The sequence below is a fragment of the Hippopotamus amphibius genome, chromosome 1, assembly GCF_030028045.1.
Source record: "Hippopotamus amphibius kiboko isolate mHipAmp2 chromosome 1, mHipAmp2.hap2, whole genome shotgun sequence".
Lineage (NCBI taxonomy): Eukaryota > Metazoa > Chordata > Mammalia > Artiodactyla > Hippopotamidae > Hippopotamus > Hippopotamus amphibius.
This window is the reverse complement of record NC_080186.1, coordinates 2,401,323-2,473,411: the sequence shown is the minus strand read 5'-3', so window position 1 is coordinate 2,473,411 and position 72,089 is coordinate 2,401,323.

Here is a 72,089-nt window from a genome sequence, read left to right as displayed (position 1 = left end):
CCTAGGGCCACTTCAGCTGGCCTGCCCAGCCAGAGGCTGCACACCGTGGGGGTAAAAAGAGGTACAGGGTCATGCGCCCCGGAAGTAGTTTTCAGCTCAGCAGGGAAAAGTCATGTGTGCCATTAGCGACAACAAAGGCAGCAACGCAGTGTTCAAAAGTGCCACAGTAAATGTGGTGGGGACGCTCTTGTGATGGGCTTCGGAAGAAGGTGAGACTTTCTAGACCAAAAGGATGGCCAGAGGAAGGGTGAGAGGTCTGGGGACACACAGCCAAGGTTCGCAGAAGGTGGGCCACTCAGTCTGTGAACAGAAAATCAAGCTGGGGTCTGTATGGCTAGGAGAGCTCCCGAACACAGCCACTAAGGAAGGGGCTCAGCCGGGATGGAGTCTGACTTTTGACCTGAGGCTGTCATCCAGAACGTCTGCCAGGAGCTCGTGACAGTTTATCTGCTTGTCAGACCCTGACACAGCACATGATTCCTCAAGGACAAATATTTTCTGACTGGCATCAGTCATGGCTTTTGTCTTCACAAGCCCCTGACTCTTTCTCTTCCTCAGAACCCTCTTGTGGGGTATATGACTCTGTCTCTCCCAAATTGCAATTCTTAAGAGCCCATGTAAACTCTTTTCTTCTTTGCAGCCTCTTGCATGATTTTCTTGGTTGACAACTCATTCAATTTGTATTTATTGAGCACCTACTACAGCTCTGGGAATAATAAAATGAGAGATTAAAATGGCCCAGCCCCTGAATTCTAGCACTGTGTGGCCTGTCTGCTGACGGAGACAGTAAACAGTCATCGTAACAGTCTGTGACTCTGGTGTCTAAGACCAGGCTTGACAGCCCGTGAGGCTGCATAAACATTTGCGGAATGAATGGTAACCGTGTAATGAGGACTCTGGGTGTACAGGAGATGTCCACGAGGACAGGATGTCGTATGGCTAAAGGGACAGCGAGCTCTGTGAATTCAAAGTGGGGAGGATTTATCATGGGGTTAGTGGGGGTCAGCCAGCCCCCATGAAGGTCACCAGGACCTTGGGGAAGGGTAGAACTGGGAGAGATGGGGATGGAGATGGGTAGGCGGGCTGACAGAAGAAAGGGATCTGAAACCAGAAAAGCTGTGATGTGTTTAGGACCATAATAGACCGTTGGGTGAGGCCAAGACACAAGCAAGGTCCGTGGGGGAAGAAGTTTGGAAGGAGCTTTTACTTCCTCCTGCAGGAAGCTGAGGGTCCCTGAACGTGTCCTCCAGCTGTTGGTGTTGGGATCAGAATGGACTGCGCAGGAACATGAGGGGACATTCTGGGGTGATGGGCACAGTCTATATTTTCATGGGGGTGTGGGTTCCATGAATGTTAGCCTTGGTCAAAAGTTACTGCATGGTTTGAGGCTTTGTGCATGTCTCTGCATATAAACTTTACCTTAAAATATAAAAGAACCATAAGATTAAAAAAATTTTAAGTGCTCATCAACTCAGAAAACAGTCGACCTACACCCACGATTCTCAACTGAGGGCAATTTTGCCCCCTCCTCCCCTGGGGTCATTTGGTGATATCTGAAGACTTTTTTTTGGCCACCATAACTGTGCAGGGGGCAGGGGAAGGGAATGCTGCTGGAACCCGGTGGTCGGGAGCCAGGTGTCCGCTAAGCATCCTGCATTGAACAGCCACCTGTGATGTGAGACCTAAAGTTTCACGTTTGGCCTTGACAGCTCTGAGCCTCACAGGGTCCCCAAGGCTTAACCTCAGTGCCCTTGCTCTTGCCAGACATGCCCCCCACCCAACAGGAAAGGATAGTTAGGCAGTTCCTTCCCCTGCCAGACCAACTGCACCCGCCTGCTCCTCAGACTCTGCCAGACGAGAAATCACTCAAAAACAGCCAATCCCATCCTCCCCCAGGAACGGGGGTCACCCTGCCCTCTCATCACTGTGAAACGCTTGCTGACTCCCCCTGCTCCTGAGTGCAGCCCCACACGGCCCTGCACGTGGGGAGGGGGGGTCCTTCCCTCCCCTGCTGTATGTGTGACTAAGAAACTGATATTGAGCTCATCTGTCATGTTGGGTGTTGTGAGCTCGACCATCCTATACCATTTAGGGTGGGGGTCCCTCCTCCAAGAGGGGTGATCAGAAACATCCTCCTTCCAACAGCAAAGAGGCATCCAGCACAAAGTGCCCATGGTGGGCAGTGCCGGGTACAGCGTGAGAGGTCAGAGGGCTCCTTGGCTTAAAATCTCCCTCCCAGCTGCCTTCTCAGGACCTGACACCTTGTCACTAGAGAATCATTTACCTGGGCTCCTCTTCCTCAGGTCCCTTAAAAAGTATTTCAGTCTCTGGGAAGTAGAAAATGTGAAACAGAAATTTGTCTTGGGTGAGAAGGGAGCAGGAAAGCCTGGGACCCACTCTGCCCACGTTCCAGGGTCTTGGCCACAGCCTGCAGAAGGAACTTTCAGCTGGTGAGAGACTTGCATCATTGCACTAACTGGCCCGGCTGGCGTTTTCGTTACCAAGTCCAAGCTCATACTGCTTGCCACATGACAGGCAAATAAATGGAGACGAGTTGTTGGGCAAAGAATAGTGACTTTATTCAGAAAGCCAGCAGACCCAGGAGATGGTGGACTCCTGTCCAAAGTCACCCGAGTTAGAGTTCAGGTTTCTTTTATGCTAAAAGGGGAGGAGGGTGTGGGTGGTTGTTGCAAACTTCTTGGTGGTGGAATCCTCTGTTCTTGCAGCTGTCCACAGGTCAAGTCCCTATGTTCCTGTAAACTTCCAACAAGACAAATGTTATTCTCTGTTCTGCAACTTTTTATCTCTATATGAATGGAAAGTATTTTACCTTTAAAAAGACTTGGGAACAGACTATTCTGTATATTTCAAGCTATAGGCAACATCCTTTTACAAAAGGTGCAGAGCCAGCCTGACTAAGCACAGACCACAGAGCACAAGGGTCAGAGCTAGAGGGAGAGCCCCCAGGTGGAGTCGGGTCTGTTCTCCTCTGTTACATTTTCTCTGTGCTGCTAGGGCTGAAAGATAGACATGCAGAGGCTGCAGGGCAGGAACGGGTATGCACCGAGGCTGGCCACTTCTGACAACTCACAACAGTCCCACGAGCGTGGCCTCCTGGGGCTCCCGGCCACCTGCATAGAAGCCAATCGCTCTGTCCCAGGAGCCGTCCCTCCGACTGGCCTCCATCATGTGGCCACATTGGTTTCCTTGGTGGCACCACCTCCACCTATACTGACCCCCTTGCCTGTCATCTGCTTCCTCCATGAGAGTGCCCCCTCCCCTAGGACCAGGGCCTCGCCTGCCAGGGTCTGGCTCAGTGTCTGCAGGAGATGACCCCACCCTGAAATCTCCAAGGCAGCGCCTCATCCGAATGCACAGAGCAAAGCTTCTCCTCATTCCCACATAACACGGAGGTTATGGAAGGTTAGAAAGCAGGGATGCTTCCTGATGGAGAGGAGGCCCAGCTGACTCCTCGAGGACCACAGGGTACGGTCCTCAGTAATCTCCAGGCTCCTGGTGTCTGCCTTTGGGAGACCCCTCCCCTTGAGTGTGTGTGGTGGGGAGGGAGGCAGGGACCCATGCCCACCTGGCCAGGGACTGTGGGCAGCCTCTAGCACCTGAAGGTGGCCACCGGCCTCCAGCCAGCAAGAAGCCAGGCCTCAGTTCTGCTGCCACCAGGAAATGAGTCCTGCCGATAACCGAGGAGCTTGGGTGCACAGTCCTCCCTGGTTTTTCCTTCAGATGAAGACACAGTCTGGCCAACATTCTGATGGCAATATCACATGAGGCCCTGAGCAGAGGACCTGGCTGAGCCATGCCTGAACACCTGACCTGCAGAAGCTGTGAGATAACATGGGAGCATGTCATTTTATGCCACTAACTGTGTGGCGATCTGTTACACTGCAATGAAAACTAATACGAAACCCCACAGATCTGAAAGGCTAAGGCCACAGCTGGCCATGGGCCTGGGCCAGAGGGCCAGTGCATCCGCTGTGAGTGACACATAATGTCTCCTTTACGTGTCACAACAGGCTGGCTTGTGTGAGCAAACAAGGAATGACAGCTGAGGGTGGCTCTTCAAACCCCCACTCCATCACTTATTCCACAAACACCTATTCGCGCTGAGGTTGGCCTGAAGATACGGTGATGAACAAGGCATGGACAGCCCTCTCTAGGGAAGCCCAATCTGGGGTGCTTCCTTACGTGACTCAGGTGGCTGGCACCCCTCACATTCCAAGGCTGAGCTTCATCCAGGCCTGACACCTGCTTAGTTCTGTGTTGTATAGACACACACAGGTGATAAGGCTGAACTATGCTCAGTACGTATTTGCTAGATGGAGCAGGAAACGTTATTGTTTCAATAACACATGCTCTCTGGGGCCCCCTCTTTCACAACCATCTTCTGCTCCCCTCAGTCACTCCTCTGCCACTAGAAGTTAGTGGAAAGGAAGAGAGGCAGGGAGGAAAAGGCGGAAACAGCCACAGCACCGGCGGTGTTCCTGCTGATGTTCCCATGTGAAATTTTCTCTGAGAAGTGGTGAGTTCTCCGTTATAACAAATGCTGTCTGATTATCTGTAATATCCCAGAGATTTCTTTGGAACGTTAGGTCAAGTCTACTCTGCAGTTTCATATAAATCCACTGATTAGGGGAATATACCCAAGATCTGGGATGTGATGATGATTGTGATTTACTGATAGATGCGACCACAGACAACCTCAAGGATGGAGAAAAAAACACGTAGATTTTTTTTGCAGCAAAAGACAAGTACGTTTCCTCAGGAGAACAAGGGCACCAAGTGGAGAGAAAAGAGGTTTTGAGAAGCAAGAGAGACAGGTGCTGTCATGGCAGTTAAAAAAAAAAAAAGCCTAGATGTTCAAGATGCCTTCAGAAGCCTCCTCCTGGTGCAGCAGGAGAGGCAGGCAGACTGGCTGATGCTGACATAGAAGGTGAAAAGGACTTTTTGCAGATGGGAGGAGCTCAAGAGGCCCCCTAAGCCTGCACCCACACCCCCAATAGGCCAGTATGCCCATCCTGACTGAGGGACCAGGTAACACAGTGGAGGTAAACATCTATAAAATCCATCAGTTTGAGCATAAGCCACCCATTCTCCTTGCTTGGCCCTGCAATAAACCTTTCTCTGCTATAAAAAAAAAAAAGAAATATATATATATATACACATATATATTTGGAAAAGTGGTAAAAAGATCCATCAAGTGGACAGGGTCCCATGTGGCCTCTCCCGTAGTGTCCTCCTGGGCATAGTCTCCAAAGAGATATGTCCTCTCAGTGACTCTGGACTGTGAGCTCCTTCCTAGGAAGTCTGGTCAGACATGCTTCTTCTGAGACCATTTAGCTCCACACAGACCTGGGCCTGGAGGTATGTGATGCTGCTTCTATCTGATGCCGACATCAGTGCTTGCAGAGGAAAGGGGAAAGGGCCAAGCCCCTCGATCCAGTGATGGTGGAGAGTAAGGTCCCTAGAAACTCCCTCTCAAACCCTCCAGAGCAGAGAGTTCTTTTTCCTCCAAGACGCCAGCGCCTCGCCGAGGAGCCTTCACCTGCTTCAAGACCGTTGCCTGCAGTTCTGATGCCTGAGTGACATTCTGAGGTTGTTTAAAGGAGAAGTTACAAATAGAAACAATTTGGGCCTCTTGACGCCCGTGAAATGATTGGTGCTTTCACAATTATTTATGGGAAACTCAGAGATCATCTGCTGACTATTTTCTCAGCCATGGCTGACAGTCAAGTGAAATGAGTTTTGCAATTTGTTTTTCTTTCCTTCCCTCTCTCTGTCTCCTTCTTTTTTCTTTTCCTTTAGTTAGTTTGCTTGTTTGGGATAGCTGGGACCAAAGGTGATGAGACATGAAAGTTTCCAAATGGGAAAAACGTCTTCTTTGTGGATTGGAATACAACGAAGGATGATGGGTGGAGAGCAGCTTTGCGACACTCACAGTGCAGCTGGTGGGTCAGCCTCACATCATATCCTCTGCCCCTCACTTCCTCAACCACTGCCTCTACCTGTTGGGGTCCCCCTTCCCATGCAGGAGTCTTTGACACGTGTCACTTTACCCATGTGTGTGACTTTAGTCTGCAGGCCCTTTCACCCCCAGGCTGTTACTTATGGAATGTCCTCATGAGAATGGTTGGCTTCCCAGCATCCAGGGTGTGAACCTCAGCTCCTGCCAACGAACCCCTGCCCAGAGCACCAGGTGCCAAACACACCCAAGAGGGCCCTACCCACAAAGAGAAGGACCACAAGCCTGGATGAGGGAGTGGGCTGGGTGGGAAGAGGGGCCATGCCAGGGCTCCAAGCTCTATTCTGAACCTCATGAAGGTCAGAGCATCTGGGATGTAGGAGGTGGGGGGTGATGGCAGTCATGTGTCTTCCACCTGACAGTTACGTTCCCAAACTTCTGAGCAGAGGGCTTTGCAGGTGTGGCAGGGACTGATGCCGGGCACCAAACCTGCACCTGTTTAGACCACATTTCCCAGCCTCCTTTGCATTACCAGAGGGTCAGGTAACTGAGTTCCAGCCAATGGGATATGAGCACAAATCACTGGGTTCACAAAAACCCACAGCATGCGATCACGCGTCCATCAAAGCAGCTTTTTTGTGTGAAAAACAGGACTGCTGTAAAACAGGGAATGAGCACGTTTAAAGGTCTACACCTGAATGAGGGAGCCGGAAGGATGGTAAAGCTTGTCCAGTGGGAATTAGAAGAACAGCATAATACACACATTGGGGGGATAAAGGTTGGAATAAGCTAACTGACTTAGAGACAGAACCAGGCCTGTCCTGGAGCGACACCCTTCCTCTGGACAAGAATCTACAACTGACCTGAACTTCATAGCATCTAGGCCTTCAACCAACAGAAAATAGCAAACAAAATAAGTTAAATAAAATTACAAACAAAACAAGGATGTCCACTCTCACCTCTTCTATTCAACATTGTACTGGAGGTTGCAGCCATGGTAATTAGGCATGAAAAAAATAATAAAAGTCATCCAGATTGGAAAAAAGAAGTAAAACTATATCTATTTGCAGATGCCATGATTTTGCGCATTGAAAAATCCTAAGAAATACATGCTTACACACAAACACACACACAGAAACTACAGAGCTTCCTCAACTTACAATGGGGTTACAGCCTGATAAACTCACTGTAAGTTGAAAATACTGTAAGTTGAAAATTCATTTAATACACCTAACCCACTAAACATCAGAGCTTAGCCTAGCCTGCCCTAAATGTGCTCAGAACACTTACATTATCCTACTGTTGGGCAGAATCATCTAACACAAAGCCTACTTTACAATAAAATGTTGAGTATCTCATGTAATTTATTGAATACTGTACTGAAAGTGAAAAGCAGAATAGTTGAGAAGAGAATAGTTGTTTATCCACGTCATCTCAGGGCTGACCAGGATCTGTGGCCCTCTGCCTCTGCCAGCATCACAAGAGTATAGTACCACATATCGCTAACCCAGGAAAAAATCAATATTCAAAATTTGAAGTACAGCTTTTACTGAATTTGTATCACTTTTGCACCATCCTAAAGTGGAAAAATCATAAGTTGAACCATCATAAGTTGGGACCTTCTATATCAGAATTAATAAACAAGTTCAACAAGGTGGCAGGATTAGAAAAAAAACACAGAAAAATGAATTGTATTTCTATACACTAGCAATGAATAAGCAAAAAAAAAAAATAAGAAATCAATGCTATTTACAATGGCATCAAAAAGAATACAATACTTGGGAATAACTTTAACAAAAAAGGTGCAAGACTTATACACTGAGAACTGTATAAAACTGTAAGACACCACTGAAAGATATTAAAGAAATATATAAGTGAAAGACATCCCAAGTTCATGGATCAGAAAATTTAATATTGTTAAAAATAGAAATAACCCCCAAATTGACCTACAAATTCAATGTAGCCCTATCAAAATCTGAGCTGCATTTTTGTTTTTTTGCATGAAGTGACAAGCTGATCCTAAAATTCATATGGAAATTCAAAGAAACCAGAATACCCAAAAAATATTGAAAAAGAAGTGAAAGGTTGGAGGACAGACATTTCTCAATTTCAAAATTTCCTACAAAGTTACATTAATCAAAACAGTGTGGTACTGGCATAAGATCAATGGATTAGAATCCAGTGTCCAGAAATAATCCTTTACATTTATGGTCAATTGATTTCAATAAGGGTGCCAACAGCATTCAATGGGGAAAGGATAATCTTTTCAACAAAAGATGCTGGGACAACTGGATGCAAATAAATAAAATTTTGCATGCAAAATAAATAAAATTTCACACCTACTTCACACCATATACAAAAGTAACTTACATGGATCAAAAACCTTAAATGTAAGAACCAAAACTATAATTCTCTTAGAAGGAAACATAGAAGTAAATCTCATGACTTGGGTTAGGCAATGATTTCTTAGATACGACACCAAAAGAGATAGCTGAATAAATTGGATTTCATCAAAATTTTAAACTTTTGTATTTCAAAGGACCCTATCAAGAAGGTTAAAAGACAAACCAGAAAATGGGAGGAAGTATTTGCAAATGCTGTAACTGATAAGGGACTTTTATCTAGGTACTAAAGAACGCTTACAACTCAACGATGAAAAGATATCAATTAGAAAATAGGTAAAGGCTTTGAAGGTATCAATTAGAAAATAGGTAAATGCTCTGAAGAAGACACACAAATGGCCAATTAGCGCAGGACAAGATGGTCAACACCATTAGCCATTAGTGAAAATGCAAATCAAAGCCACTTCACACCCAGGCACAGACACCTGACAAAGGCTGTGGGTTCAGGTGACACAGTCTCCAAATCCCTATTAGTTGGTCATTCCAGGGAAAGGTAATGGGAAGGGTGGGTGGGGCATAGGGGCAGCGGCCTCCACGATTAGCACCAATGGTGACCATCATCCTCTGTGGACCCTGAAGGAAGTGTAGATGACCCCATGTGGGTGCCCCTCTACTCCCGAGGAAGGGCAGCAGGCACGTCAGGACACAGCCCTGGATGTGATCAGGCATCTGTTTCTGCCGCTTGCTCCCTGCACGACCTTGGACAGTCCTGTCCCTCCCCAGGCTGAGGCCAATTATCTGTGAAAGACAGTCTTGGATGAGGTTACCATGGCCCTCTCCGGCTCAAACACCCTCATCCTGCATTTGCTGCTGCTCTTGGTGACTCAAAGCCTTCACTTGCAGCCTGCAAAGTGGTCGTCCCCAAGTCCCCAACAGCAAAGCACAGCTAATTAAAGTCTGGCTGTGTCAAGACACTTTGCAAACCGGAGCCACACATAGGTTATTTTTGAAAGATTCCATCTCTCGTGACTCACAAGAGCTTCCTGCCAGAATGTCAAGACAGTAGCAAAACCACACACCCCAAAGCCCCAGAGCCGGGCAAGGACTCCCTGCTTGGTCCTAGGACCACACTCTAGAGCATGCAGGCTTCCAGAGCAGGAGGTGATGGACGACAGCGGCCTGGCCCCAGGAAACAAGCCATCACCTAACTTTTCACACTCAGAGACTCATCTACACGTCTATGACCCCATGAGCCAAAAACACTTCCCGGCACAGAAACATTTGATATTGACTTCACCCACCCCACCGAGAGCTATAGCACGTGGCAGAGTCTGGGAGAAGGGGCAGGGCGGCTGAGGCTGGGGGAGGCCCCCAGCTGACCAGCCATGGGTGCTCCCCATGGGGGTCTCGATCCCTGCGAATGAAAAAATCAAAGCCATTGTTGCGTCACCCCGGCACACGGAAAAGAGAATTTATCAGCTGCATCTGCCCATGTGAGTTCATTTATGTTCTGCAGGTGTCCCACGGAGAAGCCAGGGGAAGAACAACGCCGGCCAGGTGATGCGCGTCTGAGTGGGCCTGAGGCATCTCACTCTCGGTTTGTCAGCAAGATGACTTCTCTGATTGGACAGTCTGCCGCTTCCAGCAAGACCACCCTCCACTCCAGATGACAGCTTTTACTGATCTCGCTTTCCTGCGTGCCACTGTTCCGCCAGGATACCTGAAGCTACTGTCTCATCTGGCATGAGATCACAAACTCCAGAGGGACCCCGGAATCCCCAGGAGGGGAGCACACGATCAAAGGAAAAGAAAGGGCAGTTTCTTGCAGACATCAACGCCCGGAACCCTCAGTGGGTAACAGAGCTCCACCCTCCTGCTCAGCTGAGTTCAAGCAGCTGCTGAGCTCTCAGGCCCTGGCACGTGCACGGAGGCAGCGAAATCCACTCAACTCCGACAGGACCCAAAGGGGGGGGATTAGGTCTATGCTAGCGGCCACAGGAAAGGAATCCGCCCATCACATAGCTGGGATCTGTACTCTGGGTACCACGGCTTGACAAATGGCTCTGACGATGGCCGTGTACCCTGGCAGGGGGACCACTGTGTCCCACACCACGGAGGGGAAATTTCCTGGAGGCAGGCTCATCAGAGGAGGAGGGGAGGATGGAGGAGACCTTTGGTTCCCTCCCCTGACATTTCCAGGGCTCCATCATTCAGAGGCAGAAACAGCTGGGTGAGAGGAAGGTGCAGGTCCCGCCCACAATAACTGCATTCCCATTACGTGCCGTGAACATCATAGATCATCTGATTTCCTTTCCACAGCAGCCCCAAGAAGCAGGTCTCCTGCCCCTCTTCTGGAAGCAAGGCCACTGGGTCTCAGAGAGGTGAGGGGCCAGCCACAGTCACACAGCCAAGAGATGACGGGGCCAGAGCCAACCAGGATGGGATTCCAGCACAAACTTGCCTTCGTGTGGTCGGCAGTCACTGGTCACCTCCTGTGGCTGCACCAGGACAGGCGCTGGACATTCAGCTGGTGTGTGAATGCAGGGGCTTGACACACACCAGGCTGTGGGGACCCAGGGGGCATGAGGGAGCCCTGTCTTTCCTCACAGAGGTGCAGCCTTGCAGGGAAGACAGAGGTGACTCAGTCAGGGGTGTGTCCCCGGCACCTGATCCCAACTCAGGATGAAGGAAGACTGCCTGGAGGAAGCGATGTTTCTGCTGAGACAGGAAGCCACCCAGGAGCTGGCCAGGACACGGACGGAGAGGGAGGAAGGCAGGGTGCTCCCATCAGGGGGACCAATGCGGGGAACGGCCAAGAAGTGAGAGCATCATCGACCGTCAGAGAGTGACAGGAGGTGCTGTGGGGCAGGGTGGACGGGAGCGTGGATGGGGCTCAGAGGTCAGAGGGCACCTGAATGCCCATGGGAGGCACTGGGGAGCTGGTGGGTTCTCACGGGGCAGGGGGGTTGATGTGATTAGATTCAGGTGCTTCTTCCATTTCTGTCGATACACCACCCCCTGCAGCGACCAAGAACTCAGAGGCCCCTCTGGCCCACCTCCTGCTGGCCTCCACCCCATCTGCCCATCAGCCCCTCAGGGGCCACAAAGGGCAGCGACCCTGGAGCCAGCCTGGGCGGGTTGGAATTCTAGCCTCGTGTGGTTTACATGGGCAAACATCCAAGCCTCTTTGGGCCTCAGTTTGCTCATCTGTAAAATGGGGTAACAGGACCTACCTCTCAGATGGCTGCCCAGCACATAATCAGAACCTCAGGGCAGCTATGAGAAGAGACAACCCTTATGCTACCCCTTCCAGCCACTCCTCGCCACCCACACGGCTGCACCGTCCAAGTCACCCCCAGACGCTCTGGACACCAGGTTGTGTTTCTACAGTCCTTCCCTGTGCCACAGCCAGACAGCCCCCCCTCCAAATAAACAGGAGAACGAGTCCTATCAGACCTGCAGAGGCTTCCCACCATGTCTGAATTCTGAATAAACTATAAATTCCTCCCGGCTTCCTGGCTTAGGACCCACCCACCGCCCTCCATCTCAGCTCCCCCCTCTCCCGGGCTCCTGCTTTGTCCCCAATTCAGGGCCTTTTCTCTCGCTGTCCCCACTGCCCTGGGAGCGTCCCCCATCCCCAGAGAGGATGTTCCTGGCACCCTAAAGCCCCTCCCCGCCCTACTGGTGCTCCTCTCGTCCTGCGTGCTGCCTTACTTTCCCCGGAGACAGGCCCCCACTCAGCACCACGTGTTGTGTGGATTTGCAGGCGTGTCCATCACCCTGTGATGGGGAGGTCACTTCTCGGCCTCGTTCCCGCTGCACCCCCAGCTTTGAGCGGTGTCTGGAGCACGGGGAGCCTCTAAGTAGCTTCACCTGAAGTGACCTCCGGAGGAGATGGTGGCAGCCATGTGGGCAGAGTGGGGATGAGGCTCCGGCTGGAGGTGGAGGGAGAGGTGGGGCCGGGAGAGCTGGAGCAGTCGGGGCTGGCGGGGAGTGGGGACGGGTGGGAAGTGAGGGGGGAGGGGAAGAGAGAGACTCCCAGGCTCCTGGTGGAGCCGCCGCATGGAGGGCACCTGCTGCGGGTTGAAATGTGTCCCCCAAAGGTAGGTTGAATCGCCCACACCTGGGAATGGGACCTCATTTGAAAATAGGGTCCTTGCAGCTGTGGCAAAATGAAGATGAGGTCATATTGGATTAGGCTGGGGCTTAATGTAATAGGACTAAGGTCCTTATAAGACGTGTCACAGTTTGATAACCTTGAGAACCACAGAAGCTCATCAGGAGACCCCCTGAGGCCGGACTGAAGGAAAGCAGGCCCTGCAGACGCCTTGGTCCTTAATAGCAAGCCCACCCTTGAACCTTTGCTATAAGACTTCTCACCAAGTCCCCCCGGGGTGGGGGGACACATAGGTTTTAGGGGCAGGAGCCCACTGTGTCCCCCTTTGCCTGGCAAAGCAATAAAGCTATTCTTTTCTACTTTACCCAAAACTGACTCCGAGATTCAATCTGGCACCTGTGCACAAAGGCCCAATTTTTGGCATCAGGTGGAGACCAAAGTGCAAGGAGGCTTAGACATGACGCTGCTTCATGAGCCCTGTCTTCAAGGCCATTGAGGCCCCTGCTTCCAGGTCATTACTGAGCAACTTCCCAAGGGTTGCGAGGAAGGGAGAAGAGGTGGAACCCAGGGCTCCAGCCAGGGCAATCAGGTAAGCCTTGCAGGAGGCGGTGCCGTGCGGGCTGTACCTCACAGATGAGCAGGATCTTGATGAGTGAAGATGGGGAGGGGGCTCCAGGTGCAGACAGGATCACGGGAAAAGCCCAGCAGCCTGAGGCCTCCAGGCCCACCAAGAGGAGTGTGTCGTGGGTGGACTCCAGGGAAGGGGGCTGCCCTGCATGGGAGTGGGGTTGGAAGGAGGGAACAAATGAGACTAGGGAGGCAGGTCTGAGCCAGGCTGGATTTCTTGCCACCATCTGACCCTCCAGGTGGAGGTGGCACAATGCCAAAGGACCCCTCAGGTGCCCTCAGGCAGAGAAAGCCCCCTTTTACCAGGTAAGATAGACACAGCATCTGCAAGCGTGGGCTTTGAGGTCAGAACGAACACGAGCCGTGTGCCCTGAGGCAGGTTGCTTCACCTCTCTGTGAACGGGCAGCACAGTACCCACCAGCTGAGGCTGCTGTTGGGATTTAAACAGATAATGCACGTAGAATGCCCGGTGTCCTGCACTGGTAGGGTAGTGGTCGTGGTCTACACATCAGAAGGAAACACAGAGACTGGAAGGGAGATACAGCCACAGAGACAAGTCACATCACCATTCCTTCATTCACAACCATCATTTATTTACTGAGTGCAGCCCGTGTGCCAGGCATGGTGACAGGTAAGAGGAACGGGGACTCCTCGAACCACGGAGCTCACAGCCCTGGATGGAGGGAGAGGCTGGGGAGGAAGAAATCCTTTTCTCTACCCACCTCATGTTCGTTGCCTAGGGCCCTGCAAATTAGATGGAGAAAAGACGGATTAACAAAAGAAAAACAGAAGTTTATTAACACATGCATCACGCAGCACCCAGACATGAGCCACTCAAAGGGGTGGTTAGAACTCGGGCTCACGTAGCATTTAACAAGAGGACGATAGGTTCCTAGAGAAGGGACAAGACAGCGGAACTGGTCCTTGAGTGTCTAAGGCAGCACATGGTGGGAGGACACAGGCATGGGGGGCCTCGTGGGAGACAAGGGCGGGTAAGCAGGGTCTGTGGTGTGGGTTCCTCTGGGCTGACCAGCGTCCAGCACTGCCTCCGGTGATTCACTTCCGTCCTTCCTGGCTGGCGGAGGAGGAGTTTTTGAATTCTGGGAGCTGTTCTTTCACTTTTCAAAATGAAGAGCAGCTCAAGGAGGCAAAGGGGCCCTCCCAACCCCTCCTGACTGCCTCCTCCTTCACAAATTTGCGTCCTGCTTTTAGGCAAATGGCAGAGGACAGAGGGCTTTTCTTGTATCTGCTCATTCCCAGTTCTCTTCAGCTCAAAATAATCAATACACCAAGGTGGCCTATTTTGAAGACGCCCGTGCTGCTACCTTCACCAACACCTGGTAAAGGATGAATTCCACCATCCAGGTGAGACACGCAGATGGCCTCCATCCACCACAGCAACAGGAGTGGAGCTGGGAGGAGGAGGTGGGCTGGGGGCTACTGAGAAGGGCCTGGATGCACATGATGGGGACGTGGAGTAGAGGCTCCAACAGGTGACGGCTGAGTGATGACCTGGGGTGGGGGACGGGGCAGCATGAGGAATAGTTTCAGAGAGAGAAGCTAAGCTTTGAGCAGACTGAGTTCAGGGCTTCAGGCCATGGTGGGGGAAGTATAGAAAGACAATGGCATTTAATAAAGAACAGAGACCCCCCTGTCCAGCCCTGCACCTGCCCAGCCACGCGTGGGCACGTGAGTGTGGATGAGACAGGACGCTTCGTATGTAGCGCTTACGGATGCTGACTTGCTATCTGCGTTTATTTCTCTGTGGCGTCTAAGGGCCCGAGAGTACGTGATGCAATTCCATTTCCCACGCAGCGCCCGGCTGTGCTTCCCAATCTTCCCCAGGGGAACCATCACCTACCAGCTCAGGTAAGTAGAAAAGCTTGCTGAGAGGTCTAAAAGCCTGCATTTCAGTCTTCAGCTCGGAAACTTCCAGTAGGTGAGCAGAGACAGGAGACAGGAAGGAGGGGCCAGAGGAGGAGGCGGTCGGGAGGGGTTGGAAGGGCCCATTCACCTCCTTGAGCTGCTCTCCATTTTGAAAAGTGAAAGAACAGCTCCCAAAATTCAAACTTCTGCTCTAGAAGAGGAGAAGCCGCGAAGGTTGGTGACTTCTTTATGTGTGCAGTAACTGACGCCTGGAAAAAACCAGCAATTTGCCTCAAACCCAAGATTCTTGGCTCCAAATCCAGGCTGTCATCATTGCAGATCCACAGAGTTTTGGGGACTAAAAGGCACAGGTTCTTGGGGCTCGCTGTCATCAGTGCCCCTGCCTCGAATCAAGCCCCTCCACCATCAGCCGCCTTTCCAGGGAGGCCACCGCGGTCCCCACCCCTGCTGTCAGTGCCCCGTCCCCTGCAGCTCCCCGTTGGCAAATGATTAAAAATTGTGCCAAATTATCACTGATACGAAGTGCATCAAGAAAACAAATTAAGTCTAACATTTGTGCGGTGACAGCTGACCTTTGCATGATTAAAACGAGCGGCTGCGAAATGAGGCAGATTAAAGATATTTCACTGAATGGAGGGAGCGATCTCTAACCCTGGGCAAGTTCCTGGAGAAACCGGTTCTGGCAAACCTGAAGGGGAGACACCTCCATCACACCCGCAGCCTATTTGCCACCTGCTGGCCTGAGGAGGGGCTGCTGGCAGGGGAGAAGCATGAGGGTAGGGGCTTCCCAACCAGCTGAAACAGGATAAGGTGGGTGGCCTTTGAAGACCTGCAGGCCCGCAGCCCGAAAACACCAGCCTTCTCTCCCACGTGCTTATGGGGAGTGGGAGGGGCAGGGCCCTTAGCTCGGTCCTCCTTAGTTGGGCCTTTAATTATGCGGAGAGTCCCCGGAGTTCCAGGGACAGAGATGTCCCCTGGTGCCCATGCAGCTGCCTGGCTCCCCAGGAACTCAGAGTACTTTGTAGAAAAATGTCTTCATCGTCACCAAGCCACCCCCTCCCCAGGGCCTTTCAGCTGGAACTTGGGTTTGAAAAGAGGGAAAACATGTTTGGGGCCCTTTGCAAGAAGCTGCTTCTGATGCTCCTGTGCCTGGAGCTGTGGGCAGGCTCTGCTCTTGAGACGGACACACAGGACGTGGCTCTGTGCCATGCATTCCAGGATCCTTTGCTAGGGACGCAGGGAAAGCTGCTGGCAGCCGGGGCCCCTGAGGAAGGAGGGTTCTTATAACGGCATCTCCTTTGCTGTGTTGCCTGGCCATTCAGGGGCTGATCTTTGCTTGTGAAATTAATGTTTACCAAAGGCTTGATCCTTTATCAAAAACTGGGAGACTTCCAGCTTGGCTTTGTGTTTTTACACGTGAGTTTGGAGTTTGCTCTGTGTGCCTTCCTGTACTCTCACTCGGTGGCCAGGATGACACACATTTTCGTCTCAGGGTGTCATGGTGGCTCCAGAACCAAGAGATGATGACTGGACTTGTCGGACCTGTCTGTCCCCGGGATCCCAAAGCACCTTGCCACCTGCTGTGCTACAGGAGGCAGCAGGGCGAGCAGGGGGTGGGTCTCATCTGGGGGAGGCGTCACGGCCAGGTAGCGTGCTCTCTGCAGACAATGGGACAGCAACACATTTCACCCCATCACATGGACCAGGAACAACTCGGCTAATTGCTGCCGAAGAGAGTATAACACACACACACACACACACACACACACACACACACACACACAATTAAATTTTTAAGAAAAAATTATGACACAAGACTAAAGCCTAATGAAATCCTATCTGTGACCTTAATGATTTCCATAATTTGAAGAAAGACAACAATTGAATTTTTCTAACCAATCTGATTTCTGCCAAAGCTTTGACTGTTATTGTCCACTTTTAGTAGAATGAGTTTGAAAGTGTGGCATGAACTTTCCTGCCTTCTTCACCTCGGTGGCATGTGGCCTGAGAACCTTGATGCTAGAAGGGACCGTCACCCGGCCGGGCACACAACTGACAGTAAAAGTGCAACATCTGGGACCCTCTGTTCTTCTCCCTCTGTACTCACATACACCCTTCCCAGGACAGCAAGTCCAGCCTCCCCCAGAAGCCTCCCCTGACCAGCCCAGGTAGACATTCTGTTTACACTGACAGCCACTGTCTCACAGGCGGGTGCTGTGTCATCACCCCCAGCTGCGCAGCACTCCCGTTGATTTGTGTCTAATTTGTCATTGCGCACCCTGGGACTGGCACAAGTGGGCCTAAGTGGACACTGAAGGAATGAATGAGTCAAAAGTTCCTCAAGGATGTTGTATATTTCTTTTGCTTTCTTTGTGGGATGCAGCCCTGAGCTGGGCAGGTGTGACCCTGTGACATCCCATAGAATCTGTTTGTACCTCTAGCAACCTCTTCTCATGTGGCTACTTGTCCTGGAGAGGGTGGATAAACATCTGCTTCTTCAGGAGAACATGTGTTCGTTGGATGAAAAGACCGTGTCTAAGTAATAATTTATTTTCCTCTCCATAACACAGCACTCAGATAGCAGATGGTCCAATCATTTTGTTAAGTGAACAGGGTATAGCAACAGAGGCATCTTGGCGCTCCGAATGCAGTGAGGTTAGCTTGACACGCACGGGAAGCAGAGAGCACAGGTCTGGTTCTAAGTGCAGAGGCAGTGGGAGGCGGCTGGTATTGAGGGTAAGGAGCCAAAAGGACCTTCTCTTCAGTACTATTTCCCTGTTTTCCTTCTCCCAAAGCCTTCCTCCCTTCCAGTATCCATGAAGTTCCTTGTTAATACAGATAATAATGAGGAGGAGGATGGTGATGATGGTGGTGGTGATGGTGGTGGTGGTGATGATGGTGGTGATGGTGGTGGTGATGGTGATGATGGTGATGGTGGTGGTGGTGGTGATGGTGATGATGATGGTGATGGTGGTGATGGTGGTGGTGATGGTGGTGATGATGGTGGTGGTGGTGGTGATGGTGATGATGGTGGTGGTGGCTGTGATGGTGGTGGTGATGATGGTGGTGATGGTGATGATGGTGGTGGTGATGGTGGTGGTGATGATGGTGGTGATGGTGGTGGTGATAGTGATGATGATGGTGATGATGGTGATGGTGGTGATGATGGTGATGGTGGTGATGGTGGTGATGATGGTGATGGTGGTGGTGATGGTGGTGGTGGTGGTGGTGGTGATGATGGTGGTGGTTGTGGTGATGGTGATGGTGGTGGTGGTGATGATGATGGTGGTGATGATGGTGGTGATGGTGATGGTGATGGTGGTGGTGATGGTGGTGGTGATGATGGTGGTGATGGTGATGGTGGTGATGGTGATGACGGTGGTGGTGATGGTGGTGGTGGTGGTGGTGGTGATGATGGTGGTGGTCGTGGTGATGGTGATGGTGGTGGTGGTGATGATGATGGTGGTGATGATGGTGGTGATGGTGATGGTGATGGTGGTGGTGATGGTGGTGGTGATGATGGTGGTGATGGTGATGGTGGTGATGGTGATGACGGTGGTGGTGATGGTGGTGGTGGTGGTGGTGGTGATGATGGTGGTGGTCGTGGTGATGGTGATGGTGGTGGTGGTGATGATGGTGGTGGTGATGATGGTGGTGATGGTGATGGTGGTGATGATGGTGATGGTGGTGATGGTGGTGATGATGGTGATGGTGGTGGTGATGGTGGTGGTGGTGGTGGTGGTGATGATGGTGGTGGTCGTGTTGATGGTGATGGTGGTGGTGGTGATGATGATGGTGGTGATGATGGTGGTGATGGTGATGGTGATGGTGGTGGTGATGGTGGTGGTGATGATGGTGATGATGGTGATGATGATGGTGATGGTGATGATGGTGGTGGTGATGGTGGTGATGATGGTGATGGTGGTGGTGGTGATGATGATGGTGGTGATGGCGGTGGTGATGGTGATGATGTTGATGGTGATGACAAAGAGGAGGAAGAGGCATGGTAATGGCTAAAACCTGTTGAGCACTTAGTATGAATACAAACTATGATTCTGCATCTGCCAACTTCCTTATCCACCCAGCAGCCCCAGGAGGTAGAGGGCTTGTTAAAGGTTGAATTGTGCCCCCTCCAAAAGATATATTGAGGCTCTAACCCCCAGTACCTGTGAATGTGACCTTGTTTGGAAACAAGGTCATTGCAGATGTAACCAGTTAAAGCCGAGGTCATTGGATGGCCCTAATCCAACATGACTGGCGTCCTTATAAGAAGAGGAGAGAGACACGCAGAGATAAGATGGCCACGTTACCACAGAGAAGAGATTGAAGTAGAGCTACCATGAGCCAAGGAATACCCAACAGCTCCTAGAAGCTGGAAGAGGCAAAGAAGGATCCTCCCTTGGAAGCTCTAGTGAGCACAGCCCTGCTGACACCTTGATTTCTGACTTTTAGCCTCCAGAACTGTGAGAGAATCCATTTCTATTGGTTTAAGCCTGTGGTACTTGTTACAACAGCCACAGGAAACGAATACAAGGCTGCTATCATCTCAGTCTTATTGACAAAGAAACTTGGCTAAGAGAGGTTATGCAAGTTGCCCAAGGTCACAAAGCTCATAGGTTAAAGCGTAAGTGCAGAAATACACTGAAAAGGAGCAGGGTGTGCACTTACCACTCCGTGGACTGTCTGTCATGCTTTCAGGTTTCCAGATTTTGTCCTGTGTGGGTGGAAACTATTCTGAAATAAGTGATGCACTTCCCTGCTTCCCTACCCCAGGAAAATAATTGGGCCGTTTTCAAATGAGTAAAATTCTCCATGAACATGCATGTACTGGTTTGGTTATAGAAAGTACAGTCTGGAGGCTGCTGTTAAATCATTTCTGTTTCTCTCTGTGGTGTCAGGCTGACACCCGTCATGTCTCACAGTGTCTGCCACTAACAGGCTCTTTGATGATTCACTCTCAGGTCTATGACAAACCAAAAGCCAGCTCACAGGGCTTTTTGGTAATTACATGTTTAAAAAATTCATTATAGTAAGAAAAATGATAACAGCTAACACTTATACGACATCAACTACTGCACTTTACATTCATTAACTCATTTGATCCAAACAACAACCCTAGTGGACAGGTGCCATCATCATCAGCAATATCATCATCATCACCTGCATCCTCACCATCACCACCAACACCACCACCACCATCACCACCACCATCACCACCATCACCACCACCATCACCACCATCATCACCACCATCATCACCACCACCATCACCACCATCATCACCACCATCACCACCACCATCACCACCATCATCACCACCATCATCACCACCACCATCACCACCATCATCACCACCATCATCACCACCATCACCACCACCATCATCACCACCACCATCACCACCATCACCACCACCACAATCACCACCACCACCACCACCATCATCACCACCATCACCACCACCATCACCACCACCATCACCACCATCATCACCACCACCATCACCACCATCACCACCACCATCACCACCACCATCACCACCATCACCACTACCGTCATCACCACCATCATCACCATCATCACCACCACCGTCATCACCACCACCACTATCACCACCATCACCACCATCATCACCACCACCATCATCACCACCATCACCACCACCGTCACCACCATCATCACCACCATCACCACCACCGTCATCACCACCATCATCACCACCGTCATCACCACCATCATCACCATCATCACCACCACCATCACCACCATCACCATCACCACCACCATCATCACCACCGTCATCACCACCATCATCACCACCATCACCACCATTATCACCACCACCATCACCACCATCATCACCACCATCATCACCACCATCATCACCACCACCATCACCATCATCACCATCATCACCACCACCATCACCACCACCATCACCACCACCATCACCATCACCACCATCACCATCATCACCATCATCACCACCATCATCACCACCATCACCACCACCATCATCACCATCACCATCATCACCACCATCACCACCACCATCACCACCACCATCATCACCACCATCATCACCACCACCATCACCACCATCACCATCACCACCATCACCACCATCACCATCATCACCACCATCATCACCACCGTCATCACCACCATCATCACCATCATCACCACCACCATCACCACCATCACCATCACCATCATCACCATCATCACTATCATCACCACCATCAGCAGCAGCATCACCACCATCACCACCATCACCATCATCACCATCATCACCACCATCCTCACCTTCATCACCATCATCATTGTTGTTGTCAGCGTCTCCATATTACCAGTGAATAACCCAAGGTCCAGAGCGGTGGAATGATTTGTTCGGGGGGCCAGTTATGGGCTGAATTGTGCCCCCTGCATTCATATGTTGAAGTCCTAACCCCAAGTGCTTCAGAATGTAACTGTCTGTGGAGATGGGGTCTTTAAGGAGGTAATTAAGGTTAAACAAAGTCATTGGGGTGGGCCTTAATCCAACCTGACTGGTTTCTTTATAAGAAGAGGAAATTTGGGCTCACAAAGACAGACCAAAAATGCATGTGTGCAGAGTGAAGACCATGTGAGGACACAGGGAGGAGACAGCCATCTCCATCCCAAGGAGACAGGTCTCTAGAGAAACCAACCCTGCTGACCTCTTGATCGTGGCCATCCAGCCTCCAGGACTGTGAGATAACAAATGTCTGTCATTTAATCCTCCCAATCTATAGTGTTTTGTTATACAGCAGCCCCAGGAAAGGAATACAGGGACCCAGCCAGCCAGGAGCAAAAAAAATGGTACCTGGGAAGCATGACAGAGAAGCTGCTTTCACTCCTGTAAAAAGAAAGGACTTCCACAACAGAGGAGCCGGCCAACCACGCATATGGCCCGGGAGGGGTGGACCAATCTGGCCAACTGGCCAAGGCCCCGGGAGATAACACAGTGCCCACCTCAAGCGCTCACTCAGCCCCCTCCCAGCCAGGCTTCCTTGGGGTCCATGGGCACTGCCTCCGTAACCTCTGCAGCCTGCATGGCAAATAGCCTTGCCCAGGGCTTGACGCCACTGACATAACGGTTCTGAAAAGTGATTTGTCCACATCCAAACAGCCATAATGGCATGGCTGGGACCTGGACCCATAAGCCCCTAAGTCTCCTGACCCAAAGAAAAGAGTCGGGGCAGCCCGCAGGCCAACAACTGAGCAGGCCTGCTGGGAGGGCAGAATAAGGGGCTCGCACACCTAGAGAAGAGGGCAGAGGAGCTCGGAAGAGAGCGTAACAAAGGAGCTGGAGGCGGACGGAGGAAAAGGACAGACGCCTTGCCCCAGAACAAGGAAGGAAAACCTAGCCCAGGGCCCGCAGCCCTCCAGTCCTGGAGCCCCTCCAGGCCAGCTTCTGAGCCGAGAGAGAAAGCCGCTACTTTCTCCAGACTCCACCCTGTCCCCTGTGCTGCCTCACTGAACTGTGACCACAGAACCCACCGAATGTGCCCTTGACCCCAGTGGCTCCCTGAATGCACCTGGCATGGTGCCACCGTTTTAGTGGCTAGCAGGCTGGGGACAGCCTGGCTTCATTTTAAGGCTGTGGTTTATGTGTGCAGAGAGAGGACAGGGCAGAAGCTGGTGGCCTTCCATGGGGGCTCCAGCATGGAGTGAAAGACAGAACCGGGGAGTCTCGGACCTCGGGAAGAGAGCAGGATTTTGACCAGGGGGTGGAGGGCTGTGGCGAGGCAGGGCTGCGCTGGCCGGACGTGGCTGCCCACAGGCACATGGAAGGCAGGGCCCCACGTCAGCCAAGCCCAGACAGGCATCACCCAGAAGGCAGCTGGAGGAATCACCAGGCTGGGGCAGGGAGGAGAGGACTTAGAAAGAGAGGGGAACCCAAGGGAGAGGCAGGACGGTATGGTCAGGGCCGACCTGAACAGACGCAGTGGAGGATGGACGCTAGGGCAGCAGCGGAGGTGGACAGACACTGGGGGGAGCAGAGGGGGACTGCCAGGCCGCTGACACTGGGCCCCCGGGGCGCGTGGGGGGAGGGGCAGGGCGGGTCCGCAGCATGTCTGTGTCACTAGGAAAAGAATGCCCACCTCCCGGCAGACACAGCCTCTACCAGAGCCCAGAGCCGAGCAAGGCAGAGAGGGCTCAGATCATTCAGGCAAGCCCTGGGCAGGGGCCCCTCAGCCAGGCACAGGCAGGGCTTTCAAGGCCTAGACCGAGAGGGCGTGAGCATTGGCCCAGAGCTCGCGGGTGGCTCAGAAAGGTCCTCCTGGTGCTGAGGGGAAGGGAAGAGAGAAGGATGGGGCCAAAGTGTGCCAACAACTGAAATCCCAGAAGTCTCTGCTGTGCTGAGAGCTCTCAGCTTAACCCCTTCACCGCCACCCCGGCTGGGTAGGCACCACTCAGCCTGACAGTTCCTTCAGCAACCTGTCACCACCCAATGGAGCTTGGGGTGCCAAGTTAAAGGAAGCCTGGCATGTCAGGTCGGGCCCATCCCCACGGATAAGGCAGAAGCTGTTACTAGCCAGCTCTGCGCCCTCTCACCCCTGCAGGCCCCCAAGGCCCCAGCTGGAGTTGCCCCCCAGTTCCTGTCTCCCTGTGCAGTTCCCAGCGTGAGTGTCAGTGACGTGGGGGGTGATGGGGAGAGGGTGGCCCGCCTTCTACCAGAGGCCCCACAGAGGGGGCTGAGTCCCGGGCGGATTTCAAGGGGAGCCTCCCCAGCCCCCATTGCTGACATGTTGATGCAGGCCATCCGATTTCAGAAGAAGCTCCTGGCCATGAATAATTCAACCAGAAATTCTAGGTAAAGAGGGCTTTTGTTGACTCTTCCTTACCCTGGTGCTAATCTGTCTTTAAACTTATTAAAGATAAAACATTGACACCTGCAGGAACCTGGCAGGTTCGGGATGTCTGGCCCCCAAGGGGCTGGCAGACTGTGGGGCTCCGGGAGGCATCTTCCATCCATCTGGAGATCTCACCATGAGCAGGTGAGGCGGGAAGGGGGAGTGCGGCATTTGTCAGGAGCATGGATGTCATGGAGATAACAGCCGGGAAGACCTCGCAGTTCCCATGAGAAGAGGGGAGGGTGTGGGGTCTGTTCCCGTGACATCTGGAAGGTTGTTTGTTCATTTTTCCAACGAAATGTAGTGACAGAATGAGTCTGGGTTTCATCTTAGGCACAAACTTTCAAAAAGTTTCTAGACACAGGAAATGAAGCTGAATTAATGGATGTCCCAGAGAAGCAGAGGGAGAAGCCCTGGGCCTTGGGGGTGTGGGGGGATTTTTCAAGCTGGGAGGGAAGCACTTGTGGCACCCTGAGCCCACCTCCATCCACAGGTGACCCTGGGAGGTCTGGTGGAGTCAGGTCCCCTCTGGGGTGCGCCAGGACACTTGGAGGAGGTCTGGGTGGGATTCACAGCTTCAAGACCTGAGGTTTGTCTTTGGAACCGGCAGGACAGCAGCATCTCAGGGACTGGGGTCAGGGAGGCAGCTCCGCAGGGGTCCCAGGCAGGCCCAGGGTCTGCAGACAGGGATCAGGGGTGGGGAGAGGAAGAGGGGTGCAGACAGTGTCCCAGGCGCAGACACTGAGGCAGGAAGGGATGTCCTGTGTTTGCAGGACCAAGCTCTGGAGACCCCAGAGTTAAGGGAGGGGGGCCTGCATGGGAGGGCGGGGCTTTGTGGAAGGGGCTGGTGGGCAGGGCCATGTAGGGGCGGGGTCTGAATGGGGCGGGGCCCAGAGGCCGGTGGTGCAGGATCTTGTGGTCACGCTGAGGGTTTCCGACCAATTCCTGCAAACACTAGGGTCACTGAAGGGAGTTAAGCAGGGACATGATGTAGTAAAGTGTGTACTTTTGAAAGCTCCCTATGGCTTCACCGTAAAGGATGATGGAGGGGGTGGGGAGCTAGGAGATTATGAGGAAGGTACCGACGAGGTGGGGGGCTCGCTGAGAATGTGGCCTTGGGGTGAAAAGACGTGAATGTGTTTGGAACCTGTTGGAGACACAGAGTCCCCAGTGTTTGGGGGAGGAAGGCTGGAATACAGAAGCCCCAGAATGAAGCTTCAGCCCTGGACAGATGGGCGGTTCCCTGAGCTGGGGGCCTCGGGGAGGGGGAGGTGAGCAGAAAAAACCCACCCAGTGTGGACAGGTCGCCTCCGAGGTTTCTGTGGATCCCCAAGTAGAGGTGACTGGCAGGTAGGTAGGTGGCTTCCGCGCAACAGCAGCTGGCAGAGAAAGTCACTGGCAGGAGGCAGTTTGGGTCGGGGGAGAGGGGATGGTGTGGGTTGAAATCTGTATGGCAGGAGCCTCTTGGTCTGTGATGTTTCTAAGAACAGCGGGCAGATAGAGGCAGAGCTCAAATTCTCTGCCACTGGTGTCAGCCTTCTTAAAAGCACAAGGAAGGGCCGGGGCGAGGAGAGATGGGTGCTGGGAGGTACAAAAGCCCCGTAGAGAAGCCAGGAGACACCAGGCAAGGCTGCAGGAAGCCAGAGGCCATCAGGACCCTGAAACCATCAGGACCCTGAAAGCCATTAATTTCCCTGCAGAAGCAAGTGACAGCCCTTCATGTTTTCGCCGTTCTCTGTAGAAACTTAGGAGTGTGTCTGCACACCCCACACTCACACACCTTCTGCCTGTCTGAAGATGACGAGGGGAAAATCGTGCACATGGAAAGAAAAGTGACAGTTTTGTGTCTCTCTTGCTTCAAGAAAAGTGATGGAGGAGCCCTTTCTCAGCGGCCCAGCGGTCCCCCGTTCCACCCGCACCTCTACACACCACCCCGGTGCCCCGGGAACCTCTGGTTTCACTTGTTTTTATGTGTGAAGCCTTTTCTTTGCAGTTTAGCAGACGCCTGGACCCAGAGCACGGAGCCGGTTGGGACCCCTGAGAGGAGGTACGCCCGCAGCCTGCCTGGGTGCCCACAATTCCAGGTCTGTCCCGTGAGGTAAGGGCCCAGGTCTGCGAGCTTCCTTTGGAAGGGGTGACATTTTCAGTCTTAATATTCATAGTGTTGCTCCAAAATGCAGTGGAAAATAAAAAGCACAGACCTGGGTTTGTTTGTCCCGCTAGTGGGAGAGTTAGTGGGAGAGCAGGGCCCGGGGACTAGGTCAGAGGCTGGGCCTGGGGGGCGGTGCCCGGAGCCTGGGCCATGGTCAGCACCTGGCGGGCATCCCGAACAGGGCAGCCTCACATGAGGGGCTCACCTCCTCTGTGATTCCCTCTATCTGCTCCCAGCCGGATGCCCCTGACCCTGCACGCAAAGTGAAAGGTCAGCAGCCCTCCTAGCACACTCCAGGCGACGGGCCAACCAGCTTCTCCCTGGACTCTCCGGTGACAAAGACCTCACCTCCCAAAGCAGTTGTTCATTTTCAATAGTTCTTACAGTTAGAAAACTCACCCTCTGATGAGCTGAAGAGAGGATGAAAATTATCATCCACCATCAGTATCAGTTCTGAGGCGTGTTGTGTAATCCCCCTCCTACACTGCCTGGTCGCGGGGCTGCTATGCCCACTTGACAGATGAGAAAACTGAGGCTGAGAGATGACAGTTGCACCTGACCTTGTCCCCAACGCTGAGTGGAAGGCTTTCGGCATGTCATCCCCTTTAAAACTCACAGCTCGGTGTCACCTTCCCCATTTTACAGATGAGGAAGTTGAGGCTTGAGGGAGCAACCCAGCTGCACAGCCTCCTCACACGCAGGCAAGATCCTGACTCAGGTCAGCAAGCTTCAGGGATGCTTTGCGGGCAGTGTAGACATTCCCAGCCTCAGCATTAGCCCCGTCCCTCTTCCAACCGGTCCAGCACAGGGACAGCCAGTGTGTTCATCTGCTGCTGTCCTTTGCTAGGCTAATGTCCTGGGGTCATCCCCTCCCATTTAAATGACGGGTTCTGGGGCTCCAGGGCTCCAGGTGGGGGTTGGAGGGAGAAAGAGAAGGACAGCGATGGGGGCAGAAGGAGAACAGCGATGCCTGGATTACCTATTCCTCACCCGGATCCTTCCAGAAGCTGGGAGGCAGCTCACGTCACCAAGAGGCAATAATGATGTAGAAACACCTTTTTCTTCAACACGCCATTTCTCTAAACAGCCCCTGCTTAGACCCCTCCACGGAGCCACCTGGAGAGACTCAGGCAGTCAGACAGCAGCTCCACCCACAGAAGACAGAACCGAGTTAATGAGCCAGACTCTGCCATCAGAGCGAAGTTCACTGTCATTAAGCATTATCTCAAGTGTGCCTGAAAGACGTGTATGTATGTGAGTGTACGTAGATATGAATATATAATTGAGGGCCCACTTTGCAAAACAGTGAGGAGAAAAAAAGACATAGATAAAGACATGTATAGGTATAGATACAGAAAGACACTGCACGTACAGGTACAGACGTGGACCCTCCCTGCAGCCCACTCAGCCCGCAGCCTCCTGACGCGGCAGGCAGAGCCACTCGGTGGTGACAGACAAGGACCCCAGCAGCCTGGAGCCCTTCCAAGGCCCTGACCCGCCTCCCGCCCACGGCATCTCTCTCCCAGCTGCGTCGCTCCATCTCGCAGACGGGGAGACCGAGGGCAGCCTGTTCCCAGACGGCTGAGGGCAGAAGCCCAGCTCCTCGGCTTGTTTCCCGGAAGCTCCTCGTCGGTTACAGGTGAGGAAAACCCGGCACAGGCCTCGGCTCCCACGGCGCACCACGGAGGCCCCTGGGGCCCCAGGAGCTGCCCAGGTCCGGACTCCGCGGAGGTGCCCTGGGTCTGCTCTGCTCCCTCTGGGGTACCCCAGCCCCCCGGATCCAGACACAACACTTTTGGATGAAATGAACATGTAAACATGTGACTTGGAGTAAAGCAGATCTCCCTCCATGTGTGCGTGGGCTTCTCCCAATCCATTCAAGTTTCCCCCAGGGAGGAAGGACTGCAGCTTCAACTCTTCCCTGGGTCCCCGGCCTGCTGACCTGCCCTTGGAAGCCCCCACACCTGTGTGAGCCAGTTCCTTAAGATAAGCCTCTCTCTCTCTCTCTCCATCTCCCTCCATCTTTGTCTACATAGATGTAGATATAGATATAGATACATAGATATGCACATACAGATACATGTGTACATATATGTATATACATATACGTGTGCACATGTTTGTATATAAACATACACATACGCATATACACACACACATATATACATATATACCTCCCTCTGGTTCTGTTTCCCCGGAGATCACTCACCACACAGGGTGAGAAATGGGGACACAAATTCCCCTTCACTCTGAGTCCCCTACCTGTCCCCATCGCAGGCTTCATGTGGACCCAGCTGGCACCAGCAAGACCACCCTGGCCCCCATGGTCACTGCCCCACAGGACTTGAACCCAGCTCTACCCAAGGCCACGGTGCCTGTCCACACCCTGCACACCCCCCCCCCATGCCCAGTAGTGAAGCCCAGACTTCTGCATGCGGTGCCCACTGCCCCACAAGGGCCCCAGCACCTTCTCTGAGGTCAGCCCCAAACCCTGCCCTGCTCCACGGGCGCGCGGACCTCCTCCCCCAGGGAAACAGGATCTCCCGTCCTCCCCACTCCCTGCCCCCCCCAACACCTGCGCCCTTGAGAAGCCCCGAGGCAGCCAGCTTTCACCACTGTTGTTACTGTTGCCGCTGTGGCCAGACCGCCCCACTGCTGCCACCCTTCCTGCAGCCAGGCCCGAAGCAGGGCTGTGAGACGACGGGAGAGACACAAGGATGGCAGACGGCTTCTGTGGTTACAAGTAAAGGTCTGCGGTTCTTCCTTGTCCCTGTCTGATCCGCAAGTCTCCGTGACGAGCCCCCGCCCTCGTGCTGGCTTTGCCATGTGGTTAGAAAGGCGGGAGCTGAAGGTGACAGTCCCTGAATGACATGAAGATGGTCCCCTGGAGCTCAGGAGGGGAGCCCCGTGCGTGAACTGAGTGGCACTGAGGCTTCTCCACGGAGGCCTCTGGGGAGCAGCTGGTCTCTGTCCCAGAGCTGGGCACCCCGGAGCAGAGAGCACTGTTCCAGGAGGTGGGACAGCACGAGGGGTCAGCCGGGCATTGGAGGGAAAGACCCCAAGTGCACAGGGTGGGTGCAAAGCAGGACCGGAGCCTGCTCTGCGGGTGTCACACCCCCAAAACCATCTCCGGGGAGGCACTAGTTTGTGCGGCTTTGGAAAGACAGCCCTTTGTCCCTTAGACTTACCTGCGGCTCCTGCAGCTCCAAGGAGGGCAGGTAAGAACCAGATGGCACTCCTGGAGGGGGCATGGAGAAGACGTGACTGCCGGTTGACCTAAGAACCGGACGCAGCCTTGGGAGAGTCAAGCGTCAAGGCCATCTGGTCAGTGCAGGAGACTGAACCCCGTCAAGTCCTCGCTATAAACTTTTACGGTTTGAGCAGGTGGGAGAGCACAAGGATCCACTCAGGTGAGCCTCGAACGTAAGACCCCTTCTCACTAACCTGCCTCCTTCCTGACCAGAGTACTGGCCTCACTCTTGGTCTCCCTCCAACCTCCAGGTACAGGGCTGGTTTTCAAACCAGCAGGCACAGAAAGAGTCAGAAGACTGGACACTCGGCTTGCTTCTTGGTTGTGAGGGGCACAGGGTTGGGGAGATTCCAGAATCCCAGCTGCCTTCGTGCAGGCCCCGCTGCACCCCTGGGGAGGGGTGGGGGGTCTGTCACCACCCCTGTTTTTCTAGTCACCACTGATGTGGGGTCCAGACCCTACCTCCTCCTTGGGGCAGAGCAGAGCCCCAAGGGTCCAGACAGGGAGCCCTGGGCTCGAGGCCACGGGACAGGAGGGAGCATCCCCCGCAGCCTGGAGAAGAGGACAGCTCTCCTCCCCTGCCCCTGTCTTGCAGGACCGACCAGGCCAGCCCTTCTGCTCCTTCCTGTCCAACCCCAGACCCCCAGGAAGACAGTTCAGCTGCTTATAATCAGGCCTCTGAATAATCACATAAAGATAAGACGGCTTTCAAACAAGTAAAAATGAAACGTGCCAGCGCTAACCTTCAAGGTCTGACACCAAACCCCAGATGCAAACACTGGAAATAGTTTATACACGTCCTCCAACAACACGCAGGAGGCGCACCTCCCATGCTGGGCGCTGCGGGGGGAGAGAATGGGGAGAAGGGAAGGGCCTTGGGTCACATCCCTGTTGGAAGAGAGGTGGATGGATGTCGGGGTCCCCGTCCCTGTCTCCCAGGGCTCCCGAATCAGGAGAAAAGTACACGCCACAGCCCAGGTTGTCAGGTGCTATTTTCCGGAGAGGTTGTAAATATTACTATAAGAAGTGTGCATCTCATGTAAGCTGCGCCCTCAGTACCTTCACAATTAAGTTTAACGTTCCTACCGCCGTCACGGTGGTGGTGAGGAGACGGACCAGGAATAAGCCAGTTGAGAATAGGTCCTGGAGAGCCCCGCTTTCCAAGGATGTCCTTTCTCCCCACTCGGAGGAGGTCCAGGATGTTGTCATCCAGGATGTCGTCACTGGGCATCCTTGTTGGATGGGTGCACCGCGGCAACCCTCCCAGCTCTCACCTCTCTTATCCAAGGTGTCCCGGCTCAGGGGAGAAAAGGAGAGATGAGGCCTCTCCTGCATCCGTGAGCCTCTAAGAAATAAGCCATAATGTGGGTTGAATTGTGCCCCCAAAATATGTATTGAAGTCCTAACCCAGTCCCCAGACTGGGACCTTATTTGGAAATAGAGTCCTTACAGAGGTAATCAAATTAAAGTGGGGTCATTAAGATGGACCTTCACCCAATACACCTGGTGTCCTTATAAATAAGGGAAATGTGGGCAAAGAGACACACAAAAAGGGAATATGATGTGAAGACACAGGGAGAAGGCTCCAAGCCAAGCACTGCCGGCAACCGCCAGAGCTAGAGCCAGGCGAGGATGGGCCTCTCCCAGAGCCTTTCGAGGCAGCGCACCCTGCCGACCCCTTGATCTCAGACGCCTGGCCTCCAAAGCCGTGAGAGGACAAGCTTCTATTGTTTTAAGCACCGCAGCTTGGGTACCTTTTGTGGCAGCCCCAGGGAAGTGATGCCAGCTGGAAACTTCACTATTGGGCTCCGTCTGGGGTGTTGCAGAGGTGAGGGCCACTGGAGTGGGGAGAGTCAACCTGAATCCATAGTGTTGATTTTGCCTTTTTCTCATTCCCGGTACCAGCCCCAAGCCTTTCCTTTCTCCCTGAACCATGGAGACTGACATCAGCATTCAGAAAGGAAACATGCCCTTTGCAAATGTGTTAACAGAAGTGGGTGAGCCCCACCTGCAACACCTCCCTTAGTCCTCACCTGGGTCTGGGGATGCCACGTGGCTGGGCACGGTGCCCCCGCAGCCTGGGGCAAGGGAAGTCCCTCTTCTCTCCAGCTCCTGGGGTGCCGCAACCGGGGACCCCATCTGTGGGCTCCTCCTTCAGTAACATAGGGTGAAACTGTCTTAAGCAAATGAAAGAGGGAAAAGGAAAAGGAGGATGCAGGTCGGGGAGCATCCTAACTGAGGGAGGCCGGTCCTCACGCCCCACGAAAGATGCTGCACCGTCAGCCCTGGGTGCTCCTTGTGACTGACGTCCTGCCGTCCCCTTCAGATGCGGGGGAACACGGTTCCCGTTCTGTCCTCTGACGCGGTTACTTGAGCAGAGTTTTAGTGCCCACGGCCTCCCCAGGTGCTGGCTGTGCCGGGTCCCTGGCAGTAGCCCCCGGCTGCTGGGTTGTGACAGTGACGCCCCGGAGCTTGTTTGCAGGGTCTTTGCCGAGAGCAATGGCCCTGGCCAAGCACCTGGGCATCTTCCATCATCACAGGGCCTTCCCTCGTCCTCCCATCTCCCTTTGCACCTTCCCAGGAGCCCCGTGATGACACAGGCTCCCCCAACATCGCCCATCTCAGGGTCCTTACTTAGTTCCAGCCACACAGCCCCTTTGCCATATGAAGTCACATACAGCTTCCCGGGACTAGGATGGGGACATCTTTGGGGCCGTTGTTCTGCCGAGCACCAAAAGAGGTCACCTCGGGGGAAGGCGGGCGGCCAGAGAAGAGAGCTGAGGCCTGGGCGGCACAGGGGAGCTGAGGGGAGGGGCTGTATAGGAGGCAGGGAGGCAGGGAGGGGCTGCCTCGGGAGGGCCATGTCCTGGCCGCCTGGACTGCTTCAGAAATGGGGGTCAACCTCAGAAAGCAACCCAAATGTCCATCAACAGATGAATGGATAAAAAAAAGATGTGGTACATATATACAATGGAATATTACTCAGCTGTAAGAAGCAAGGAACCTGGGACATTTCTACAGACATGGATGGACTTGGAGACTGTCATACAGAGTGAACTGAGTCAGAAAGAGAAAAACAAATACCGTATATTCACGCATATATGCGGACTCTAGAAAAATGGTACACATCAACCGGTTTGCAAGGCGGACATAGAGACACCGATGTAGAGAACAAACACATGGACACCAAGTGGGGAACGCAGGGAGAGTTGGGGGGGAATGAATTGGGAGATTGGGATACCAAATTGTACGCTCTAAATATATGCAGTTTATTGTACGTGTATCTCAATTAAAAAAAAAAACTGGTACACGAGTGTAAAGCAATTATATTCCAAAAAAAAAAGGAAAAGAAAAAAAAGTTAAAAAAAAAAAAAGAAAGCGATGGGGGTCAGCACAGCACCAGCTGAGATGCAGACGCGTCCGGGGCGCCTGGCAGCCTGGTGACAGCCCACGAGACGGTCCCGGGGGAGCGAGAGGAGCTGGCGGCCGGTCAGACGCCTCCACAGAGAAGCATTGTCGTGGGGGCGCCACCAGGTGGGCAGAAGAGGGAGGGTCCTTTGCTCTCATCCGACACGCCCATCAACTGCCCCGGTGCTGAGGACCACCCTCCCGCCTCTGGCTTCTGGCAAGGACCCCAGCAGCCCGAAGCCGAAGTCCACAAAGATGGGCTGCCCCCCAGGGGGATGGAGGAGCCGGTGACAGGCGTGGGACCACGGCGACATGGGGCCTGGATGGGGTCAGGGAGCGGCTCCCCCGGCTCTTCCTCTGCTCAGAGGCCAGGATGCAGGTGGCCGCCTCACGGGGGCCTATTGCCACGGGGGGCTGGACCCCCTGGGTCTGTCTGGGTGCTGCGCTGGTTCCCTCGGAGCCCGCAGCCCCAGTGCTTCGGAATCAACAGAGACCCACCCCCGGAAAGCCCACCCCGTTCTGCTCATCACTCCACAGGCCCAAGATGCGCTCAGGCTGCCCTTGTGGGTGCAGGGGGGCCGGCTCAGGGGAGCTGCAGGCGATTCCTTCCAGCAAATGCCAGAGAAACCCTTCAATATGTGAGGCGTGAAATAAGGCCACAGGCTCCTGGAATATAAAAATTCTAAATATAAATATACGTATCCCGTAAAATGGGCGCCGTACGATGATCACGGGCACGCAGAGTGACCTCCTGTCATCTGGGTCCAACTTTAAGTTTGTGGATTAAAGGTTGAGTCTGATCACGTGTCAAGTTCAACCTGTGACTAAAGCTCAGACATTCGCGTGGAATGAAAAACTGGGCAACCAGACAACAGACAGTGGCCCCCGTGTCTGCCCTGGGGCTTTTCCCAAATGACAGTGGTTGAACTTTCGGCTGCGTCTGCTGGGAGACGTGATATCAGTAATGAAAGAAAACCCATCAGGTGAGATTTTCCTTCTGAAAACTAAGATAAGATGGTTTCATTCAGTGTTTTCTTCTGAAACAAGAAGATTTTGTTTGTTTTTCTATTGTGCTGAAGCTGGGAAGGTAGGATCCTGGCACCTCTGATACAGAAGGCAATGCTGGCCCCTGACCTTGGACCTTGAGGCCACTGGCTGTCTGGTCCCACCTCCTCTGGTCACAGAGAGTGGCTTCTGCCCGGGACTCTGTGGTCAGTGTTCCTGGAGACGTGGCACCTTTTCTGTCCTGGGCATTTGTCCAGCCTATCAGGTGCTCCGACCTCCCTCCGAGGCCCCACGAGCATCTGTGGTTGGCTGAGGTGGGGTGGGGGGGATGGGGACCAGGCCAACACACCAGCCAGGGCCACAGCAGGAATCTTTGGGGTGGGGGGGACCTCAGGTTACAGAGCTGTTGATGCTGGGAGGGCAAAAGAAACAGCCAAGGAAAAGCAAAACCAAATCAAGAGAGGGTGCAGGCCGTGGGCCGTGACTTCCTTTCCTCTTAGATGGTCCCCGATGAGTCCCCTGCAGTCTGGTCCCCAAGCCCGCCTCCCCAGCCCAAGGAGGGTCCTCCATCCTACCTTCTGCGGACGTCTCCCTGGGGGCAGACAGTGCAAGACGCCTGCCCCCCCTCCAGAGGGGCCTGGTGTGGTGGGGGGGGCGGTTCTCTCTGGCCCCACAGGGAGGGTCTTGAGGCAGCTGTCAGGATGGGAGAGGAGGGAAGTCCTGTCAGAATGGACCGCCCCGCCCTCAACACACTGCAGGGCCGCCGTGGTGACAGCACGGGTGGGGCAGGGATGCTGGTGCCCCTCTGCCCCTCCTCCAAGGGTCTCTTACTCGTACCCCACTCAGGCAAATCTCAGCCTCCTCCCCTGTGCAGGACTCCTGGCCTGTCCAGGCTCCCCTCACCACCCGCCCCCCAGGGCAGGGTCAAGCCCGCGAAATCTGGGAGAGGGGCTTGTCACCAGGGCAGCCTTGAAGGGGAACTCACACCACGTGGCTCAGAAGAGAATTTGCTGTCTCCAGTTCCAAGATCCATTCTGAAAAATGTCGCAAGTAATAAGACAGGAGCGTGGAGACACCAGGGCCTAGAGAGAGCTGAGTGCAGCCCTGGACAGGAGGGTCATCTCATAAAAACCCAGAGAATTGAGTGCGAGGGGCCCAGACCTGGCCACAGGCAGAGGCTTCTACACTGCCACCCAGACGGGCCCAGACCAAGAAGGGAAGCCCCGGCCCCTAGGTGGCCTCGCCAGCTCCCCTCCCCCCGCCCTGGCAGGGAAGAGGGGGACTAACTTACCAGGCACTCGCGTGAACTAGGCGTCCCCAGGCCTTTTGTCACCAAATCCTCAACACAAGGCCAGACCTCAGGCATCGCTTGCTGTGTTCTCAGCTCTGAGCCGGGGGAACCACAGTTTCCAGCCCTTGTACAGCCACTGTGGAGAACAGCTGTTGTGCGCATCTTCTGATGCACTCAGAGATGCCACCTGCCTCGCCAAGGAGGCCCCGCCCCGCCCACTTGCCCTGGATCTCAGCCCCACCCCAGGTTCAGGTTCCGGTTCTCTGTGTCAGCGGTGCCAGCAGACCCGTGGTCCCCTCGGCACAGCCAACCTGCAGCCTGGACGGCACGTGCCCGACTGAGCAGAAAATCCCAGAAATTGGATGTGAGGCTTCTAAGGAGAGGTGAACTGGGACCATAGGATACGGGCCAGGCCGTGTGTCAAGGCCTTTGTGATGGAAATTATAGAGGAAAGTTTAGGTAAGATTTGGGTTTTAAAGAAAGGGATCTGAGCCTTAAAGAATTAAGGAGGTCATGGTACAGGCGTCTTCTGGGTGATGAAAAAGCTTTGAGCTGCTGAGAGCTGGCAGTTACATAACACCACGAGTGTGCTAAATGTCTGGGACTGTGTGTTCCGTGATTTTCACTTCCAGGAGAAAAAGTGAAGCCCTCCCCAACCCTCCCCTACAACGCCGCCCCTTGGGGAACAGTGGTGGCCTCCACAGAGGGGACTCGATGTCTGCAGAGCACCAGAGGCCTGCTGGGTCCAAACCCCCGTGAGCGCCCCGTTGGCTGCCTCTGCTCAGCTGGTCCCTAAGCCCCTCTGCAAGGTGCCCGCACAGCAGCCTCTAGGGATTTTGGAAGAAAAGGAAAGAGAGCAGAGCCCGAGGCTGGGGGACCAAGGTGAGAACTGCATACCAGCCACCACTCCCAGCCCTAAGGGGAGCTCTGGGGTCGGGGGTTGGTGGGGGGGAGTCATAGAGCATCTCCAAAGCACCCCCAGGACCTGGACCCTGCCCATCGTGGAGAAGTGCTAACTTCTATGGGAAGTACATTCAGAGCCAGAGCCCAGATGTGGGGGGAAGGGTTTGCTGAGAAGAGTGTTTTGCACTCACATCACAGGACCCCAGCAGGGCCCTGACGGCGGGGGCAGAGGGTGGGTCGGGGGCTCCCCTGACCTGTGGGGTCTCCAGGGGAGGGAGCCTCCCCCTCCTCTCTGCAGGCTCAGCTCGGCGTTTCCTCTGCTCTCAGGCCACTGCTGCAGGTAGGGGGTTCTCCTCTCTCCCTGGGGAGTATAATTATCATTTAAAATAAAAAAAGGAAATTTAAAATAAAATGCCTGTTATTATGCCCACTCAACCTTTATGGGCCAACAATTATGCAGAAGCACAAGGGCAGTCGCACACCCTCCCTAAGCCCTCCAGGTCTCCGAACTAAGGTCTGTTGGATCAGCCTCTTGTGGAATACTGAATACTTCCGTGTTTGTGTAAGCTTCCACCCCCACCCCAGCCTTTCCTCTGGCTCAGACCTGTGTGTGGCTTTCTGGGTAAATACAAACATCGCACACACAGACACAGACATCCCGCACAGAGACATGCACAAACACACGGGCACAGCACACACACTGCTGCCCCCCACCGCACGCACACACCCGTGCTCCAGTCCCTCCGAAGGCCACCGCAGTCGCTGCCACACTGCAATATTTCATGAAAAGCAAACCAATTGCATCTCCTTGATTACATTTCCTGATTTCTTAGAAAGCAAAACTGTAGTAATTGGTTTACATTAAGCATCATGCTATTTGAGAGAGGGAAATTAAATAGAATACCGTTAGTTTTGATTCGTAGGCAAACATAGTTTAATGAGAGCAGCCGCAGACGTTTGGAAACGCTTCTAAACAACATCTTTGCAGGCAAATTGCAGTTTACATCACTGGCTACAGTGCAAAGCTGTTCCGAGGTTGAGCCTGGGAGGCTCCCGCTTCCGAGATCCTGGGAGCCTCCCGGGCGTCCTGTGAGGCCTTGGTCCGTTAAGCGGCCAGACGTCCTCACACCTTATGGGGGCACAACGGAGGTGTGGGTCCTAGAAGTCTGCTCAGCAGAGATCACCACCTCGCTCCTGACCAGACTGTCCTGGAATGCTGAAGGTGCAAGGCATTGAGTGTGATGGGCTCAGCCGCAAATGTCACCCAGCCACCTGCCACCAGTGCCAGACTCCAGACTCAGAAGAGCCCTCTGCCAAGGGCCTCGCTCCTGGGGAACTCGGTTGGGATCTTGATCTGGCCGCACCCCTCACGGCCGTCCATCGTTTGCACCCTGCTTCGTGCTGCCCCTTGAGGGCTGGCCTCACATTTCGTCATCTGTGTATATGCCAGCGCCCTCCTCTCAGCTCTGTGTTCTGTGCAAATCAGAAGCCTGGCGTGGCTGAAGGAGACACACATCCACTACACGTGCCACTGGGAGAAGTCCTTGTGGGATAATAGACCCCACGTCCCCAGGCTCCACCAGCTCTTGTCCACCGCGGGTCACAAGACCAATAGCTCTAGCATCACCGGGCACAAGGGAAGGACCAGGGTGTGGGGCAACAGGACTAGGCGATGCGCTTCCCCTGCACCCCCGAGCAGAATCGGCACGCCCAGGCCTCACCCTGAACACACAGGCAAACTCGCCCAGTTAGGGAGAGCTCAGTCCCTGCACCCCGAGCCCGGGCTCCTTGCATGGGTTGTCAACTGGATTCTCCCCAACCTGGGGCCCTACGCAGGACAGACCCTGGCTTCTTTCCTGCCAAAGGGAGATGATAAGTCCTGGCCCTGCCTCCTTCTAGCTAAGGGACCTCAGGCGAGTCCCTAATCCTCCGTAGACGACGTGGGGTCGAATCACTGCTCCTTCTCCTGGACCGATCTCTGTCTTTTTAAGTTCAAGCCGCATCAGTAAACATCATACCAGGGACAGTGCTGAGCTCTTTGTTGGGGAGAGGTTGGTGTAGTCAAGAGAGAAGAAAAAGAAGAGCTGATGGTGGCAGCCTCTGCGTGTGTGGGAAACCAGCAAGAAAGAGGAGCCGTTTTCAAGAAGTTTTTTTCATCACAAGGGGCTCTGCTATCCTTTGAAATACGGCAGTAATCACTTTGAGTGATCAGATTGGTATTTCTTTGAAAGCAAAGGTGGCTTTAACATGTGACTAGGCTGTCTCGGCGCCTATGGACTACATCAGATCAAAGCATCCGCAAACACTGGCACCCCCTTCCCCGGTCCCTGTCCTCCATCTACTTCGGTGCGCTGGTGTCACCGAACCAAACGTGGGTCTGCTCACTTGCACGCAGCAAAGCCGACCTACGGACACATGTTGTGGTGAAAGAAAGCACGGCGTTTATTGCAAGGCACCCGATGTGAGGCCAAGCAACAAGGAGGGCCAGCTCCTGCACAAAGACCGGGACCCCCTGATGGCTTCCAGGGAAGGGTTTTTAAAGGCAAGGTGAGGGAGAAGGTCGCAGGGAGCCTGATCAGCTCGTGCACGTCCTTCTGATCGGTGGGTGGCGAGGTGACCAGGCGTCAGCATCATCCACCTCCTGGTCCCAGCTGGTCTGCGCGCTCGGGCTTGCGGGCAGCTTACAGTTAACTTCTCCCACCCGACGGGAGGGGTGAGGGGTCCAATACCTGCAGAACAACTCGAGGACAGGACTCAGGATCTTATCTATGGCCCTTGAGGAGGAACTAAAGGTCCTTGACTTTGTTTTATGGTTTGATGATGATTATTTTTGTCTTGCTTAACTGTGTTCCTTCATTTCTGCATGTTCTCACTTCTCTCATTAAATTTGCTCTCTGGCACTCGAGGGAGGCCCAGGAGGTTAAAGTTTTCTACAAATAAGAGGCAGGTGTAAGACATGGCCACGGGGTCTGTCCCGGGAAGGCCCTGCAGGGTCCTGCTTGGTTTCACCAGCACCTTCCTCTGGTCTCAGGTGACCACAGGCTGAACTCTGGGGGCCTTGCCCTCAGCAGCCCACCGCTGCAATGACCAACTTGTCCCAGTTTGCCCAGGAAGGGATTCCTTCAGAGGTGACAGGGCCCCCCGGCCCGGGCAGAGGCAGACCTGCCCCCAGACAGGTCCAGCTCGGTCTCCGTGTGTGTTCAGTGTCCATCTGCCTGGCAGCTCCCACCAAAGCACAGGGTCCCGCTCCTGCCCCAGCACCCGGCTGTTGGCCCCTGTGCATCTCTTCCCCAGGATGCCCGGCCTCCACTTGGATTTGGTGCCGGCCAGCATGGCAGGACGGTGTGGAATGAGGAACAGCACAGAGTGTCTGGCTCATGACATTGCGGGGGAGGGAGGATGCTATACAGCAGGAAGGACCACTTTCTCAGAAAAGGACCCGGCTGCGTGGGAGGGGTTCCCACTGGCTCACCCCCACCCCCACCATCCTCTCTCGCTGGCCCCATCAGGATGAGGTCACTCGGGTGCAGCAGGAAGGCAGGTGAGGGCCCTCGGCTTTCATCCTCACGACACGAAGGGCTAAACGCACCCCTTCCTTCCTCTGCATCTCTCTCCATTATCTTCTCACCCAAAGTTCTAATTATCTCTTGGTATCTCCTGTGACACGAGAGCTTTAGAAACCCCAAACCACCTCTCCCTCTTTTCACCATGGGGCTGACATTCGGAACAGAAGCCTTCGGAATGAAAAATCTTCTTTATTAAAGATCCTTTGTTTCACAGCATCAGCCCCGCCTTCCACGTCAGAACGCTGCAGACACACACAGAGGAAAAGGGGGCAGACTCATGTCACAGAGCAAAATGTCTTAAAACAGCTATTCATTTCTTTTTTAATATTAGCTGAATGAAACATATTCCCTACTGTGTTTCTTCAAATTGTTTTCACCCAATAAAAGTGAGTTTCGGTTTAAAACTTGGGACAGAGTACCGGAAGTGGAACCCTGGTGCCTCCTTCATCCTCTCACTCAACAGCTTCATCCAACACCTGAGACAGGTGTCAGGTATCAGGTGCTGGGCTGGGACCCAGAGTGGCCCTTGCCCTTCCAGGAAGCCGAGTTTACACCAGAGTCCAGGGGAGAACCTGAAGGAAGCCAAGCTGAGACACCTGTTCCAAGTAGGGCTGCCCTGATCATGACAGAGAGAAATGCTCCGAAACAAAATTCTAGAGAGAAACGTCCAGACTCCAGGGCTCATATGTTTCCCATTGAATGTATAATTTCTGCTGTAAATAAATTTATATTTTAAAAAATATGAAAGATTATGTTAGCAATATAAATTCAGACTCCAGATTCCTCAGAGGAACAGGCTTGGAGTCTCAAGTTTCCTAATCAGCCCCACCCCAGTCTACAGAAGCTGAATTCCACTTCCTGCTGTGCCAATTAGGCTGCCCGTCTCAGTGGTCCTGCTCTGGGCAAAGGTCAGAGCTCCAACCACCCAGCCAGCTGGACCCAAGACCTCACACCCTTCCGTGCACAAACATTACAACCCAAGACTCTGGTGTCCAGCCCTCTTTTTCAGGCTCACAACTCTATGGAAGACACCGACGGCTCACATGCTTACAGTCCCAGGTCATTTTCTGGCCCAAGGCAGGTGAACCCCCTGTACATTTTTTCAGGTGATAATATTTCCTCTGAGGTTTCCTTACGTTTCAGAAGGAAGAACTCCATGTTATCTCAGGCCACCGTTTCCCTGGAACCAGGCATTTTGTTTGAATTTGTAGAATTCCAAATGTTTTCACACAGCTGATGTATTTTTCCAATTATGTAAAATAATGTGCTCTCATAATGTTTGGGGAATAGGAAACCCTAAAACGAAGAACAGAGGAGTCATTGGAAAGAAAGCTTTAGAAACTGAAAGCGTGGCTGCCACTGGTAATACGGCTCTCATTTGCAATGGTGACCATTAAGGACATGGCTACAATGGGTCAGAGGCCGCTAGAGACACAGTGTAACCCTCCACCGCCCTAGCTCACCGTCTCCAGGGTCCCGGGAGTGGTGATGGGTAGAGCTGGTTACGTCCGCCAAGGGACAGAGACAAGCAGCAAGAGTCTTGAGCCAGACCCCACCCTGGCCATTAACTGTCCAAAGACTTTAAACCTGAACCAAGCAGAAAAGAAAATTTCACACGTCAAAAAATATCTCTGCAAGCTTCAGCCAAATGGTAACGTCAAATCACACCTTCCGAGAGCCCTTGGAAAAGGATCTATAAATGTCAGGGTGAGGTTTCTCACCTGGACGACATCCGCAGTCCTCAAAGACTGCTCCTCCCATGCAAGGGGACCAGAAACTTTGATAGACTGTGGCTCTGAGTTGCAAAAGTATTAGCTAGATGGTCGGCTTCCATTGAAAGAGGAGTTTTTACTTTAATTTATCATGTAATGAAAGCTTGTAACAGTACCGTACCATAAACACAAACGGCACAATCTTATAAAAATTTCATCTTTATCTATTTGGGGGAGAAACAGTCCTGTCTGCCTAATTGAAGCATCTGTCATTCTGACATTAAATAGTGCACCCTTGGTCCTTTTATCATATTGTGGTGCATTTCTCACACGCTGTTAAATTGAAATAACGCTGCTCCCTTGGAGATAAAGAGACATAATAGGTATTTTATAATGAAGGGGAAGGAGGTTCATCTTGAATCAGGGCGAGAATTGCTTTATCTTTTTCCTGGGGGTTGCTGCCCTAAAGGGAGCTTTGGCTTGTCCCATCTCTCAAGGCTCCCATAAGAGAAGAATCAAATGAGGAGCACCTACACCAGCATGAAAGATGCAATTGCAGACAGTGGGTCCTGAGCGTGTCCTGGGAGCTGCTCTATGAGCAGCTCAGATGGGCGGGGCCCAGCTGGCAGATGCGGCCCACCCACTCACACCACTTCAATGTCGAAAACCGAATCCCACTGGCTTTATATTGAATATTTTTAATATTCAAATATCTCTCCCCAGAGCATCCCAGTCTTTGTTTACTAATCTAGGAACGTGTTTCAAAATATTTGACCCAATTCACTCTCTATTTTGCAATTGGCTACCTGAATAAACAGTTTCCATAAAACTACAGGCTTTCAGTGGTTGAAATGACTCAGAGTCACTTACTTGAAGCATCTCACTGCAGCTGGTGGCCCCCTGCAGCTGCCCTACAGAGCCATCCTCCTTCCAGGACCCAGGCCTTTCCAGGGTTAAGAGCTTGATTGAGATTTGCTGACTTTAAATCCTGACTGTTCTTTATAATGCTGAGCAGGTTCCTCTCTGGGCTTCAGCTTCCTTGTCTGTGAAATAGGAATGATAATAGCACCTAATAATAGTACTAATATTTTTTTCATTATTTACTCAGGCATCCATTCTCTCTTTAATTTATGATAGTCGGTGCTGATTAAACCCCTCTGTGCATATTACCAAGCCAGGTGATACATCACAAAAATCATGATAGTGGTGGTGATGGTGGTGATGATGGTGGTGATGGTGATGATGGTGGTGGTGATGGTGGTGATGGTGGTGATTATTGTGGTGGTGGTAGTGGTGGTGATGGTGAGGATGGTGGTGATGGTGAGGATGGTGGTGATGGTGGTGATGGTGGTGGTGATGGTGGTGATGGTGGTGGTGATGATGGTGGTGATGATGGTGGTGATGATGGTAGTGATGATGGTGGTGATGATGGTGGTGATTATTGTGGTGGTGGTAGTGGTGGTGATGGTGAGGATGGTGGTGGTGATGGTGGTGATGATGGTGATGGTGGTGATGGTGATGGTGGTGATGGTGGTGATTATTGTCGTGGTGGTAGTGGTGGTGATGGTGAGGATGGTGGTGGTGATTACAACAAATCAGTGTTCACTGGACACTTGCTAAGTGCCCACACTGTTTTAAGAGCTTCCATATATTCATTCATTTTTATCCCCACAACAATCTTGTGAGGGAGGGATAATTATTACAAATGAGAAAACTGGAGTTTACATTTGTTAATAACTAGCCCCAGGCCACCCACCTGGCTGGTGATCTGACTAGATTCAGACTTAAGCAACGCTCCATTAATCAGCTTTGCGCAATTTCAGTGATCACATCCTCTGGTCCCCTCTTCCCTGAGTGCCCAAGGGCAGCAGCCTGAGAGCTGATTGGGAGCCTCCTCTTGGCACCTCAAGGAGAGGAGACCAGATCCAAGGACAGCCTGACTACCAACGCTCTCACTCAACACGCCGAGTCACTCAAATAGAACAATAAAGCCAATGGTCACTTCCCAATCCATGCTCTGTAGAAAAAGGTTGATTTTGAGACAGAGATGCTCACGTAGAAAAAGGGTTATGTTACATTGTTGTTATCAAATCCTGAGTGGGTGATGCCTTCTCTCATGTACCCACAGACATTTGAGCAAAGAAATGGGCTGACCCGTCATCTATTTGTGGAGTGAGAAGCATCAAGTCACTAATGGGTCCTTCTGCTGAGACGTTCTGCTGTGTTGTTCCCAGCACTTCCATCCAAACCCACTCATTGACCCGTGAGTCAGTGGGTGGATGTTGCAAGCCCAGAGTATTTAGTTTAAGTCTTTCAATTATAGTTTCAAATGCTTAAATTATATCAACATTTCTCCTAGTCTACTCCCTGTTATGTAATAGCCACCTTTATATTCACTAAAAGGAACCTAATGTAAATTTCCCTGAACTATGAACCAAGAAAACAGCATCACTGCATCTTGGGTCTAACGGAGAATGAAAGATGGATTTGGCTTGTTTGTCCAGTAACCTGTGGGTAGCAGGGGTTTTCATAAGATAAGTCACTCCACTCAGTTTTTCAAAATAATCACATTAAGTGTGTGACCCCAAAGACTCTTTTGCTGGAGGTGAAGACTCTGTGAAATAGACTAACGATGACAGCTCCCACCCAGGGCCACAGCAGATGGAAGCCGGGCTTAGATGATAAGCCAGGAGCTCTCAACCCCCAGAAGGCAGGATTCCACTTAAGAACTAGGTCTGCACTGTGACTTAAGAAGGTCAGGAGCCAGTGAGAGAAGTGTTCCCACCCGGGCCCCTGAAAACCTCAGATGTACACGCACTTGTACACATACAAATATGAGAGCACACGTACGTGACCCCATTCATGGACATGTGCACCGGTGGGCCCTCGTGTGTACAGACGCACACACGCTCACTCACACACATGCGTGCACACGTGCATGGCTGTCTTGCTGTGTTTGTCTGCACCATCCTTTGACTACAGGAGGCTGGGATTGCCTCATTAAAGGGGTCTACCAGCAACCTTATTCTCCCTTGAAGTCCTTGGGAGTCAGATTGAGTGGGAAGAACCATCTGGAAAGGGGGGATATTTTTCATGAAGAAATATCCATGCTGACTTCTGCTTGAAGCTTGCGTGTATCTCATAAATGGAACGGGGACATCAGGGAGGCAATGGGGTCTCCAAGGTCCATGTCTCCCAGCAGCCAAGAAGAAAATAGGAAGGATGCTGTGGGCAGAGCTGCAGGGCTACTGAGAAGGTGGCGAGTGCTCACTGCCCCTGAGAGTGGCCAGAAGGAACCAGGGCAAACCAGATGCTTCAGCAGCTGGCTCCCTCCACGAGGACAGGGAGGCCCCGGTACAGCAATGCTGTGGTGGCCACTGTCCCCGTTGCCAACCTTGCTTACCCCACACCCAGATTGGAGCGAGGATGGAAGGAACATTCAGAGGAATGTGATGGAGCTTCCTCGAGAGTTTCTGGTCCCAGCTGGATTGGTTTCCTACGGCTGCTGTGACAAATCATGACAAACCCAGTGGCTTAAAACCACACACATATATGGTCTCATGCTCTGGTGGCCTGAAATGAACTTTACACGGATAAAACCGGAGTGCCAGCTTTCCTTTTCAGGGGCTCCAGAGAATCAGTTTCCTGGCCTTTTCCAGCTTCCACAGGCGCCCACATCCCTTGGCTCACGGCCCTTCCTCCACCATCAAACTCAGTAAAGGTGGGTTGAGTCCTTCTCACATGGCATCACTCTGACCTCCTCTCCCGCCCTGTGATGACACTGGACCCACCTGGATCGCCCAGGGTAGTCTCCTCATCTCAAGAGCCTTAATTTAATCACATCTGCAAAGTCCCTTTTGCCAAGTAAATAACATATTTACAGTTTTCAGGGATCAGGATGTAGACATCTTCGGGAGGGCATCATTCTCTCTAGCACACTAGTCTTAAGAGTGTCTATACAGCAGGCCTGATGAGGCCGGGTGTGGAGTGGTCCAGCTGACAAGGTGAAGTCCAAGGCCCGGCAGTGAAGATGGAGCGTGCGCTGGGGCAGGGAATGGGCCCCCGGAGCCTGGACAGGGGAATGGGTGCTCCACCCTGTCCTTCCAGCTTGAACCCCAGGGGTCTCACTCACAATAAGAAGCTCTACAGCCACGCCCATTCTCCTAAAAATAAATCTATAAAGAGGCAGTTGAAGGCGTTGGGGACCTCCAGGTGGTAGTGGGGGAAGGGAAGTCACCCTGCACAGGACGGAGCAGCATCAAGGTCCGTCCAGAAGGTACAGCAGGGTGAGCCCGGGGGTTGGGCCACGCGTGATTCTAAGACCCCAGGGAGGACCCAGCCCGAGACCACACCTCACCAGCGTGGCTGGAGGCCCTGAGAAGGGGACCCTGCCCCTGCCCCCCACACTTCCTGCCTTGGGCTCTGCAGTGTGGCAGGCTGAGCAGGAAGCGCAGAAGGGTGGGGGCTGCCCGAGCCTCCTGGGCTCATCACACGGTTCCTGCAGCCTCGCTCCCGACCCTGGGCCACAAAGAGCTGATTCGGAAAGGACCAGAGGCCTGGATCCCTGCCCCCTGCCCCCAGCTCAGCGCCTCAGAAGCCAGGGTGGGGGTCGGAGACGGAGACCCCTGAGGCCCCTAAGCTGAGGCATCTTGCTGTGCTCGAGGGGCCCCATCTGGAGACCCAGGGAGACCCTGGGGAGAAAGGCCCAGGGCCTCTGGGTGATGGCTCAGGAAGGGTCGAGGGCTGCAAACAGCGGGAAAAGAAGGGGAAAGGCAACAGGGTCGGGGCCTGGATGACTTCTGTCCAGCAGCCTGGGGCACCTGGATGGAGGACAACGGTCGCCACTGTGTCTCTCTTGCATGCCAGGTGCATCGGCCTCACAACCTCCTGCGACCCCCTCTCAGCCCATTCTCCAAAGGGCAGCTCTGGGCTCCTGTGTGATACCCCCTGGAGCCTCAGGTGCCCTCCAGGCTGGATGTGAACAGCTCCAGGGATGACAGGCTGTGGTGAGAAGGGGACCCAGCTTACTTCATCCCCACGTCCAACTAGGCAAAGCCCAGATAGCTGGAGAGGGGCCAGGACCCCAGCCTCGCAGAGGCTCCTGGGGCAGAATGACTCCCTGATGCAAAGCCCTCTACCCACCTCCCCCTGGGGCACAGGTAAATGCATCCATGCCCCACCTGGAGCTCTAGGTGTGCAGGGCCTGGCAGCAGGTGGGTGGGGGCCAAATGACCTCTGGAGGCCCCGATGCCGCCCAGCCAGCCGAGGGTCGGGGTCTATCAGAGCAAGGATCTCCGTGAAATCTTGCACGCCCTAGTGTGTACATGGAGTCAAGACTCCTGCCCTCCCAGCTCCCAGAAACAAATGCCTTCAATCTTCTGATTTCCATGGAGATTTGTTCCCTTCGCCCGATTCTGAGCCCAGTGCCTCTGTGCGCATGGCAAACGGGAGAAGAGAACATCTGCTTCCGTTCCTGGTGGACGAGCACGGGGCCCTGCTGGAGGGGGTAGGGGGCTCGCTCCACACAGGCTGCGGTGTCCGCGTCACATCTGAGCATGGAAGCTGCGGGCTGGGCTCCCAGTTAGGACAGCCCAGGGGGCACTCGGCGTTGGGAACCAGTGGCACACTATCCCTCCACTCTCCACACTGGAGGGGAGACACCCAGTGCCCCCGGACTTGGTTCCAACTCTCCCATTGAGAGGCTGATTGTGTAAATGGACAGTGGCTGGTCCTTGCAGAAAAGTAAATCTCTGACCCACTTCCCACAGCAACCAGCCCAGGGAACCGGCCCCTCATGCACAGAGACCAGCCCAGGGAACCAGCAGCTGTGAGTCAGACTCGAAGGAAGTCAGATTATCATCTCTAGTAACAATACAGGAAGCCAAACAATAACTCCTGTAACAAGTGTCCTGACATGCCCAGGACTCGATTAATAACTAAGTTTCTCTAAGTTTTGTCTCTGCTTCCAACTCAGGACTAGCCAGAGAAAGCCAGATGTGCCCCCAACCAATCCCATGGGGCACCCCATTCTGGTCAGTGACTCCATCACCCCTGGGCCCTGGGCCTCCATCACACCCGGACCCCCCTTTTCCACCATGAAGTTTCCCCAATCCTCTCCCAAGTCTGGCTGTTCAGCACAGAGGTAGAAGTGTGGCTCTGAGGTCAGAATCTGAAACACGGCCCTGGGACACAGGGAGCAGGAGGAGGGATGGACTGGGCTGAGGAAACATCTGTCTCAGTCAGCTCGAGCTGGGTAACAAAAATACCACTGACTGGGGAGCTTAAATAACAAATGTTTAGTTCTCAAACGGGAGGCTGGAACGTCCAAGATCAAGGTGCCGGCAGATTCAGTGTCTGGTGAGGTCCCTCTTTCTGGTTCAAGATGGCTGTCTCCTCACTGTGTCCCACGTGGAGGAAGGGCACAGGGGATTCTCTGGGTTCACTTTTACGAGGGCACGCATCCACCATGGGGGTTCCCCATTCATGACGTAATCACCTCCCAAAGGCCTCGCCTCCTCACACCATCACCCTGAGGGTTAGCATTCCACCACGAACCTCAACGTGACACAAACATTACATCCGTAACAGCACACTACACAGGGGTTGATGGGGTCTGGCCGGTCTAGCCCCAAGGAGGCCAGGTGGCCAGGCCAGCCCTGGCCCAGGAGATCCTGTCACCCTGGGACCAGCTGCAGGAATTACTGGTGGGAAGGGAGCAGCCGGTGGTAGGAGGACAGCAGGTGTGGGGCAGGGAGGGCCGTGGTAGGAGCATCGGGGGAGAGGTGAGAGGGGGCGGGTCATGGCAGGGTCTCAGGACCCAGAGAGGAGATGGTCCCAGGGGAGCCGTGGTCAGCAGGGAGGGCCCAGTGCGAGGATGGGTTCCTGGAGAGAAGGGTAGCAGAACCAGGTGCAGCGGGGGTGGGAGGGAGGTGGGGGAGGACGGCCGCCAGCCAGGATGTCAGAAGGAGGAGGAGGGAGGTCAGAGGGTGGAGGCAGAGGGCCAAGTGCGAATGAGTCAACCAGCTAAGGCAGGAGCGGGGAGGGGGAGGGGGCGGCCCTTCCCCTGCACTTCTGCAGACAGGAAGCTGTCTGACCCCTGTCTCTCCTCAGAGCCCCGTTTAGAGGCCTCCGGGCCCCTCCATGTCAGCCCTGGGAAACAACCTGTGCTGGTCCGCACCCGCCCCTGCGTCTGAGGGCCACGTGGGGGCGAGGCTTAGGCCACTGTTGGCTCAGTGACCCCTGCACTACCTACAGCAGCCACAATAATAAAAATAGAGGTTCCGTATTATGTAGGTTGCTTCCTGGGACACAAATTCCAGACAGAGGCGCTCATGTGAAACAGCGCCAGGCAGAAGGCCTGGCACACGAGCTACGATTCGCCCCACGCTGGGCGCACAGAGCAGAAAGTAGCTTCATAACCGAAACGGGCCGGGTTGCAATGACTAAGCGTCACGTCCACCACACACCCACACCCACACTCACGCCCACGCTGCCGTGAGCACCTGACAGAGGTCTAATGACCGGAACTTCTTGAGTAGGAATAAACGCTAACCTCCCTCCCGCTTGAATGTTTGGGAGGAATGCCGGTCGCACATAAACGTCCACGGACCCAGATCCAAGCCCCACAAGAGACGCTGAGCCCCTGGAGACTCCCTGTCCTTAGGGAGGTGATGCAAGAGGCGTCAGCATCCTTGACGCTTTGGGAAGCAAAGGAGCCCATTTACTCACATTCCCATCCCTTCAACTCGTGTTTGTGGAAGGACCGTGCACGGCAGGCACGATGCTCGCTGTCCAACGATGCTGAGACTCCGTAGGGCCTGAGTGAGTGTCTGCGGGAAATTTCCAGCAGCTGTTCAGTTGGTCGAGACAGGCTGTGACCTCTTCCAAGACCTCACTCTGCTTCTGGAGCAGAATCAAGGGAGGAGCTGACCAGTTGGGACAGCAAGGCCTTGTGCTCTGTGGCTACCTGGCCACAGCATCCTTCTTGGCGGAGGGGAGACAGCGGAGAGCGCAGAAACCAAGTGGTCAGATCCCAAGAGGTTCTGAGCTCCCTCTTCACCACGCTGAGGGCACAACGTCAAGAATGAAAATCTGCTGTTCCGGTTACTATTTTGGTTGCCATGAAGGAGTATTTTGGATTTAAGAAGGAAACATTTGTCGGCAGTTTTGGGGGCTGCAATTCCCTCCTGGGGGTTGATTTCATACAAAAGACATGTTCTGTGATCCCAGGGGGGCCTCGAACTTGGGTGATCAAGACCGAGTCCCCAGCTCCAATCTCTTTATTCTTTCAAATAAAGTTGATGTCTCACACGCATGACTTACATGGGGACCCTTGAACAACTGCGTGTATAAGTAAATTTAAACATCAGGGGAAATGCTGTCAGAACACAGGCTTTGACATTTGGTTTAAAAAGGATGATCTCTGTTTTACATCGATGGACATCACCTTTCAAAGGAGGCATCTGTTAAATAAACATTGTTTGGATAATTTCATCTCTGGACATAACTGGAGACCCAATGGAGTAGCAGAAAATTAGGTTCAAGAGTCATCTCTCTGGAGAGGGAGCGTCTTGGCACACTCGAATGGGTCCTGCCTAAAGTGTCTGGGTGCCAGCGACGGGTGATACGCTTCATCTTAAGGGCGGTAAAATAAAGGGTAAATGTTCCGAAAACAAGAATGAAATAGGCTTCTCCACCTCGCACTTCTGGGCAAAGCCCGATGGATGTTTTCCTTCAGAATCAACGGAGACGTTTATTTAGAGACTTGGAAGGGAGTTGGGGCGGGGGGCGGGGATTACAAACAAATATTCCCCCAGCTGTCCTGCCCTTCTGTGGAGAGCTGTAAATCATATTCTGCAATAAAAAAAACCGTATGAACCAACAGTTCATTTGGAGAGGAGAAAATATTGGCAAATAAAAATGCTCGGTGCCCAGAATATAAACCATCATTCCTCCCGAGACTGACAAATGGAAACACTTAACTTGTCCACCAAGGGGCACAGTGATGGGGGATTGGGGGCCTGGAGGGTGTTACAAAACCAGCTCAGCGCTCAACCCTGGCTGTCAATCCACTTGTCAGCTGAGCCCTCCACGTGCCCACAAGAGGGGCATTCATTGCTCATAAAGATGATTTGCTGGGTGTTTCATTTTTTAATAAACTTTGTGGAGATGGGGCAGGGGACAGGAAAATGAAGTTTCATGGAGTGTTGGCTTTTTACCTTTCAATTTAATTTACAAAAAAAAAAAAAAAAGAGGCTCATGGTGGGGAAAGAGAGCCAGAGGAGAAGTGGGCAGGAGAAGGGATGGGAGAGAGAGGGCAGACACAGAGGCACCGTGGGGCTGGCACCGGGATGGCCCCAGCTGGTGCCTCCTGGTGTCCTCAAAGCCTCACCTGGTTCCGTGCCCTCCTCCAGGCTATGTGTCCATGAACAAGTCTGTCCATGGGGTTGTCTGTCTGGCAACCTCCACACTTAGGGCGGAGGATGCTGGATCCCCAGGAGCACTGCAAGGCGGATGGACGGAGGGCTGCAGCGGTGCCTGTGCCCTGCCCACCTAGGGAGGCCAAGGCCCATCCCCAGGCCGGGCAGGGAGAGGAGTCTGCAGGCAGGAGCCCCGTCTGTCTTGCACATGACATCTCTCAGGACACTGTGCAATCCGGGCACACCGCAGGTGCTCCGTAAATAGTGTGTCCAGGGTAACGGGCACCCAGGAAGAAGCCAGCTCTCTTTTAGGGAAAGCACACTCAGAATTTGAAATCAAGTGCAGAATTCCAGGACCAGAAAGGCCGGCCGGTCAGCATTCTCCCCCACCCCCAGCCGGCAGGTAGGGCTGCATCCACTCTCCCCACCACGCTCCAGGGACCCGGCACCCACAGACGGACCCCGGACCTCCCGGCACCTCGGCTGGCCGCAGGCTTCCCCCACACGTGTCCCCGAACACCAGGCGCCCTGCGAGCGCCATCTCCTCCTCCCGGCCCACGCTGAGCTGCCACGAGCAGAAATGTCAGCTCCTAAATCAAAGACATACATCACCGGGCGCCCAAATTAACGCGTTTTATGGAGCTGTAAATGATTTTATGATAAGTAGACGCTGGGGGTTATGAATCGGGTTACGCCACCGCTTTCCTCCCCTCGGCCCACATCCCCGTTGCTTTCAATTGAGAAGCATTACGGGGGCCGTGGAATGACATTTAGTTACTTTACACTGCCAGCGTGCCTCTTCTCCTTGCGGTTTTCCCTGCGTGAAATGAGGATGCAGGCCCCGCCCGCAGCTCCGAGCCTGGCTCGGAGGAGTGAAGGACTCTCGGGGGCCCGGGTCGCCGTTAGTTAATTCCTGAGGCTCTTGTGTATTTCCGGGAACGCTGAAGCCTACGTCTGGATGGAGCCCGGAGAGCAGGCAGCTGGGTAGTCAAGCCGCCGGCAACACAAGAGGAGATGGTGCCTCAAAACGTGGTCCTTGCTCCCGAGTGGGCTCAGAAGGCCGGCCAATCCCAGCACTCGCCCACCAATAGGATGTAGGGACGCCATCGGGAGGGCTGGACGTATGAGGGACTATCACCCTGGAGAGAGGGGGAGGGGAGGGGGAGAGGAAGGGGGAGGGGAGGGGAAGGGAGAGGAGGGGCAGGGGGAGAGGGATAACTAAGGAGACGGGTCCCTGCTCCGTGGTCAGCACCGGTCACGCGCAGCGGAAGGCTCACTCCGGAGACCAGGGGGCCCCTTGGCTGCACTCCTTTCCTGAGATCTGGGGAAGTTATCCAACCTCATCCCGGAGAAAACCCATGAAGGCTCAATCCCTCAGCAGGAATGGAGGTCTCTAACTTGGGAGATGAGGGAGGGGAACACTTTTTAAAGACGGAGAGAAATTAAAAAGACATTAAGCAGCTTGGGTGAACGCGTGAGTCGTCAAAGACGAAGGAAGTGGGAAAGAGTCACGTGACTTACGTGGAAAGGAGCAAAAACATCCCCTCCGGGTGCAAATTTCCCCATTAAGTGAGAATATGGCTCCCACTTGGTCCAAAGACCTGGAACAGAATGAGTCTTCTTTCCTGTAGATTCTTTTTTTAAATTTGTTATTGAAGTATAATTGACATACAATATTATATGTTACAGGTATACGATTCACAATTCTTTAAATTTATACTCCATTTATAATTATTATAAAATATTGGCCCTATTCCCTGTGTTGTACAATACATCCTCGTAACGTATGTTGTACCTGATGGTCTGTGCCTCTTACTCCCCTGTGTTGCCCCTCCCCCTCCCCCCCCCCCCACTGGGAGCCACTAGTTTGTTCTCTAAAGCTGTGAATCAGCTTCCTTTTTGTTATATTCGTTTTGTTGTATTTTTTGGATTCCACATATAAGTGATATCATACAGTATTTGTCTTTTTCTGTCTGACTTTGTTCACTAAGCACGGTGCTCTCCAAGTCTATCCATGTTGCTACAAATGGCCAAATTTCATTCTTTTTTTACAGCTGAGTAATATTCCATTGTATATACATACTGCATCTTCTTTATCCATTCATCTGTCGATGGACATTTAGGTTGCTTCCATATCTTGGCTGTTGTGAATAATCTCATGCGGAGTCCTCAACAGTAAAGAAGTCGACCATATTCATTCTTCTTCTTCATCATGCCCTGTGCCCCAAAGTACCTGAAAAAACATCTCCTTGGCCAACCAGTCCTGAAAGAACTGTCAGTTCTTTGGCTGAAACTCTAATCTTTGCTAACAACATCCCACATCTTGAGTGTGCCCTGGACAAGGGGGTACAGGGGCCCCTATTTTCCAGAGAACAAGGTCAGCTGAGACGTGGCCAGTCTGGAACACTCTGGGGGTGACGGTGGACACCACGGGCTCCAGGAGGCTGTCCTGGAAACTGGCACATTGGTTTCCAGGTACCTGTTTAGACTTTGCTAGTCTACGGTCTATTTCAGAAACAGGGACAAGAAATGAGAATTCCAGGAGGAATAGATCATGACTTAGGCTCAGAAAGAAAAATAATTCCACCCTTTTGGAAATGAATTCAGGTCTTGGGTCTCCACTTGAATATTGTTCCTGGTCTTTCTAGGTAAAAGGAAAGCGTTGTGCCCAGGTGACACTGCTCAGAAAGACAGCTAAAGGAAAGACAGTGACAAATGTGGACAAATTCAAGATAAAGCAAAAGTTCATGATAAGGGCCCCCAGCACATATCCCCTGTTGATGGGACCAGAGCCCCTTGTCCGGCCATCCATGCCCAGGCCTTGTTGACATTTGCAGCTTGTGCAGCAACCAGCTAACCTGAAGGTCTGGGGCTCTTTCTCCATCACTAACAGGCATTTACACACGGTTACTACCTGCTCATCTAAGTAAGTGGTGGGAAAGGAGAGAGTGAGGAGCCACTGGAGACCCAGTCCTGAGAGGTGCCCTGGAAAATCAGGATGCGCCCACGATCTTGTTTTCACCAATGACTCTTCACTGAGCATCAGAAATTGAGATATAAACAAACAACCATGTTCTAGACAGCACCTCCCCTCTACTTCAGCCTTTCTCCAGCTCTGAAGGAAAAACAAATCCCCAGCCCCCAAAATCAAAAGAGGCCAGTGTGTACACAGAAGGCTTTTTCTCTAATCCCTACTACACAGCCGTGGGGTCTCCAGAGTCCACAGGTAGTCAGAAGGTGCTGGAAACTAGGAGAGCTCCTGGGGGACACGGCCAAGGAGACAGGAAGCACCATTGCTCTAGGTGGACTTCTCCCAGCAGGCCGAGCTTCTCCTGCTTCCGGGCCATCCAGACCGCCTGTCAAAAGTGAAAATTCCCCAGACGCAACCTGGCCCTTCAGACCCAGGACCTCTGGGCCTCAGTCCTAGAAACTTTCGTGTCAAGGCTCCCAGATGGATCTTCTTCGAACTCGGGCGTGAGAACCCCGTCTCTCGGTCCCATGGCTTCCTTAGGGTCCGCGCCTGCACAGACACAAACCTTCTGACACCTCAGAGACATCACGCCCTCCGGGCATCTCCTCTGCCCTGGAGGAGGACATAGGCAACGTGTGCAAGGCTGTTCCCAGGATCCATTCAGCAGGGTGGCGAGGCTGGCATCTCTCCACGGTGCCGGTTCCAAGGGCGCACGGGGAGGGACCGGCTGAGGCCAGCACAGAGGACCCGCAATCGCGCCCCAGCACCTCTGCTTCCACGGGGTCAGCGGGGCCACAGCAGAGCTCCGCACGTGATCCCTCCACCCCTCACAGAGCATCACTCTCTGAAAGGTTTCACGTGAGCAGCTCAGGGGCCTTGTCCTAAGTATAGACATTGCAACACAGATGCCCCCCGCCCCTGATCTCCCAGGACTCATGGGATGTAACCATTAGGATATGCACATACACAGGGACCTAGGGGAGGAATCAGAGAGACAGAGAGAGACAGAGAGGCTGAGAGACAGAGAGAGAGACAGGGACACAGAGAGCTACGTACACGAGGCTGCAGGCGGCACCCAGAGCCAACGGTCATGAGAGAATCCTGGTGAGAAAATGTGATTTCAGGGGAAACTCGTTCTTTCACTGCAAACAGAATCTCCGCTGCATGGCCGAAAGGGTAGAATCTCTGGTGTGACAGGGACGGGAGGGACCCAGGAGACCCCTCCCTCACAAAGAGGGGGTCACTGAGGTCTGGGGGGAAGAGGTGCTCCCCAAGCTGACGCAGAGCTGCGGGTCAGCCGGGGGGACCCCAGCCACAGCAGCAGGAACCACGTGGTAGTGGGTCCAGGGCCTCGAGGCCTAAATCGTGCAGCTTAGAGGTGAGCTGGAGAAGGAGGGAAAAATGGAAGATGAACAGTGAGCAGCTGCTGAGAGCAGGATTCAGGGAGGGGCAGGAACTCAGAGGAAGCCGGGCTGCTGGGCTGTGAGGACCCAGGGCAGCCTCCCAGCTGAAAGACTGGGAGTCGAGGGGCAGCATTTCAGGCAGACACAGTGGTCCAGAGGGCGGGGGTCTCCACACCGGGATCTCCTCTCCTTCCAGGGACCTCTGCAGACCCCACCGGTCGGCAGGCCGCTGGACCAGAAGGGAAGCAGAAGGGACGAGGGGTGCTTAATGTCCCGTGTGAAAGCCTCCACCAAGAACCACCCATGTGTCCCGGGGGTGAAGCCCCAGCCTGGATCCCAGAGAGGCCGCGTGGGACAGGCTCTCCAGCCCGCTAAAGACAGAGGGCTTGGCCACCCCAGCAGAGCCTGGCCTCCACGGAGCAGGAAAAACGGTCAGTGTTATTGTCTCAACCCCAATTTGTAATATTCCCTGTGATTAAATGGGAACCACACCTGAAGCATCCTGCCTCAAACCAGAGTGGACTGTTTGTCTCAGGAGAAGCACTTGAGTGCTGAGTTGAACCAGCCACTTTTTCATGGAACCGTGTTCACCTGGAAAGAACAGCTAAGAGACAACCTCAGTCATTCAGACTCAGGTGCTTGGCAGACGATCTTCAAAATAGATAAAGGATGCCTGTCACTCCATGGGAAACAGTGGAGAGGATTTGTTGCCAGAAATAGAATTCAGGCTTTCAAATAGGAGTCAGAATTTTGGAAACCTCTTCTCCGCTGCCAGGAGCTTGACAGCTTTCCAAGACCGAACGTTTCTTCTAATGAGGTACACAGTGATATTAACAATGTGATTTATCGACTAATGTACCATGTTGACATGTGCAAAACACAGGGAAACAGTATTTTCTAGATGACCAATGTGCAACCTGACAACATCACACACGGGGGAGGAGCCTTCAAAGAACAGGTTTTGATGCCACAGGAAAGGAAAAGGTGTTGGTGTGGTTTCTGATTCCACATTGTAACCAAGCTTCCAAAAAAAAATTCCACTTGTCAATATGTGGTTTAATATCAAAGCAGAATAGCTATAATTACTTGTAGAATATCTACAGATTATCTAGAAAAGCTTTTCAAAGACCCCTTAGGTTTCCAACCCCATACTTGAGAGGCCACATTTTCTTCATAAACAGACGGACCTTGTTTTATTTGTCTTTGCAGAGACTACGGTCTTTGCAAATTGAAGGTTCCAGGCCACCCAGTGTCTGTCAACACCATGTTTCCAACAGCATTTGCTCACTTCGTGTCTCTGTGTCACATTTTGGTAATTTTCACTGTATTTCAAACTGTTTCATTATTACTATCCCTGTTAAGGTGATCTGTGAGCAGTGATCTTTCGTTGTTTGGGGTGCCACGGACCACGTCCATATGTGACGGTGTGTGTGTTCTGCCCGCTCCACCCACCAGCTGTTCCCCCGCCTCTCTCCCTCTCCTCAGTCCCCCCGCCCCATTCCCTGAGACACAACAGTATTGAAATCATGCCAGTTAATTACCCTACAATGGCTTCTAAGTGTTCAAGTGTAAGGAAGAGTCACACATCTCTCACCTTAAATCTAAAGCTAGAGATGCTGAAGCTTAGGGCGGAAAGCATGTCAGAAGCTGAGATGGGCTGAAAGCTGGGCCTCTTGCACCCATTGGCCAAGTTGTGAATGCAAAGGGAAAGCTCCTGAAGGAAATTAAAAGTGCTGCTCCAGTGAACTCAGGAGTGATAGGAGAGCAAAAGAGCCTTATTGCTGATGTGGAGACAGTTGTAGTGTCTGGACAGAAGATGAAACCAGCCACAACATTCCCTTAAGCCAAAGCCTCGAACAGAGCAAAGCCCTAACTCTCCTCAATTCTGTGAAGGCTGAGAAAGGTGAGGAAGTGGCAGAAGAGAACTGTGAAGCCAGCAGAGATTGCTTCCTGAGGTTTAAGGAGAGGAGCCATCTCCCTAACATGGAAGTGCAAGGTGCAGGTGCTGATGGAGAAGCTGCAGCACATCATGCAGGAGATGCAGCTCGGGTGGCCACACCCAACAGCAGATTCTCTGTGTGGATGGAACTACCTTCTACTGGAAGAAGGTGCCCTCCAGGACTTCCATGGCAATAGAGAAAACGTCAACGCCTGGTCTCAACGCTTCAAAGGATAGGCTGACTCTCTTGTTAGGGGCTAATGCAGCTGGTGACTTCAAGTTGAAGCTGATGTTCATTTACCTTCCTGAAAACTCTACGGCTCTTAAGAATTATGCTAGATCCACTCTGCCTGTGCTCTGTAAATGGAACAACAAGGCCTAGATGACAGACGTGCCTAGATGAGAGCATGTCTGGCTTACAGAAAGTTTTAAGCCCTTTGTTGAGACCTACTGCTCGGAAAAGATTCCTTTCAAACCATGACTGCTCATTGACCACGCACCTGGTCACCCCAGAGCTCTGACAGAGGCGTACGATGAGAGACACGCTGTTTTCATGCCTGCTAACACAACACCCATTCTGCAGCCTGTGGACCCAGGAGTCATTTTGACTTTCAAGTCTTATTATTTAAGAAATGCATTTTGTAAGGCTGTCGCTGCCATGGATAGTGATTCCTTTGATGTTTCTGGGGAAAGTCAATTGAAAATCTCCTGGAAAGGATTCACCAGTTTAGATGCCATTAAGAACATCCGTGTACTTGGGAGATTAATCCTTTGTCGGTTGTTTCATTGGCAAATATTTTCTCCCATTCTGAGGATTGTCTTTTCATCTTATTTACGGTTTCCCTTGTTTTGCCAAAAACTTTTAAGTTCCATTAGGTCCCATTTGTGTATTTTTGGTTTTATTTCTATTACTCTAGGAAGTGGGTCAAATATACAAGCAGCTCATGAAGCTCAATATCAAAAAAACAAACAACCCCATCCAAAAATGGGTGGAAAACCTAACTAGACATGTCTCCAAAGAAGACATGCAGATGGCCAACAAACACATGAAAAGATGCTCAACATCACTAATCATTAGAGAAATGCAAGTCAAAACCACAATGAGGTATTACCTCACACTGGTCAGAACGGCCATCATCAGAAAATCTACAAACAATAAATACTGGAGAGGGTGCAGAGAAAAAGGAACCCTCCTGCACTGTTGGTGGGAACGTAAATTGGTACAGCCACTATGGAGAACAGTATGGAGGTTCCTTAAAAAACTAAAAATAGAATTACCATATGACTCAGCAATCCCACTACTGGGCATATACCCAGAGAAAACCATAATTCAGAAAGACACGTGTACCCCAGTGTTCATTGAAGCACTATTTACAATAGCCAGGATATGGAAGCAACCTAAATGCCCATCAACAGATGAATGGATAAAGATGTGGCACATATATACAATGGAATATTACTCAGTCATTAAAAGGAATGAAATCGAGTTATTTGAAGTGAGATGGATGGACCTAGAGTCTGTCATACAGATTGAGGTAAGTCAGAAAGAGAAAAACGAATATTGTATAGTAACGCATATATAAGGAATGTAAAATAATGGTTCTGATTAACTCAGTGGCAGAGAAAGAATAAAGATGCAGATGTAGAGAACGGACTTGAGGACACAGGGTGGGGAGCAGGCGAAGGGGAAGCTGGGACAAAGTGAGAGAGTAACAGTGACATATATACACTACCAAGTGTAAAATAGATAGCTAGTAGGAAGCTGCTGCATAACACACAGAGATCAACTCGATGATGGGTGATGCCCTAGAGGGGTGGGATGGGGAGGATGGGAGGGAGGCTCAAGAGGGAGGAGATATGGGGATATATGTATGCATACAGCTGATTCACTTTGTTATACAGCAGAAACTGGCACAAGAGTATAAAGCAATTATACTCCAATAAAGATACGGGAAAAAAAAAAGAACATTCGTGATTCATGGGACTATCAACAAAATATCAACATTAAGAGGAGTTTGGAAGAAGCTGATTCCAACCCTCATGGATGACCTTGAGGGGTTCAAGACTTCAGTGGAGGAAGGTACTGCAGATGTCGTGCGAACAGTGAGAGAACTAGAATTAGAAGTGGAGCCTGAAGATGGGACTGAATTGCTGCATCTCAGGATAAAACTTTAACAGAGGCGGAGTTGCTTCCTATGGATGAGAAAGGCGGTGATTTGCTTTCTGATGGAATCTACTCCTGATGAAGACGCTGTAAAGGTTGTTGAAATGACCATAAAGGATTTAGAATGACATACACTTAGTTGGGGAAGCAGTGGCAGGGTTTGAGAGGACTGACTCCAGTTTTGAAAGACGTTCTCCTGTGGGTAAAATGCTATCAAACAGCACTGCATGCTTCAGAGAAATTGTCCATTAAGGGAAGACTTTATGATGAGGGAAGAGTTAATTGATGCAGCAAACTTCATTTTTGCCTTATTTTAAGAAATTGCCATGGCCACCCAGTCTTCAGCAACCACCACCCTGCTTAGTCATCAGCTATCAACATCCAGGCAGGACCCTCCACCAGTGAAGAGATTACGATTCACTGAAGACTCAGGTGATGGTTAGCATTTTAATAATAAAGTATCTAATGAAGGTATGCCATTTTTATAGACATAATGCCATTGCACACTTAAAAGACTGCAGTATAAAGTAAACATAACTTTTATATGCACTGGAAAACCAAAACATTCGTGTGACTCGCTTTACTGAGATCTTTGCCTTGTTGCTGTGGTCTGGAGTAGAACATGCAATATCTCCCTGGTATACACCTATATTTCCAACAAAACAACATACTGAGACAGATTGAACACAGAAGTAGTTCTGAGAATTCAGCTGTCTTCTAGTAAATCAAATATGAAACAGATTTGCTAAAAGGTAAAACAAGGCCACACATCTCACCAAGGGAGGGAAAAAGGAATATATGATTAGCTTTCTGAAAATATGTTATTTATGTTAACAAGTTATGGAGTTTATTACTGTTATTTTCAAAATAATAACTACATAATTTTTAAGTTCCTTCATTTTCATCCTTAGTCATGTAAATGTCAAATAGATAGAACCCCATAACCAGAAGCTCTTTGGGAGTCTCTGTCTTTTAAGAGTGCACAGGGTTTCTTTGGTTAACTTCCCACATGGGTCCCTACATCCAGCTCCGACCAGCCCGAGGACCCCATGAGGGGTAGGCCCATGTTTCACCCTGGTGTCTGCATGGGGTCTTTTCTCATGACCATGGTGGGTACTACACAAGTGAAGAGGTGACAGTCTCCTCTTGGGTGGGACACTCAGAGATCCTCAAATCACAGCTTCCAACGAGATGGTGGGAATCTTCTAGACGCTTTCCTTCTGGACTTGCATGGGAGAAACACCCCCAAGGTCTCCCAGAGGTGCACAGCCCGTCAGAGACTGACAACCCAGTGACCATCCACCTCCCAAAACATGAGCTGCTAATTGAGATTTCACTGAAACCAATCAGAAATAATCAATATGTCTTTTAAAATTTTGAAAAATAATTAAGAATATTGGACTAACCAGCTACACTGTAGGGTAAGTGGCATTTAATTGGCCTCAAATCATCACAATTAGGTGTGACTGACAGAGCAGTAAGTAGAGGATTAAAGATTTCCCAGCCTGAGCTGCCACAGAGGAAGTCCTCCAGGGTCCTCGTGGACTGGCTGCTGCGTCTCATCCCCAGGCCTGGAGTTCCAAGAGTTGACAGTCAATTAAGCAGTGGAGATAGAACGATTGTGACCATGAAAACAAAGGGACAGTGACTTCAGGTGGCCTTCCTAATTATTTATTACCTGCTGTTTCCCCCCAAAGGATTGGGAGTAATTTTTTACTTTCCTCTTAACATTATTTTATTAAGTTCTTTCAGACTTAACTCAAAGAAAAGATGTGACTTGTGTAAGAAATGGAAAAGCCAAAGACAGCCCCAAGTTCCCCCCGCCCCAACTGGCCACAGGCGTCATGGAACCAGGTCTCTTTTCTGCTTCCAAGGATGTTGAGACAAATGCCTGCATCTTCCTTGACCCCCTTTGCCATCTCTGCCAGGTAGGGAGTGGGAGGTGTATTAGTCAGGGTAGCACTCAGCAGCTGCTGTAACAAACAGCACCAGGACATCTGTGGCTTAGTGCAGTGAAATGTATTTCTTGAAAACCAAAGCATAATTCAGAATAGGCGATGATCCTGGTGCCTCTCCCTAGTGACTCGTGTAGCTGTGCCTGTCACAGGACCCCCCCTTCTATCCACACCTGTGTCCCATGGGCCAGACTCTATCACATGCTCCCTGACTTACAGTGGGGGAGGCTGGGAGGTGGAGTTCTCTGTGGAAGTGGCCACAGTCTCTGCCACAGCTGGGCTCTGGTCCCCAGAGTTCCTCCCACACGGAGAAGCCCCAGAGCCCCACCGATCACAGAACACAGCACAAATTCAGCCTCTCTGGGAAGGCTCAGGGTCCCTGCCAGCAGGTCTGGGTGGTGACATATAAACAAAAAGGACAGTCATCCAACCCCTTCCCAACTCATACCTGAGATCCAATGAGGGAACAGGGTCAAGGTCGACCCCACTCAGAAATGGGGCGGGGGGGAATAAGCAGCCAAGATGGACTTTAAAACAGGATTCAGATCACATGATTCCCTGTTACAAACCCTCCAACAGCTTCCCCGACCCACCCAAGGTAAAATCCCAGCCCCTCACCAGCCGTGAGAGGCTCTAAATACACCTCCAGTCCACCACCCACCTGGTTCCATCACCTACCTGTTTCCACCACCTACCCGGTTCCATCACCTACCTGGCTCCCCCTCGCTCACAGCCACCTTCACTTTCCCACCTCAGCATCTTTATACTCACCCTCCCCCCAACTAGGCACGCCCTTCCCCAGATGACTCCACATTCCTTTTCACTATTTAGGGTCCGCTTCAAGTGTCTAACCTTTGAGAGGATGTCTCTGGCATAATCCCCCCTTTCCCACATGCTGCACCCCTTCCCTGAATCTGTTTCCTAGACAATAATTATCACAACCTGACTCTGTGTTGTGTGTGCATTGCTGGGCTCCTTTCCGCTCCATGAAGGAGGGCGGGAACCACATCTGTATGTGTCACAACTGTGTTCCTAGGACACACCTGACACTCAGCAGAAACTCAGCAAATGTTTGTTGAGTGAATAAGTGAAAACCAAAAGGGGCCCCTAGACCAGACTTTCTCAATCTGTTGAGTGTATTAACATCTTCTAAAAGTTGATCCCTCAAAATTACAAGTTTTATGCATCAAAGGACACTATTAAGGGAATGAAAATACAAGTCACAGAATGGGAGAAAATATTTGCAAAGCATATATCTAATAAAGGACTAATATCCAGCATATACTTTTTTTAAACTCCTAAAACTCAATAATAAAGAGACAAACAACCCAATTCAAAAATGGACAAAGGACACCAAGAGACATTTCTCCAAAGAAGACCTACACACGGCCAACAAGCACATGAAAAGATGGTCCACATCACTGATCATCAGGGAAACGCAAATTAGAGCCACGATGAGACTCCATCTCACACCCATCAGGAAAGCTCCTGTCAAACAGAAACAGCAAGTGCTGGTGAGAATGTGAAGAAAATGGAACACTTGTGCCCGGTGGGTGGGAATGTAAAATGGTGCAGACGCTGTGGAAAACCGTATGGCAGTTCCTCGAAAAGTTACGCAAAGAGGGACTTCCCTGGTGGTGCCATGGTTACGAATCCACCTGCCAATGCTGGGCACATGGGTTCGATCCCTGGTCTGGGAAGATCCCACATGCTGCAGAGCAACTAAGCCCGCGAGCCACAACTACAGAGTCCGCGTGCCACAACTACTGAAGCCTGTGCACCTAGAGCCTGTGCTCTGCAGCAAGAGAAGCCACCATTCCAAGGAGCCCACACACCACAACCAAGAGTAGCCCCCACTCATCATGACTAGAGAAAGCCTGCACGCAGCAACGAAGACCCAACGCAGCTGATACATTAAAAAAAAAAAAAAAAAAAACAGTTACGCTAAGAATTGCCATGCACCTCAGCAACCCCACTTATATATATGTGCCCCAAAGCAGTGCAAGCAGGGTCTCAGGGAGATGTTTGTACACCCATGTTCACAGCCGCATCATTCACAACAGCTAAATGTGGACGCAACTCCAGTCCATCAGCAAATGAATAAAATGGATAAGCAAAATGTGGTCCATCCGTACAATGACAGCTTCAAAAAGGAGTGAAATTCTGACACCTGTGACAACATTTCTGTTCACCTGCGATGAACCCTGAAAATGTGCTAAATGAAATAAGCCAGACACAAAAGGCCAAATATCGTGTGATCCCACGTATAAGAGGTCCCTAGAGTAGGCAATTTCATAGAGACAGAGAGTGGAGGGGTGGCGGCCAGGGGCTGGGGAGGGGTTCTTATTTAATGGCACAGAGTGTATGTTTGGGAAGATAAAAAAAAGCTCTGGAAACGGATGGTGGTGATGATTGCACAACATTGTGAATGTACTTAATGCCAATGAATTTTGCACTTAAAAATGTTTAAAATGGTAAATTATACGTTACGTATATTTTACCTTAATTTAAAAAAAAGTCGACTCTTCAGTCAAACAGGGAGGGAAACGCCACGTGCTTTCGGTAGGAAAAGTCTGGGAAAGACTATGAGAAAGAAAAGCACTCAGCTCTATATTATCCAGTGTTTCCCAAAACCACTCGACCACATCACAATGCTCGTGCTTTGCCTTGTGCCTCCTGAACATACTGAGGACCTTTCGCCCTGCACAGCCGCCTAAGGGCCAGGCCCTGGGGAAGAAACTTCTGAAACATCAGACCTGGCCCTGCCCCCCTGGACTTCACAGCTCAAGCCGGAAACTCTGACCCAGGAAGCCCATTATCTCCCTGGCATGAGGTAGAGTCATTGCTTTCAATTTTCTGAGGATTTAGAGAGGGGCACATGGACAGTTCTTGCCGCCCCCAGCATTCCCTGCACTTGGAGGGGGCGTCCCAGCCCCTCGGAGCCTGCATCGGCAGCCCGCGGACCCCCAAACTACAGGGAGGCAAGCAGGGACAGGCAGACAAGTGGTCTCCATTCCTTCCTCCCAGTCACCTTCACCGGGTCTGGGCACAGCCCTCGCCAGCAGCATCCCAGCCAGGACCACGCATCGGACCTGCGGGACCCCCAAGGTCACAGAACGTCCAGGTCTTAGGAACAAGCCAGGCAGTGGTGTCTCAGAGCCTGCTTTGAGGGTGGGGGCAAAGGGCTTAAGCAGAAGCTGCCCACCACCGCCCGCAGCACGTCCGGCAGTGGCCAGAATCTCTGATCCAGCCCACACAGCCAGCGGTGCCAGCGCCCAGGCCTTGTGCGGCGCCCTTGGCCACCCCAGGAGCAGCTGCAAGCTGCCTCCAGCTCCCCACTGCCGTCCACCCTGTCTCAGACAGAGAACTGGAGGAAACAGCCACGCTCAGCCCAGCCTGGAGGCTTCCGGTCTCAGAGGGAGCCGGTGGAGGTCCTAGGCCAGGGAGAGTTTCATCAGGCCCAGGAAAGGGTGCAGGAAAGCTGCTCCAGGCTGACCCCCACCTAGCCCTTCTCCCTGCTTGTGGGGGCAGCCCTCCTCCCAAGATCCTTCTGGAAATCTGATTCTTCAGCACCTCTGCTTGACCAGAGATATATGATACTTTCCCCAATTACTAAACTGAGGACAGCCCAGCAGTATCTGCTTAAGAGAGGCCTCTGAAGGCTGAATGGGGCCACCTCTGACTGACACATAGTAGGAGCTTTATCCATGTGCACGGGCAGGACCCGTGATGTCACACTGCGTGCCTATCCCATCAATTGCTGATGCCCGGAGCCTGGCGCACAGCGTGCCTTCTGTCAGTGTTTGCTGAATGAAATTCACGCAACTACTTCTCCTGCAAATTTCAGACCCAAGCCGTGACGACTCAGCTTCTCTCTGACGCCGCAGTTCTGCTTTGGTCTGGTCTCCCGTCCTGGTTTGCCGCGGAGGCTGAGATGTTTTTCCCCTACCATCACAGGAGAACCAACATTCCCTCCAACATGTGGACCATTTGTCATGAAAGAGACGCAGAAATCACGGGACATGCTTCCCTGGACCTTGCAATTTACCGGCTGCTTCTGCGGGCCATCTCCCGTGAGCCTCGAGACCCAGGGCCAGGAGAGCAGCTGGTGTCTCTGCCTACATTTCACAGATGATGGACTGGGTCTCAGAAAGGTTAAGTGATTTGCCCAAGCTCACCCAATTAATTAGGTCAGGCAGAGTTGGCTTCCCAAGCCGGGTCCTTTCACCTGGGTCCTTTCCATGCAGGGCGCTCAGGAGCTGCTTCCACCTGGGGGACTGATCTGAGGTTCTCTGAGTCACTCTCAGTAAAAGAAGCTGACATTCCCTTCCAAAACATTTCGGGGGCGGGGGGCACCTGCTCTGGGAAAATAATAGTTTACTGCATCTGACTCGAAATGGTGTGTAAGGGCCATGTGCACATCCTACGGGGGATGCCAAGGTCTGTTCAAAATGTGCTTCTCCAAATCAGGGACTGAGGACAGCTGCTCTGCCCAGCTCACCGCGACATTGTGATTTATAGGAAAATACACATTTCTCATATATATTTGGTGTTTATCCACACTTTCTGGCTCACAGCTCTCAAAACCCCTGGAATTTCCTGAGCAATTAGAGCAGTGGGATAATGTTTGGTCTCTTGTCCTCAGTCCTGCTCTAACTGCCTTGCAAAGGCTCCTCCTCGCGCCCATCTCCCCAGCCTCCCCGCCTTCGCCAAGCTCAAGGCACGTTCAGTGGCCACCTCGCAGTCCATTAAGGAGCAGTGTGATGTTTTCATCTCACACACATTTGACTTCAGACCCCCCCAGTTCTGTCCAAACAGACTGGCTTCCTCCTGGAGAAATGCACTTCCCTGGAGGGATGGAAAGGTGGCCACCCGCATGAGGCTCATGGGTCTGGACACGTCCTGGTGAAGAGTGGAGGCAACTCCTCTCCCATGGGGGCCTGCTATTGGGCCAGGGTCAGCCCACCTCCCACCTCCCACCTCCCGCCTCCCGCCTCCCCCAGGGACCTCCTGCCAGCGACGCCTTGTTAAGTGTCTAAAATAGTGAGAGCGCTTGAGAGGCTGCCCAGCGGAGGATCCCCTCCAGGGATCTCCACGCTTCTCTGAAATGTATTGATTTCTATTCCATGGTCAAGACAACTAATCTGGGTCATAAAAGCCGGAGTGGTGGGCTGTGACATCCGAGGGGGTTTCTGGCGAGGCCTTCTCTGGTGGGAGAATTAGCCATTGATCTTCCCTGAGACATTTCAAAGAGGAGCCAGTGAGATGGTCCAAATCACTCCAGGAGGACTGGGTGCAGGCTGGCGCCCTCCGCAGTAGAAAGAACAGAGTTCCCTCCTGACCCTCCTGGGCCACCCCCAGGCCCACACACTGAGTCTCGGCTTCGGGGACGGCCCGTGTCAGAGAGATGGGGGAGAGGCCCCACGTCTCTCCCAAGGAAGTTTCTGACTCAGGCCCATGCACGGGGCCAAGGACAGGATGCGTCAAGTAGCAGAGACTGTATTCAGCAGCTAACTTCCTGTACCCCCATTTCCCGCTCCCTGTACTGGCTTCAGCAAAGTCCCCCCAAATCTTGTCCACCCAGAGCCTTGGAATGTGGTTTTATTTGGGAAATTAGGCCTTTGCAGTTATAATCAAGTTGACACTGGGGTCATGTTGGACTAGGGTGGCCCTAGTCCCGTGACTGGTGTCCTCATGAGAAGGGGAGACTTGGACACCAAGATGCACCCAGGAAAGGAGGCCGTGTGACGGTGGTGGCATCAACGATCCCGGGGTCCCCACGGACCGCCCATCACAAACCTCCACAAAGAACATTTCTAGTCTCTTTTCATCCGGGTCATTCAGCAGCATCTGTTGGCTCCTTTGAGAGGCTGACGGGCTCCCTGTCAGAACCACCGTCTTCATCCTATCACCAGCAACAGCATACACACTAGCACCAGGAGCTGGGAGGGACGCCGGGAGGTCTCTCCGCGGAGGAGACCAGCTCTGCCTACACCCGACCCCAGACTCCTCCAGGCCTCCAGAGTGAGAGAGGACACATTTCTGTGGTCTTAAGCCCCGCCGTGTGTGGTGCTCTGGAGAGAAGCTAAGCAGAGAATGAAACCGACAGAGTGGAGCTGGACCATTGCATCTCAGGGACACAGGCTAGGACCTGGGACCTGGAACCCTTTGCTGCAGTGCTGGCACCTGGACAAACGTCTCCTCGAGCAATGAGGGATGAAAAATAACTGCCTGCGTGCACAGTTGGGGCAAATTCTGGACAAAAGATACAAAACGGCTGTCGTGGTCCGAGCGCAGGTTGGAAAAGAATTTCCAGACACAAGTCAGAAAGCAAAGAAGATAGCGTTTATTAGAGAGAAAGGTGGCTGCAGGAGCAGCAGGCCAACTTCCTGGTAGCCAGGGAGAGTCCACCGTGAGCAAGGTAGCTTGCCTGTGTTTATAGCCGGGGACCCTGCGGCTGTCTGCTGACCGGGCAGAGTGTGTACACGTCCAGGGTGCTGAGCCGGGGAAGAAGGGGCAAGCATCTTTCCTTGTGTGAGCCGGGTGAGGCACAGGGCGTGCTGCTCAGGAGGGCTCCAGGACAGTGCAATGGTCGCATTGTACAGGAGTCCTGTAACTCTTTGTTCCGGCAATGTTGGCCCTTTGAGTTTATTTTGTACTTTGTCTTTGGGAGCACACCACAAAGACCAAAAACCCAACTGCCACTTCTGAAAAGCCGGGAGCAAAAGCAGGGTACTGGCAGCCCCAGGAAACCCATGCACCCCCCGCACCCCCCCCACCCCCCGCCAAACTCCCAAGACTCCCCTGTGCCTGCATGCCATCTCTCCATCTTCCTCCAGGACGGCCCTGGGCCCCCTCCACACGGACGGCCCCTCTGCTGGGCTCCTCAGCCTTATAACCTCGGGGCCACGGCATTTTACAGCTGGGGGCCCAGCAAGGTCATCTGATCTTTTTCTGATTCTTTCCTTCAAGAAGTATTTAAGACTCGTGGATTCCACGCCCCTGGTGGATGCCATCCTCGTAAGTGTGGGGAGGCCGCTGTGAAGGGCACCTCTGTCTCTGAAGAGGCTCCGTCCTGCTCTGTTCTTCTTGGGGGACCAGACCCAGGAGGCCTCACTGCCCGGCTCACTGCTTTCCCACTGTTGCTGACCGCGGTTCTGGGCCGTCCCTTAATCTACAGAAATTGATAAGAGGCCAGATAGGAAATTCAGGCAGAGCTTTATTGGGGCCCTGCTGCAGCAGAGGGAGTGAGAACAAGTAACAGGTCCCCTTGCTCGCTCCCGAGGAGGGGCCGAGGTGGTTCCTTATATGGGGTGAGAAAGGGGCAGGTCCAGGGTCGGGCAGGAGGGGCGGCTTAGGGGGTCTGCCCGCCCCTTTGGTGGAGCTGTGTGCAGGCAGTGTCTGCAGGACCCTGCTTTTGCTCGCGGAACCCTGTTTTTGCTCTGGGCTCTTTAGCAGTGGCAGTTGGGCTTTTTGTCTTTTTGTCCATAATTTGCCCCAACTGTGCATGCAGGCAGTTATTTTTAGTCCCTCATTGCTTGAGGAGACGTTTGTCCAGGTGCAAGCACTGCAGCAAAGGGCTCCAGGTCCCAGGTCCCCGTCTGTCTCCCTGAGATGCAGTGGCCCAGCTCCACTCTGGGGTTTCATTCTCTGCTTAGCTTTTCTCCAGGGGGGAAGGGGCTCGCGTTTCTTTGTTCCTTGAGATGAGTCCCCCCACAACCCTCCTTTAGGAGTCAATTCTAAGGCCCCTCACGATCCCCCGGGCGGGGTACCCCAGCTCAACTGCCCATCACACAGGATGGACCACCATTCCTTATTCCTGTCTGTCCTTCCTGGTGGATGGAGAGCTTCAGGACAGGAAGCAGAGCTGGGCCAGGGGACGCAGATCCCACTTCCACCAGCTCTCAACTGTCACCTCCCCTGGAATCACAGTGAGAAAACACTTTCCTCAATCCACCCCAAGAGCAGCAATGTTAGGATCAAGGCCAGGCACTAGGGAATGGCCCTAATTTCGAGGCCCCAAAGCACCTGATAAAGCAGCACAGCGGGAGGCCTTCCTCTTAAACCCCTGGCTCAGCAGCGGCCTCTCTCCATCAGGCAAAGTGAACTTGGAAAGTCTGGTCCTTCCACTTCATTAACTGTCCCCCCAAGGCCAGGGCCTAATCTGACAGTTCTGATCAGCAATTTCAGGACACTGGAAACTCCCGCCAGCTCCTGAGATGACTCAGCCTGGCTCCGTCTGCAGGCGAGTACAGCCGACCCCAGAGCCTCCGACCAGATGCCGGGCAGGGCTCAGGGAATGAGGCTGCAGGGCCATGACAGCCAGCTGTGGATGCAACCAAGTGCCAGCCTCCCTCGTGGGTGAAGGGCCAAGGGTCCAGCCCCTGCCAGGGGCAGCTCACCTCCTGCAGCCACCTTCCTCGGGTGCAGAAGCTTCCTGACACTTGAGAACAGGTCAGCGGCTTCCAGCCGACCTCTGACTTGCTCCTTCCTACCCTGGCTCTTTACAGCCTGATATTTTCCATCTACTGGGCCAGTCCCTCCTCCCTCCTGCTCTCCCAACCCCACCACAAGCCTTCAAGTCCTCCTCTGTCCTCTGTTTACACAGAACTCCGGGGCAGAGCTCAGTCCTTCTGGGAGGGAAGCCCCCACCACTGGCCCTCCCTTACCTCCCATCCACTTGCCCAGAAAACCCCTGCTTTCTACCCTAACCTCTCAGGGTGGTAACCACACAGTCTGATCAACTCACCCTCCTAAAATGTAAATGGATAGCAAAGGTGGGACAGGAGTTTCCATTCAACACCTTAATCCAAGAGTGACCTACGTGTGAATTTCAGGAACCACTGAGCCAGTGGGGAGGGCGTATGGGCACAAGGGTCTTCGGATGCCCCCCCAAATCCCACCATCTGCTCATCTCGTACACAACAGAATGACTTCGGAGTCAGACAGACCAGGGTTCAAATCCCAGTGTCCCAGCTAAACAGCCACATGGCCCCGTTTATTTTCTCAGCCGCCTCCACTGTGAAACTGGGATCCTGGCGCCTCCCGCACACGTGCGGGGCTTAGGAAACTACCAAGTGCTATCATCTACGTCTGTAAACCTGAGAGCACGACACAGATGTAAGAGGTGCTTTTATTCATTGACCAAACCTTTATGGAGTGTCTGGTGGGGAGGGTGCCAGGCAAGACATGGACCCAGCAGGGGAAGCCCCCCATCCATCATCACAGTCCAAATAAGGACCCCCTGCGTGGTCCTCTCCACCAGAGGTCAAAGGTCTGGCTTCCCAGCACAATCCTGGAGGCAAAGAGCTGGAAGATGAATGCTCTTTAGATTTGAATCGCTCCAAAGCTAAACTGCCCTGGCACTTGGGAAGGATGAGTGGATTTCCAAAGAGCTGACAGTCACAAGAGAGGATGTGGGAGACCATGTCATAGCTCAGGACCCTGGACAAGACTGAGGGGTTGGTCTGCTTATGTCGTGAACACCTCACTTGTTCCTTGGGCGCCCCAGGATCCAGAGACTTTGGGAACACACTGTCCCCATCCTCTTCCATCTCACAGCAGAAACTTCTCTGAATAAGTCACAGACATCCATTATGTCAGGTCTCACATGCCCCCACCCGTGTGGGCCTCTAATCAAAGTATGGTGACGTTGATGCCGCTAAGCTCTTATTAGCCGTAACAACATTTTAAAATAGTAGAATATTTTCATGGTGTGTGATGGAATTTTTAAGTACCTTTGTCACATCAGCTTCCAGCTGGCATCTGTGGTTCCCTCCAGCCATTCCTTATGCTGAAAATTAGTGTAATAGTCAGTGTCTGTTGCAGTAACAAACATCTCCATATCTCAGGGGCTTACAACAGAAGCAGTTATTTCTTCCTCATTTCACACAAGGGCTGTAGATTGGCTGTGGCTCTGCTGGGTTCTGCTAAGTTCTGCTGGGTTCTGCAGAGCTCCACATGTCTCTTTTTCTAGAACCCAGGCTCAAGGGACACCCCAAATCCAGACTTGCTATCCGCATGGTGAAAAGTAGAAGCAAGAACCGCAGAGCCAAAATGCAGGTGCACGTTAAAACTTCTGCCTGCAGTGGGTTCTATCACATCCTTTCACATTCCCTGCCCAAAACAAACCCCAACGCCAAGTCCAAAGTCAGAATTGGCAAGAAAATGCCTGCAAATGAGCATGGCAAGGAGGAGGAGGTGTCATGGGCTGAACTCTGTCCCCCAAAACCTATATGTTGAGGTGCTAACCCCAAGAACCTCCAAATGTGACCTAGTTTGGAAATAGGGTCATTGCAGATATAATTGGCTGAGCTAAGATGAGGTCATACTGCAGGTCACCAATACAACTGGTGTCCTTATAAAAAGGGGAAACTTGGACACGCATACACACAGGGAGAATGCCATGTAGAGATGAAAGCAGAGATGGTGTGCTGCATCTACAAGTCAAGGATGGCCAAAAAGCCACCAGAATCTAGAGACATGAGACAGATACTCTCAGAGCCCTCAGAAGGAACCAATTCTGCCGACCGCTTGATTTCAGACATTCAGCTTCTAGGACTGTGAGAGAATAAGTTACAGTTGCCTAAGACACCCAGCCTGTGATTCTTTGCTACGGAATCCCCAGGAAACGAATTCATTCCCAGAAAGGAATGAGTAACTGTGAGAAAATACTACAGTGGACCACAGTTGAGCCGCCAGGAGAAAGTGTGAGACAGGGGAAGACCTACTTTCTATGCCATCAGTGCCAGGCCTGCTAAAATGCCACGTGGGCCTGGAGGAGGTGACTTGTGCCGCATTTTTGCTCCCTAAGAGTTTAAGTCTATATGAATTTACCTACCACTTCTGGTCCTAGCAGTGAGCTTTGGGGGCAGGAGGTATATTTTCAATCTAGTGTTACTACTGGCAGGTGGTGACTCCAGCTTTTTAATATTGCAGGTGACTTGATGGTTGGCCTTGGCAATCTAAGACAACTCTGATGGGAATGCCTCTGGACCTCTGCTGTGGAGATGCTACCTTCCAGGCGTGCCCTGGGAACATCCAAGAGGCAAAGGGTCCCAGAGGACCAAGTAGACTTTGAAGTCACACAAATGTGCATCTAAGCTAAGCTCTGAGGGGAAG